This window comes from Bufo bufo, chromosome 2 (genome assembly GCF_905171765.1).
Source record: "Bufo bufo chromosome 2, aBufBuf1.1, whole genome shotgun sequence".
Lineage (NCBI taxonomy): Eukaryota > Metazoa > Chordata > Amphibia > Anura > Bufonidae > Bufo > Bufo bufo.
The window spans coordinates 79,979,960-80,052,048 of record NC_053390.1 but is presented as its reverse complement, the minus strand read 5'-3'; positions in this window follow the sequence as shown (position 1 = coordinate 80,052,048).

The window sequence follows — 72,089 nt, the reverse complement described above, 5'->3', positions numbered from 1 at the left end:
GGCGCCATTGGCTAGAGGGAGCCAGACACCCTATTACCGTGTTTACCGACCATAAGAATCTGGCCTACTTGGAGTCAGCCAAGCGTCTGAACCCGAGACAGGCTAGATGGTCTTTTTTCTTTTCTAGGTTTAATTTTGTTGTCACGTTCCGCCCTGGGGTTAAAAATGTGAAGGCTGATGCCCTGTCACGTTGTTTTCCGGGAGGGGGGAACTTTGAAGACCCGGGTCCCATTTTGGCTGAAGGGGTGGTCGTCTCTGCTCTTTACCCTGATTTGGAGGCAGAGGTTCAGGCAGCCCAGGCAGAGGCTCCTGATCTTTGTCTTCCTGGAAGGTTGTTTGTGCCGCTCGCTTTACGACACAAGGTTTTTAAGGAGCTCCACGATACTGTCCTTGCTGGGCGGCACCCGGGGGGTAGAGCCACAGTGGATCTCATTGCTCGGAGATTCTGGTGGCCGGCTCTTCGTAAGACGGTTGAGGGTTTTGTGTCAGACTGCGAGACCTGCGCTCGTGCCAAGGTCCCTCATTCACGGCCATCGGGTCCTCTCCTCCCGTTACCTATTCCTTCCTGTCCTTGGACGCATCTGTCCATGGACTTCATTACGGACCTGCCTCGTTCCTCTGGGAAGAATGTGATTCTGGTGGTGGTGGACCGTTTTAGCAAAATGGCGCATTTCTTTCCCTTTCCTGGGTTACCCAATGCTAAAACGCTGGCGCAAGCATTTGTTGATCACATTGTCAAATTACATGGCATTCCTTCAGACATAGTCTCTGATAGGGGCACGCAGTTTGTTTCCAGATTCTGGAAGGCTTTCTGTTCTCGCTTGGGGGTTCGCTTGTCGTTCTCTTCTGCTTTTCACCCGCAGTCGAATGGCCAGACGGAGCGCGTCAATCAGAATCTGGAGACATATCTGCGCTGTTTTGTGACAGAGAATCAGGAGTATTGGTGTTCTTTTTTGTCCCTTGCTGAGTTTGCTTTAAATAACCGTCGCCAGGAGTCCTCTCCATTTTTTGGTGCATATGGGTTTCATCCGCAGTTTGGGACATTCTCTGGAGAGGGGTCTTCTGGTTTACCTGATGAGGAGAGATTTTCCTCGTCTTTGTTGTCTATTTGGCAAAAGATTCAGGGTAATCTAAAGAGCATGAGTGAGAGATATAAGCGTGTGGCGGATAAGAGATGTGTGCCTGGTCCGGACCTGAATGTGGCTGATCTGGTGTGGTTGTCTACTAAGAATATCAAATTGAAGGTTCCCTCCTGGAAGTTGGGTCCAAAGTTTATTGGGCCTTACAAGATCTTGTCCGTCATCAATCCCATTGCTTTCCGTCTTGATCTTCCTCAGGCTTGGAAGATCCATAATGTTTTTCACAAGTCCCTATTAAAACCTTATGTCCAACCCACTGTACCCTCCTCTTTGCCTCCTCCTCCGATTGTGGTTGATGGTAATCTTGAATTTCAGGTCTCTAGGATTGTGGATTCTCGTATTATCCGCGGTTCTCTCCAGTACCTCGTTCATTGGGAGGGTTATGGTCCTGAGGAGAGGATGTGGGTTCCAGTGGCGGACATTAAGGCCACTCGTCTTATCAGGGCTTTCCATAGGTCCCATCCTGAGAAGGTGGGCTCTGAGTGTCCGGAGTCCACTCGTAGAGGGAGGGGTATTGTCACCGCTAGATCTCTGAGAAGTTCTAAAAGACGTTCTTCAGTACCTCTTGCATGATGTTCTTTTGTTTTGGTTTCGTTTTGTCATCTCTTCTCCCTCTCCCAGCTGTCATCTATTAGCTGTGATTGCCTCCCTTTATATCCCCTCCCATACTGCCTCACTTTGAGGTTTATACTACTTCCTAGATTGTGCTCACTGCTAGATGCTGCAACTGCTGGTTCCTCAGATAAGTCTATTCCTTTATTTGTGTTTTCCTGTTGGCTTGATTCTAGGTGACCCTGACTCCCTCCGTATTGAGTGCAGGGAGCTGGTTGTCGTGTCCCCTCACTATTATAGGGTTTTCTTTGCATGGGCTGAGCAGTCAGGGAGAGCTCTAGGGATTTTATACGGTTCACCCATATGTTCCTTAGTTTGGGATCAAGTCAGTCGGATCTTTATTTGTGACTTCTAGTTTTCTGCAACACCATCCGTGATATAACTACTCACCAGCAGCAGCTAGACCTGGAGCCGAACCTGAACCATCAGGTGGTGGCATACTTGGACAGCACCCTGCCAACCCACATTGAAGATCCGCTGGACTACTTGGAAGCCAAACTGGATTTGTGGCCGCAACTGGCCGAGTTTGCCCTGGAAAAGCTTTCCTGCCCGGCCAGTAGTGTGGCATCAAAGCGGGTGTTTAGTGCGGCGGGGGCCATAGTTACCCCAAGGAGAACTCGCCTGTCCACCCAAAATGTGGAGAGACTGACCTTTGTCAGGATGAATCAGGTGTAGATCAGCCAGGATTTCCACCCACCAATGCCTGATGCATCAGATTAGATCATCCATGCTGCCTCACCCAAACCTTGACAAAAGAGACCGCTTTCTTCTGGCTACCTGTCTCAGCTACTATTCTGATGCTGCCACCCGCCTGATGTCACACAACTGATGCCAAGTGCTCCTTCTTACACCCACCATCATCAGCGGGTACTGTCATTGCCACCCACCTTCCATTTGTCACCGGGTCTGTGGTCTCCTTGTGCTGCTTCTGCCACCTCCACACTATGTCACCTTGCAACTCTGTGGTCTCCTCATGCTGCTGCCACCTCAACACTATGTCACCTTGCCACTTTGTGGCCTCCTTATGCTGCTGCTGCCACCTCCAGACTCTATCATTGTGCCACTCTATGGCCTCCTCATGCTGCTGCTGCTACCTCAACACTATGTAACCTTGCCATTCTGTGGCCTCCTCATGCTGCTGCTACCTCAACACTATGTCACTGAGCCACTCTGTTGCCTCCTCATGCTGCTTCTGCCACCTCCACACTCTGTCATTGTTGTGCCACTCTATGGCTTCCTCATGCTGCTGCTGCTGCTACCTCAACACTATGTCACCTCGCTACTCTGTGGCCTCCTCATGCTGCTGCCACCTCCACACTCTGTCATTGTGCCACTCTGTGGCCTCCTCATGCTGCTGCTGCTGCCACCTCACCACTATGTCACTGGTCCACTCTGTGGTCTCATCATGCTGATTCCACCTCACCACTAGTGTTTGGCACAAATATTCAAATCGCGAATATTAATCGCGAATATCAGCACTTCGAGAATTCGGGAATATTTAGAATATAGTGATATATATTTGTATTTTCAAATATTCTAGATCTGTTTTCATCTGGACCCATGATCCAACCCTGCTTCTTGCTTGTGGGCCAATGAGAAGGCTGCAATGTCTTTATCTGAGCTTAGCAACATCCCTAGCAACCAATAGGAAAGTTGCCCACCCCTTACTATATATAAGAACCTCCCCAGCAGCCATTTTCTAAATTTTTTAAAAGTTCCGAGAGAGACAGCAGTGTCATTGCTGTACTCTGTGCTTTCCACTCATTACATTAGATAGATAGATAGATAGATAGCTTATATATATAATACCGATCGTTAGTAGGAGATAGTCAGTGTAGGTTATATCCTGATATAGTGTAGCTGTTGCAGTGTGTTAGGTAGTGTGATAGGTTCTGCCGTCCATACATAAATGCTACAGACATAGTCCTGTGATGTCACAAGAATACATAGTGCACCAATCAGTATATGTAGTCATATTGTGCCAAAATATGCGCATCATTAGTGCTGAATAGTGCAATAGCGAATATATTGGAGCACTCTATCTGCATATAAGGCCATTTTAAATGTTCTGCCATGCCAACCATTTTCTCTAGTCTCAGGAAACTTCTAGCAGTTTCGAAAATGTAGCAAAAGTGACCCACGCCTGTATTGCACCCGCTTTACGTGAATATTACATTGCTGATTTTTGCAATCAAAAAAATAATGGCGAATTCTTGAATTTGCGAATATATGACGAATATTCTACAAAATATTAGCGAAATATCACAAATTCGAATATTGCCCCTGCTGCTCATCACTACTCACCACTATGTCATTGGGCCACTCTGTGGACTTCTCAAGCTGTTCTCCCACCCTCCCCAATCCATGACTGGGCCACTATTTTGCCTTTATGGCCTGGATGACATCACCATTTAATTGACCCTTCTGATCTGTCATAAGGAAGGAAAAATTAGACACACAACGGATCCTGTCTGTGTAGCAGATGTAAGGCCTGTATGGTCCCATCAGAATTGGCTTATGATTTAGTAGCCAAAAGCAGGAGTGGGTACAAAACACAGAAGACATGCAAATATTCCATTAACGTGTCATCTCTGTTTTGGATCCACTCCTGTTTTTTTTGGCATTAGCCATACTGATGGATTATTGAGCAAATGCTGACCTAGTGAAGGCGGATACTCAACAGACAGGATCCGTTTTTTGGGGGTTATTGTTCTGACAGATCAAAGAAAGAGCAAAATAATCAGTGACGTCAACACAAACTTACTGCTGACACCCTCTCAACTCTGTCGGGGGGCTCTACTTGTATAAGCAATTAATAGAACAAGTTCTGTAGACATCTATGTGGAATCAGCTGACGACGGTGTAAAAGGAGTGCGCTTCTTCTTGACACTAACATGTAAGGCTGAGTTCATACTTGAGTTATTTGGTCAGTTTTGGCCTCGTAACTGCCCAAATAAGTGAAGTGTGCAGTGATTCTAAGAGCGACGTCTGTCATCTGCATGTCATACTGATTCACAGTATTGTTTCACTACCACAGCAGACTCCCTATGCGTATTACTGCAAGGCACAGTGTTCTACACCACTATACAGGCTCTCTACAGCCAGGAAACAGCTGTTTTTAATGCAATTCGCTTCAAATAAATTCGGATCGAATCGAACCATTTCAGAAAATTCAACTAACCAGCCAAATTGAATTTTTGAAAAATTCACTCATCTCTAATTGTGAGCCCCATTGGGGACTACTTGATGCTAATGTCTGTAAAGCGATGTGGAATATAGTAGTATAGTAAATAAATACTGCCTCCACATTTATTAATAAGGGGAAGAAGTTTGGTGGACTAAGCCTTTCTAACCTCAGGATTATTATCTTCCCACACAGGTTAATCAACTTAGAGTATGGTGGAATGGAGGTCTCTTCCATTGGGTCCATATAACATTTACCATTTCAACAATATTAGAGCTTTGCTTATTACTTCTTTGAACTATTGCAATATAGTTAGGCCTATTTCCTATCTCCTGGCTGCTTATTTAAATAATTGGAAGTCCATATATTCCAAATCTTTGAGTTCTAATATTTCTTTACTCCAATGGGCTCCAGTAGAAATGATGGAGTTCCTTCACCCTGATTTAGATCTACACACTTGTAAGTACAGAGATTTGACACAATTGTCTTCTTTGATGCGTGATAATTAATTAAAGCAATTCGCCATTCTAAGCCAGATCTTTCTTCTTCTTCTCCACAAATTATATATATTTTAAAGGAAACGTCACCTTATCGAAACTGACAATTATGGGATTTTACTAGTTTATGATGTAAAGTCATGATTTTATGAAAGACACGGAGGCGAGTATTGCATCATCTTTCTTTACTGAAAACCACAGCAGCAAAGAAAAACTGAAAACAAATTTACATATTGCCATAGCAACCGTCCCTCCCACCTTAGTCCTGTATATAATGTCCACAAGCCCCTAACACTTCCTCTTTCTTGGCGGATGCCACTCCAACCGGACCGGACACTGTATACTCCAAACTGAACCGCATGAAACCGGAACCATACGAACTTGAAACATCTCAGAAGAGACAACAGCAGTCTTCTTCCGGAACCTCTGGAAAAAAGGTAGACCTCTGATCCCGCAACCTTAGAACTGGAACAGGCCGAAGCTACATAACAGAAACGAGCGGGAATAATCCATCAGCGGATTCATCCTACAAAGAAAAGAAAATTTGTGAAAGAGAATGCTCCATCTGGACGACACGTGCAAGCACGACAAATCAGCAAGAAAAAACACAATAATACAGAATATCACAAAAGAAACTGTACATCATAATAAACAATAACCCAAGGGGGGGGGAATACCTAAAAGGGGAGGGCAATACTCGCCTCCGTGTCTTTCATAAAATCATGACTTTACGTCATAAACTAGTAAAATCCCATAATTTTATTTCAAGACACGGAGGCTCTTATTGCAAGTTTAAAGCTGTAAAATAACCGAAGAAAAAGCATGTAGAGACGGGCGAAAATAGAATTCCTTAAAAGTAGAAGCCCGAGACCAGTCGGCGATCTTCATGATGTCCTCTAGACGAGCCCCAGACACCAACATAGAGGTGGAAGCAGCACTCCTAGTAGAATGGGCCGTGAAGACAGAGGTATCCACAACTGCTAGGGACATAGTCCATTTAACCCAACGCGCCAGCGTAGGAGTAGAAACCGGGGCAAACGGACGTCGATATGAGAGAAACAACTGAGGGATCCCCGCAGATCTATGCAAGGAGGTCCTAGCCTCATACTCCCGGAGACAATCGACCGGGCAAAGGTTCGGAAAAGCCGGAAAACTGGGATAAGAAACTGAACGGATATGTGTCTTGGTCCGACGGGAAATATTGAAAGTGACTCCCTCCGGTGAAAAAGACCTGGCGTCAAAATCTAAAGCCCTGACATCTGAGACTCTCTTGCAAGAGATAAGGCAAAAGAGGGTAACCAGTTTGGCCGAGAGGTGGCGAAGGGAAAGTTGAGAATTAGATGGCCAAGTAGAGAAAAGATCTAAAACCAAGGAAACATCCCAGGTAGAAGAAAAACGAGGCCGAGGAGGCCGAGACATACGAGATCCCTTGAGGAGACGGCATACCAGGGGATGTTGACCCGCAGGACGTCCTTCGAATCCCTGGTGGAAGGAAGAAATCGCAGACCGGAAGAGATTTATCGTACGATACGCCTTACCTTCCTCAAATAATGATGTCAAAAACTCTAGGACGTGTGATACAGGGGCTGAAAGGGGATCCACACCTCGTGCCACGCACACCAACCAGACCATGATCCCCAGGCCGCTCTATAGGTCCTCCTGGTGCCCGGAGCCCACGACTGTTCCAAGAGTCTATGAGCTGCATCCGAAAGATCCTCGCTTTGGCTGAGGCGCCCGATATTCTGCATGCCAGCAGGCGGAGAGATCCTTCTAACAGTAGTGGATGTCGCGCGCCTCCGGAGTCTAGGAGAAGATCTGGGTAGTCTGGAAGAAGAATCGGTGGTAGGATGAGTAGGTCCAGCAGGTGAGGAAACCACGACTGGGAAGTCCAAAATGGCACAATCAGCACCAACTCCGCTTGTTGATACCGCACCTGAGTCAACACCCGGGGAAGCATCGCGAACGGTGGAAAAACGTAGAGGAGAGGTCCGCGCCAATCCTGCAGGAATGCGTCCACTGCCTCTGCATCCGGATCCGGTCGCCAACTGAAGAAGCGCGGTAGCTGAGCGTTCAACCGAGAGGCAAATAGGTCGATATAGAATGGACCCCAGATGGATAAGATTTCTGAGAACACCAGCCCATCTAACTTCCAATCGCTGCCATCCCTGAGGTAACGAGAGTTCCAGTCCGCTTGGACATTCTGCAGACCAGGCAGATACTCCGCCACTACCGAAATTTCCTGGTTGAGACAGAAAGACCAGAACTCCTTGGCCAAATGAGACAACATGCTGGAGTGGGTACCTCCCATGAAGTTGACATACCGGACAGCAGACACATTGTCCATACGAAGGCGAATGCAGGCACTGGCGATGTCCTTGGCAAAACTGCGGATGGCGAAAGATCCGGCTAACAGCTCCAGGGCGTTGATATGGAGTGAGGCTTCCTCCTGAGACCAACGTCCTCCGGTGGAGACTCCGTCGCAATGGGCCCCCACCCGAGCAGACTGGCGTCTGAGTCTATCGTGAAGTCCGGGCGCGGACCGCAAATCGCCTTCCATTCCAAGCCTGAAGATTCTAAATCCACCAATGCAGCTCGTCCCGAGTTTCCGAATCCAACGAGATCGTGTCCGCGTATGAGGCACCGGATTGAAGGTGTGCGTGTTTCAGGCGCTGAAGAGCCCGGTAGTGGAGGGGGGCCGGAAACACCGCCTGAATTGAAGAGGAGAGGAGTCCTATGATCCGAGCCAGATGGCGAAGTGTAATACGGGGGGTAACCAACGTCTTGCGTAGTTCTTTGCGGATGGACCGGAGTTTTGACTGGGGAAGGCTGAGAGTCTCCGAGACGGAATCCACTGAGAAACCGAGGAATTCCATACCTCTGGAGGGAGTCAATAAAGACTTCTCGTGGTTGATGAGGAAACCCAATCGAGATAGAAGATCCATCGTCACCTGCAACTGAGAAAGAAGAACAGAAGGATCCTGATCCATTAGAAGTATATCGTCCAGGTAGATGATCAACCTGATTCTGCGACTGCGGAGCCAAGCGACTACCGGACGCATAAGCTTGGTGAAGCACCAAGGGGCCGACGACAGGCCGAAGGGGAGGCAAGAGAAACGCCATATCTGCCCTTTCCAACGGAAACAGAGAAGGTCCCTAGAGGGAACAGCGACCGGTACGGTGAGATAGGCGTCCTTCAGATCTAATTTCACCATCCAATCTCCCTTGAGGAGCAGATCCCTGAGGAGGTGAATACCCTCCATCTTGAAGTGCCTGTAGCGCACAAATCTGTTCAAGGGTTTGAGATTTATGACGGGGCGCATCTGTCCCCCTTTCTTCCGTACGAGGAAGATACTGCTGAGCAGGCCCACTGAAGAGAACGGGACCTGCTCGATGGCGTTCTTGTGAAAGAGTTCTGTTAGTTCCTTGTCTATGGCCTGAGACGTGGCCCCGGAGGATGGGATAGGAGGGGGAAACGGGATATGATGTGGGACCTGGACCAGTTCTATCTGGAATCCCCGTATTGTGGATAGAACCCAACCGTCTGATGTGATCGACTCCCAGGCATGAGAAAAAAGTTGGAGTCTGCCCCCTACACAAACTGGAGAAAAAGGAAGATGAGGGAGACTTACCAAGGGGACGACGGAATCCGGAACCTCCTCTGAAAGGCCTGCGGCTAGGTGCACCTCGGGACGGGAAGAAACTTTGCAACTGCCTGGAGTCCTGGAAGGAGGGTCGCTGAGAGAAAGGTCTTTGACCGTAGGAGCCTCTAGCCGAACCACGGGCGTGGAATGAAGAGCGGCCGGCCGAACGGCCCCTGTAACTGCCGGCCCTTGAGGAAAAACAGCTCTGGAACACTCTCCTCATGGACGACTGTGCCTTGTCCAGAGCAGTAAAGGCACCCACGAATCTGCCCATGTCCTTAATGAAGGGCTCTCCAAACAAAAGACCCTGTGCTTCACCTGCGGCCTCAGTGAGGGCAAGATTGACTAGTTTTGGTTAAATTTTGAACAGAATAGCTTTACGACGTTCTATCGACAGGGAACTATTGGCATTGCCCGCAATACATATGGCTCGCTGGGCCCATCCCCGGAGTTCTTCCGGATCTATGGGCGTATTAGCCTCTCTGGCGATTTCCGCCATCTCAAAAATTTTTGTCAACGGACCAAAGACGTCCAGGAGCTTGTCCTGGCACGCTTTAAGGGCCGATTCCAAACCCCTTCTAGGGTTCCACCCAGATTTTGCTAAAAACTGGACCATTTTGGGGTCCACAGATGGCGTCTCGCAGACCTTGTTTGCAATAATGGGTCTAGGGCACTCGGCCTTCAGCTTGTTACGCGCCTCCTTAGGCAGAGGGCAACGTACACGTGCCTCCAGGTATTGGGCTACGTGATCAAGCGGGAGCCATTCGGCGGATCTGGGGTGGTGGAGACTGTCAGGGTCAAAAAGGGGATCCCCTAGAGGGTCGATTAACACACCAGATGGTCCTTGAAAAACATCCGCAGATGAAACGCCAGGAGGCGTCGGGATGGGAGCCGAAATAGGATCGGCCGGGGCATAATCAGACAGATCTCCATCAGGGTAATCCATATCATCACATCTAACCTCTTCCTCAGAGTCGACATCAGAGTCGATCTCTAACTCAGTTTGTGCTCTGGCGCACTTCCAATTCCTCGCCCATTCTGCCTGGCGGGATGAGGCTCTCTTGCGCGAGGTCGCGCTCTCAGGGGTGGCATTGGACTCACCAATCAAGTTTGTTCTGGAGGGGTGAGGTACAGGTAAATCGGGCTGCGCCGTGTCACTGAAGACAGTAGGGCGAGCATAGAGGGCATCCGAGATGGATTTGGTAAGGGACGTGGTAACGGAGTCCATAGCGGCCATGATGGCCTCAGAGACAGAACGCTGGAAAGCATTGGCAGAAAAAGCGGAGCCACCAGGTGCAGGATTAGGTGAGGAGACGGAGTCTCTGCCTGCTTCCAAGCTCTGTGAAGGGGTATGGCCAGAGGGATGAGACATCATTGCAGTGTTAATGATTCACTATCAGGCCTATTATAGAATGAGGGGCAGTAAATCCCAGGGGATAACACACCTAACCTGAGGGAAGGAGAGAAAAACTCACAGTGGGTAGTCACCCAGCAGTGAGATGGAGCAGGGAGAGAGCAGGAAGAAACCGGACTGAGAAGCAGGGAGGGGGCGTGGCTAAAATCGGAACAAGAAGAAAAACCAGAGGGAAAAGGTAATAGGCAGATGGATAGAAAAACAAGAGATAGGCTACTACAAAATGGCCGCCGAAATCTCGTGGCCGGCCGAGATCCCGCGAGACTACGGGACTAAGCTAGCAAGCGGCTGCAAGAGGATGACAAAGCAGAGAGAGAGCTCGGATCCCCCCCCCCCCCACCGGGTAAGTGAAGGGGAGAGAGGAAAAGAGAGTGTGTGTCCCAGAAAGAACAATCAATAAGCCCCCTCAGATCCCAGCCATTGCGGCAGGACAGCAAAATATTTCCCTCCCCCCTTCCCAGGGAGGGAAAGGGAGACAGAATAACGGCACCTAAAATAGGGGAAAGATACTGAAATGCCTGTAGACAAATAAATCTAAGTGCCCCAATAAGAAAGCGTGGGCACTCAAAACGAATAAGATCAACAAAATATATATACATATACCATACAATAAATCAGAAATATGCTGCTAGACAAAACAGGTACTTAGCTCTGTGGCAGCAGCAAAGAAAGAGGAAGTGTTAGGGGCTTGTGGACATTATATACAGGACTAAGGTGGGAGGGACGGTTGCTATGGCAATATGTAAATTTGTTTTCAGTTTTTCTTTGCTGCTGTGGTTTTCAGTAAAGAAAGATGATGCAATAAGAGCCTCCGTGTCTTGAAATAAAATTCCCTCTCAGTTTCAGCTAATGTCCCCTTATATTCCACGGTCTCAACAGCAAACCATCAACAGAGTCTTTAGACCCTTATACAATTTGTTCTCCAAAAATTCTCCATTGAGATAAGCAAGCTGATTCTACATAAATCAAATTTGTTATGAATCTCCCAAAAGATTATAATTTTAATTAATTCAAAACTTTTGTGATTCAGTCTCTATAAATCACTTAAATTGGTAGCTACCATTTTACAGGTCAGAATACAAAGAAGAAGGCACCTTCCACCAGAAAGGAATCATTTTATCTGTTTTTTAATGGGAAAAAAAAATATAGAAACAGCACACTGTGTTATTATACATGCTGTTTGTTTCCACCGGCAACCATCCATTTACCCATAGCCCTATACAGCCACATTGACATTACTAATAAAAGATAAATCTAAATCAAATCAATATTTGGTGTGACCACTCTTCAATACAGGATCAGTTTTTGTAGGTACACTTGCATGCAGTTATTGAAGGAACTCATCAAGGTGGTTGTTGCAAACTTCTTGGAGAACTAACCACAGATTTTCTCTGAAAATAGGCTTGTTTAAATCCTTCACTCCGTTCATGTAATCCCAGACAGACTCAATGATGTTTACATAAGGGATGTTAGGGACCATATCATCACTTCCAGGACTCCTTGTTCTTCTTTATCTCCAAAGATAGTTCTTGATGAAATTGGTTGTGCGTTTGTGGTTGTTGTCCTGCTATAAAATAAATTTGGAGCCAATCAAATGCTTTCCTAATGGTATTGCATGGTGGATAAGTATCTGTATTTCTCAGCATTGAGAACACTATTAAGCCTGAGCAAATAAACTTGGGCTTACAGGGCCTCCTAAGGTAAGAAAAATACATTTATGGCCACATCTGGTTAACAGAACTGTTTGGGCATTTTAGATGCATACGTCAGGAGCATTTTTTTTATGTACAGTATATGGCATATCTAGAGCACAAGCCAACATGCATAGACCCTAAGCAGTTGTGATCTACAAGCAGCATTGAAACAATCTGTGAGAGATACCTTAGGCCAACTTTTTAGCTGGTCGAAAGAGGTGCATTTGAAAGGTGCTTGAAAGGTTAAAAGAGGGTTGTAATGTACTACAACTTTCATTAGTATTTTGACAACCTCATGTCAAGAGGACATTTAACACTGTTATAGTGTAGGAAATTTCCTACATTCATGGTTGAAAAAAAAAAGAATCAATTTTAAGATGCTTCTGCAATTTTTTTTAAACAGTTTTTGTTATGTTGCATAACTTGCTTTAAATTTCCTTCAAGCATAAGTAGTCTACACACATGCAGATTTTATGTGTGCTAACCTACAAATGCAAAGACCAAGATTACATTTTATGTCTAGGCTGCATTAGAAAATTGGATTGAAAGAGATTAGATTAAACCTTCTGGATTTAACATCATGAAAGCTCTACTGATGTCAAACATAATCTTTTAGCATTCTCTTCAGCCATTGTGATGGAGTGGTTTTAGCCTAGGTACCAATTCTTTGTATTATATTTGCTTTTCTTTTATTATTTTGCTATTTCATATTCATAAAAGCGAAAGACGGAAATATTTTTACTTGGTCTAGAAATGCTGTAGTCAGCTCCACAATAATTTAACATTATCTTCTCCACTTTCATTGAACGAGATCAAAATGTTATAGTGATGTTAATGCTGTAAAATCTTTGTAAGTGGTGCTCAGATCAGTTTTCAATCTATAAAGTCTACAAGTGTTTAGAGCCTACAGCCATTTAGAGGATAGATAGATAGATAGATAGATAGATAGATAGATAGATAGATAGATAGATAGATAGATAGATAGATATTCACTGGTAAAATGTACAGATAGAATGAGATGATACTGGAGGAATTCTAGGAAAGAAGGTTAGGTGTCATGGTGGGTGATTGACAATAGGGAGGAGAGATTTATCTAAAAATCAATTATGATATGAAGGAAAGGGCAAAATGTGTGAAGGGACGCTTGCTAATAAAAATGCATGAATAATTTATAAGTTACTAAATACAGATTTTTTTGCATTTAATTAAGAAAATCCTTTGCATGTACTGACAAAAACTATCACAAAATTGATGTATCCTTGAACATAGAAATAAGAGCAGACACTGTAAAATGTAAAGGAAATGAGTGCAAATCTTGACCACCAACACTTTTCAAAAACAAATGGTTGTGCTAAACCTCTAAATGCTGAATAGTAGATAGTTGCCACTGGTGCATTTCATAGAAATTATTCCAGCAAATCAGCAAAAAGACTAAATAACATGCGGAAGAAAGAAGGCTGATAAAAGAAAAGCTGATAAAATATGACAGCCAATACAAAGGAATGCAAAGATTTGTGTTAATTTGTATTAGATGTCACATTTTGTACTTTTTTCCACCTTTTTGTTTTTAGGTCTATTTGCATATTTTAATCAATTAAGAATTTCCCCCAAAAGTTTGGATTCTAGCAAAACCAAAACGTCGCTCAAAATGGTGGTCACAATTTTATAGGTCAGAAGACAGATAAAAGGGCATCTGGCACAAAAAAGGAGTCATTTTGTGCTGTTTTTTTGTTTGTATTTTATCTGGTTGTGCATTGTGTCTTTAAACAGGTTGACTGTCTCCAGTGTTCATGGAAAACTCTATTTGCCGTGAACACAAGTTTCCTCATGCTTCGTGGAAGCAAATCTATTTTCCCTGAAATGATGTGTAACACCCCAGAGTTGTGTTACTACACGCCTCTACCCCGCTACTTTCTGTTAAGAGCATTTACCTTGTCATCTGATATGATTTTGCTCATGTCTTCACAACTGTGCGTTTAAAACTATGTTAAATGTAAATTTCCTTGTAATTTTCCATGTTCACCAGCAGGTGGCAGCAATGGATTGGTAAGGTATTAGTTACAGTTTAGTATACCTAGGCTGGAATGGATTATTCCAGCTTAGCTCCCCCTCTATGGAGGTGTGGACATTTCCCACATGCTGCACCTTGGGTGGTGAAGGAAGTTAGAGTCAGTGTAGCCCACCCCATGCTAGGGTAGGGTGTGTGTGTTAGGAGCTCCCCGGCATAGGGAAGAAAGCCAGAATCTTGTCTCGGCTGAGACATTGATCATATTCCCAGTCTGAGCCCTGCAGCCTCAGCTGGATCACAAGAAAGCAGACAACCTCCAGAGTTCCAGGACAAAAGCATTCCCTGAGAGCCTATCTATGAGTAAAGTCCAGAGACCTAGGGGAAGCCATATTCCTCCTCAGCTAGTCAGTCCCCACAAAGCAGAAGACAAAGAGAAGTGCAGAAGCTAAATTCCTGCCACAGTTACAGAGCTACTAAGCAGACATCTTTTCCTGCAAGCTCCAGATTTATAGTGCAGGAGATTTATTCCTGTCAACCATTGCCAAAACCTGCTGGGACCAAAGACCAAAGCTGTATTCCGCTTGTATGAAAGTTATCTTCAGTAAAGAAAAGTTTGAACTTCATTTAAAGGTCTGGACATCAATTTCTGCTGCAAAATCCCTCTATTACTCCTACTATCACTACACTCAATTTATTGCAAGTGAGCCAGGACTCCAGCCGTACCCAGGTAGAAGACACCGTTGACACCATTATCACCCCCAGACAGAGACATTATAGGCAATTACACCACTCTGGCATTCCTTACCTGGGACGCGCATTATAACACCTTGGGAGGGACCTGTGATAGTACCCTGCGCACACTGCAATTGGCATCACAAACAAAACATAGACTATCATCTACACCTGACCCAGTCATTGCATAATTTGGCGTCAGCGTATACCCGTATCCTGCTCATTGCAGATGTAAAAAAAAATATCATACTTACCTCATCCATTTACTGCCACATCTACTCCCATTTTGCTTGAAGATCTCTCACGAAATCAATTGCGGAGTGACATATGATGCCACCGCGCTGGTCAGCGTGATGACGTCATCACAGGCCACGTGAGATTTTGCGCCTGATCTTCAAGCAAGATGGTGGATGAGGTAAGTATGATTGAATTAATTTTTTTTTTTTTACACTTGATCATTGCTATCAGATGCCACGATCATGTATGAACCCGACATCTGAGGGGAACAATGACGGGGCGGCACAATCTCTGCTCCCTGTCATTGCACCCAGTACTTGCAAAGTGCTTCGTGATGAAGTAATTCATTACATAGTGAATTTTGTTAGTTCATCTCTAATTTTTACCATCAGTTACCATTCATGTACCCACAACCATTTATGTTACTGTCACTTTGACATCACTAACACTGTCTTAGCGTTAAACAGCTTGAAAGGAGTTGACTACAGTCCCAGGAGAACTCAGAGTGTTATACACGACTTTTCAGGGCAACCAGGCACTCCTGATTGGGGTTGAACTTATTTGTGTGAATCAGACCTGAAACAAATTTTAAGAAATACACTCATCTCTAGTTACTGGATAATAATATCTTTCTGGGCCAGAGGATATATTATATGAGGACTGTGTATATTAGTATTATCTGTGTGTTATCTCTTACCATGGTCTGGGCCATTTATACAATATTGAGGGGATTGCTTGCACTTTGGTGATTATGTTTATTGTGCACCTAATCACAGTCATTCTGCATATAGGTTCTTGGCTACAGTAAAAAATTATATTATTTTATACATTCTTAGAGGTGACAACTGTTTATATGGCCTTGCTTTATGTCCTTACAATGTTTAGTGAATATATTTTTGGACCATTAGGCCTCTTTCACATGTACATGATGACATTCGTGACACAACAGTTAGTGGTTCATCCATGAAGATGTTCGTTAAGGCATCTGTGTATGGTCCATGTGTCTGTTTTTTGCACTCTGTGTGTCATTTGTATTCCACACTTACTGCTGGGATGAAAATTAATTTCCAGAGCATCTCCTATCAATGGTCCTTAAAAACCATGTACCAAACACTGATAGCATCAGTGTTGTGTCTATGTTTTTCATGGACCCAAAGACTATAATTAGAGATGAGCTAATCAAAGCTGACGAAGGCGAATTCATTACAAATTTCAGGAAAAATTCAATTTGCGCCGAATGTGAATTTCCTAGCGCTTCATAGAAACGAACCGCATTTTTCCTAAAATGGCGGTTGCATTTGTGAGGGCATAGAGAAAGGAAGTCTGCGTAGGCGGGATCACACATACTGACATACATGCAGCCAATCAGCAGCCAGCCAGCCCTGTGATGTCCCAGCTGTATAAATACGGCAGCCATCTTAGATTCTGCCATTCACCAGCGTACTTAGTGTAGGGAGAGATGTGTCTGCAGGCGCTAGGGACAGGGAGAGAAACCATTGGGTGACCCAGGCATTTCTGTCCTTGGCCTGGCTCATCCACTTGAGAGAGGAGTGGTCAGTCACCAGGCGGAATTTTCTCCCCAATAAATAATAGCGGAGAGATTCTAGTGCCCACTTGATAGCCAGGCACTCTCTCTCCACTATACTATACCGGGTCTCGGCTGGGGTGAGCTTACGGCTTAGGAAGACAATGGGATGCTCCTCCCCATTGACTTCCTGAGACAGTACAGCATCGAGGCCTGCTTCGGAGGCATCGGTCTGTACTATAAACTCCCTTTTGAAGTCGGGCATCACCAAAATGGGGCCCCGCACAGGGCCGACTTCTAAGCAGAGAAAGCCTCTTCCGCCCGATCATTCCAGCGAACCATCATTGACTTGTGTCCCTTCAAGAGTCCTGTCAACGGCGCGGCTAGAGTAGCAAAGTGGGGAACAAACATCATGTAATAGCCCACCATTCCGAGGAATGACTTTATTTGCCTAGTGGTGACAGGTCCGGGCCAATTCCGTATCGCCTCTATTTTGTTCACTTGGGGTTTTATGACTCTGCTCCCAATGACATACACCAGGTACTTAGTCTCTTCAAAGCAGGGATCTTCTAACCCTATCACACATTTTATTGAGTTAGCGCTTAGGCCAGCTTTCCGAAGAAAGTCCACTACAGCCTGCACTTTGGGTAGGTGACTTTCCAAGTCGGTACTGTGGATGACAATATCGTCCAGGTAAGCCAAAGCTTACCAATGATATGGACGAAGCACGATGTCCATTAGTCGTTGAAAAGTGGTGGGGGCACCATGCAGATCAAAGGGTAAGACCTTATATTGATACAGCCCCTCAGGCGTGATGAAGGCAGTTTTCTCTTTGACAACCTCCATTAAGGTCACCTGCCAGTACAAAACAGAAAAATATCGGGCTTGTACTAACCTCTCGATGAGCTCATCCACCCAGGGCATGGTATACGCATTGAATTTGGAAACCTCGTTAAGTTTTCGAAAGTCGTTACAAAACCACAACTTCCCATCCAGCTTGGGTATCAATACTATAGGACTGGCCCACTCACCTTTTGACTCCTCAATGACGTCTAGCTGCAACATTAGCTGCACCTCCTCCAATATGGCTTGTCTCCGAGCCTCGAGTACCCGGTATGGTTGTCAGCAATTTTTACTGTGGCAGCCGCCTCTCTTGCATCAGACAGAGGGGCCGGTAGCTGTTCTCCTAGAAAACCCGGCCGCAGGCTGTCTTCTGAACAGGTTTCCCTATCTTTCCATGGTTTGAGTAAATTCACTTGGTAAACCTGCTCCGGCTTTCACCGCCCTGGCTGGTGCATCTTGTAGTTTGCATCTCCAATTTTCTCGAGTACCTCGTAGGGCCCCTGCCACCTAGCCAGGAACTTACTGTCCAAGGTCGGCACCAGAACCAAAACCTGATCACCCGGGTTAAAGATCCGGACCCGAGCCTGCCGATTATATATCCGACTCTGGGCTCGCTGAGCTGCCTCCATATACTCCCTAACAGGAGGCAACACTGTCTCTATCCGATCTCAATAACACTTTTATGTGGAGTGGGTTGTTGTTCCCATGCCTCTTTGGCCACGTCCAAGAGACTGCGAGAGTGTCTGCCATATAGCAGTTCGAAGTGCGAGAACCCAGTAGAGGCCTGGGGTACCTCTCACTAGAGATGGCCCGAATAGTTCGCCAGCGAATAGTTCCCAGCGAACATAGCTTGTTCGCGTTCGCCGCGGCGGGCGAACATATGCGATGTTCGGTCCGCCCCCTATACATCATCATTGAGTAAACTTTGACCCTGTACCTCACAGTCAGCAGACACATTCCAGCCAATCAGCAGCAGACCCTCCCTCCCAGACCCTCCCACCTCCTGGACAGCATCCATTTTAGATTCATTCGGAATCTGCATTCTCAGTGAGAGGAGGGACAGTGCTGCTGCTGCTGCTGATTCAATAGGAAAGCGTTAGCTAGGGCAGTGTTCTGTGTCCACAGACTCATCTGCTGTAAGGACAGCGTCCTGACAGCACCCCAAAAAGCCCTTTTCAGGGCTGGTACATCAGTCTGCTTTTTTTTTTATTTTATATATATATACAGTACAGACCAAAAGTTTGGACACACCTTCTCATTCAAAGAGTTTTCTTTATTTTCATGACTATGAAGGGATCAAAACTATGAATTAACACATGTTGAATTATATACATAACAACATATACTGAAAATATGTCATATTCTAGGTTCTTCAAAGTAGCCACCTTTTGCTTTGATTACTGCTTTGCACACTCTTGGCATTCTCTTGATGAGCTTCAAGAGGTAGTCACCTGAAATGGTCTTCCAACAGTCTTGAAGGAGTTCCCAGAGATGCTTAGCACTTGTTGGCCCTTTTGCCTTCACTCTGCGGTCCAGCTCACCCCAAACCATCTCGATTGGGTTCAGGTCCGGTGACTGTGGAGGCCAGGTCATCTGGCGCAGCACCCCATCACTCTCCTTCATGGTCAAATAGCCCTTACTTTCAAAGTTTTCCCAATTTTTCGGCTGACTGACTGACCTTCATTTCTTAAAGTAATGATGGCCACTCGTTTTTCTTTACTTAGCTGCTTTTTTCTTGCCATAATACAAATTCTAACAGTCTATTCAGTAGGACTATCAGCTGTGTATCCACCTGACTTCTCCTCAACGCAACTGATGGTCCCAACCCCATTTATAAGGCAAGAAATCCCACTTATTAAACCTGACAGGGCACACCTGTGAAGTGAAAACCATTTCAGGGGACTACCTGTTGAAGCTCATCAAAAAAATGCCAAGAGTGTGCAAAGCAGTAATCAAAGCAAAAGGTGGCTACTTTGAAGAACCTAGAATATGACATATTTTCCGTTGTTTCACACTTGTTTGTTATGTATATAATTCCACATGTGTTAATTCATAGTTTTGATGCCTTCAGTGTGAATCTACAATTTTCATAGTCATGAAAATAAAGAAAACTCTTTGAATGAGAAGGTGTGTCCAAACTTTTGGTCTGTACTGTATATATTGCAGTTGCCTGCCCGTGTGTGAGAGGCTGCAGGCTCAGTCACAGACAGTACTGTGTGCAGACCATTCATACAGGGTGTGACAGAAAATACCTCGCAGATCAAAAAAATTATATTTAATATTTTTCTGTGATATAATCACAGTTGCAAGCCAGTGTGTGTCAGGCCCACACAGACTGTATTGTGGCCACTGGTTAGGCCTCCGCTCATACCGTTACAGGGTGTCACTCACTCAAATACCTTTCAGATAAAAAACATTCTATTTAATATTTTTCTGTGATATAATCACATTTGCAAGCCCGTGTGTGTCAGGCCCACACAGACTGTATTGTGGCCACTGGCTAGTGGCTAGGCCTCCACTTATACCATTACAGGGTGTCACACACTCACAAATACCTCGCAGATAAAAAAAAAATTCTATTTAATATTTTTCTGTGATATAATCACATTTGCAAGCCCGTGTGTGTCAGGCCCACACAGACTGTGTTGTGGCCACTGGCTAGTGGCTAGTCCTCCACTCATACCGTTACAGGGTGTCACTCACTCACAAATACCTCGCAGATAAAAAAAAATTCAATTTAATATTTTTCTGTGATATAATCACATTTGCAAGCCAGTGTGTGTCAGGCCCACACAGACTGTACTGTGCCCACTGCCCACCACTTATATAGGGTCGCACAGTACCTTGCACGCATAGTAACACTTATCTAATAAAAAATGACAGGCAGAGGCAGGCCACCCCGCAGAGGCCGTCGTGGTCATGGTGCTGTGATTTCCACTGGCCCTGGAATAATGCCCAGTGTTCAGAGGCCACGTACCCTGAACCCAAAAAATTCTGAGAAAATAGTTGACTGGCTTACACACGACACCCAATCTTCAACAGCTTCCGCTAAGAACCTTGACGCACCATCCTCCTCCAGCTCAGCTTTGGTCACCTGCTCTCAAGTTACCACTCTCCCGCCCACCGCCACCACCACCACTACCACCACAGCCAACACAGCCACTTCACTTGATCCCTCAGAGGAGTTATTTACACATCATTTGGATGAAATTAGTGATGTGCAACCATTATTGCCAGAGGATGGAGATAACAGGGATATGTCTCAGTCAGGCAGCATTACACACATGGACGTACAGTGTGATGATGATGATGATGTTGTACCCGCTGCTGCTTCCTTTGCTGAGGTGTCAGATACAAGTGAAGTGGTTGATGATGACGATGTGTCCGTGGATGCCACGCGGGTGCCTACTCGAAGATAAGAAGAAGAGGGGGAAAGTTCAGAAGGGGAGACAGAGAGAAGGAGGAGACGAGTTGGAAGCAGGGGGAGGTCGGCGCAAGGAGCTAGTGGCACAGTCAGACAGCATGTATCGGCACCCGGGGTCAGCCAGACAGCACGCCAATCAACGCATGCTGTTGCCACCACCAGAATGCCGTCATTGCAAAGCTCAGCAGTGTGGCATTTTTTTTGTGTGTCTGCCTCTGACAACAGCGATGCCATTTGCAACCTGTGCCAAAAGAAACTGAGTCGTGGGAAATCCAACACCCACCTAGGTACAACTGCTTTGCGAAGGCACATGATCGCACATCACAAATGCCTATGGGATCAACACATGATGACGAGTAGAAGCAGCACACAAGCTCAAAGCCACCATCCTCCTCCTGGTCCAGCATCTTCAGCCACATCAACCACTGCTGTCCTCCTTGCCCCCTCTCAACCACCCGCCACTCCGCCTCTCACCTTCAGCAGTTCCATCTCATCTGCCCACAGTCAGGTGTCTGTAAAGGAAATGTTTGAGAGTAGGAAGCCAATGTCACAGAGTCACCCCCTTGCCCGGCGTCTGACAGCTGGCTTGACGGAACTCTTAGCCCACCAGCTTTTACCATACCAGCTGGTGGAATCTGAGGCCTTCAAAAAATTTGTCGCTATTGGGACACCACAGTGGAAGGTACCCGGATGAATTTTTTTTTCAAAAAAGGCAATTCCAAACCTCTACTCAGTGATTGAAAAGGAAGTCATGGCATCTCTGGCATACAGTGTTGGGGCAAGGGTCCATCTAACCACTGATACCTGGTCTGCAAAGCACAGTCAGGGCAGGTATATCACCTACACTGCGCATTGGGTCAACCTGCTGACGGCTGCCAAGCATGGAATACGTGTCTCTGCAGCGGAGTTGGTGACACCGCCACGACTTGCAGGCAGGCCTACTGCCACCTCCTCTACTCCTCCTACTCCATTCTCTTCCATAACCTCCTCGGCTGAGTCCTCTTCTGCTGCGGCGTCTGGCTGCACATCAACTGAATCCCCCCAGCTCCCCAGGGGCTATTCCACATCCCGGATACGACAGTGTCACGCTGTCTTGGGGTTGACTTGCCTGAAAGCAGAGAGCCACACCGGACCAGCACTCCTGTCCGCCCTGAACGCACAGGTGGATCAGTGGCTGACCCCGCACCAACTGGAGATCGGCAAAGTGGTGTGTGACAATGGAAGCAATTTGTTGGCGGCATTGAATTTGGGCAAGTTGTCACATGTGCCGTGCATGGCACATGTGTTGAATCTCATCGTACAATGCTTTGTGTCTAAGTATTCAGGCTTACAGGACGTCCTCAAGCAGGCCAGGAAGGTGTGTGGCCATTTCACGCGTTCCTACACGGCCATGGCGCACTTTTCAGACATTCAGCGCCGAAACAACATTACAGTCAGGCGCTTGATTTGCGACAGCCCGACACGTTGGAATTCAACACTCCTAATGTTCGACCGCCTGCTCCAACAAGAAAAAGCCGTCAATGAGTATTTGTATGACCGGGGTGCTAGGACAGCCTCTGCGGAGCTGGGAATTTTTTTGCCACGTTACTGGACGCTCATGCGCAATGCCTGTAGGCTCATGCGTCCTTTTGAGGACCGAAGGCACCATCAGCGACCTCATCCCATTTGTTTTCTTCCTGGAGCGTGCCCTGCGAAAAGTGCTGGATCAGGCTGTAGATGAGCGTGAAGAGGAAGAGGAAGAGTTGTGGTCACCATCACCACCAGAAACAGCCTTGTCATCATCGCTTGCCGGACCTGCGGCAACGCTGCAAGAGGAGTATGAGGAAGAGGAGTCAGAGGAGGAATGTGGCTTTGAGGAGGAGGAAGACCAACCACAGCAGGCATCCCAGGGTGCTCGTTGTTGTCACCTATCTAGGACCAGTGGTGTTGTACGTGGCTGGGGTGAAGAACAGACCGTCAATGACATCAGTGAGGACGAGGAACGGGAAATGAGTAGCTCGGCATCCAACCTTGTGCAAATGGGGTCTTTCATGCTGTCATGTCAGTTGAGGGACCCTCGTATAAAAAGGATGAAGGAGAACGACCAGTACTGGGTGGCCACGCTACTAGACCCCCGGTATATGCAGAAAGTGGCGGAAATGTTACCAAATTACCGAAAGTCAGAAAGGATGCAGCAGTTCAAAACAAAACAAAAAAATATGCTTTACACAGCTTATAAGGGGATGTCACAGCACAACGGGAATCTAACAGGGGAAGAGGTGAAAGTAATCCTCCTCCTACCACGACCACGGCGGCAAGGACAGGATGCTTTACAGATGTATTGTTGATGAAGGACAAGCAGAGTTTTTTCAGTCCTACACATCGCCACAGCCCTTCGGGATCCAGCCTTAGAGAACGACTCAACCGACAGGTAGCAGACTACCTTGCCTTAACTGCAGATATCGACACTCTGAGGAGCGATGAACCCCTTGACTACTGGGTGTGCAGGCTTGACCTGTGGCCTGAGCTATCCCAGTTTGCGGTAGAATTTCTGGCCTGCCCCGCTTCAAGTGTCCTGTCAGAAAGGACCTTCAGTGCAGCAGGAGGCATTGTCACTGACAAAAGAATTCACCTCGGTCAAAAAAGTGTTGATTACCTCAAGATGAATGAGGCATGGATCCCGAAGGGACTGACAGTGGGGGATATGTTTGACTAACAAAAGGCCTGATGACATGCCTTGGCCTCAAAATGGTCCCCACGCTGCTGTATTTAATGTCTGCATACCGGATGACTTTTGTGAATTCTCCGCCACCAACTAGGGTTCAAGCCGCAATGTTTTAGTCACCTTTCTGCCTTGAAAACTTCAATTTTTCTGGCCGCTGCTACAACAGCGACTGCAACAATAACATTATTTTTCAGGCATAAGTACATGCCTAATTTTTCTGGCCTCTGGTGCTGCACTGTGGCTGCAAAAACAAAACAAAAAAAAAAGGCACATAAAAGTGTCAATTCCCCTTCGTGATCGTTACCTTGTTGTGGTGAAGGGGCTTGCGTATCACAATGAAGCGATCATCACCCCAGATGATAAGGCCGTTGCTTCATTATGATCAGACCAAAAGCGATCGGCTGGATAATTTTTCATAGAAAAAACATACATTTATATATATTTTTTTAAGTTTTGTATGGGTGGGTTTTTAATACATAAAATAAAAAAATCATAATAAAGTCTCTTAATAGTTTATTAGAAATAATGCAGACAATTTAAAAAATCCCCATCAATACAAAGCAAGTACAAAGCTCAGAACTAAATTATTGCAGGATGTCGTAATGGTTTGTTAATTCGACACACGTCCCCGGATAGGGGACGTAACAGGGATTAAACTGATAGGAATAGTAGTAGTTAAGACACCACTCATATAGGGTGTCACAGCACATATCCCCTCTGTCTCTTCTTTCTTCCAATATGTATAGCTTGGAAGAAAGAAGAGACAGAGGGGATATGATAGAAACTTTTAAATACATAAAGGGAATCAACTCGGTAAAGGAAGAGAGCATATTTAAAAGAAGAAAAACTACCACAAGAGGACACAGTTTTAATTTAGAGGGGCAAAGGTTTAAAAGTAATATAAGGAAGTATTACTTTACTGAGAGAGTAGTGGATGCATGGAATAGCCTTCCTGCAGAAGTGGTAGCTGCAAATACAGTGAAGGGGTTTAAGCATGCATGGGATAGGCATAAGGCCATCCTTCATATAAGATAGGGCCGGGGGCTATCCATAGTATTCAGTATATTGGGCAGACTAGATGGGCCAAATGGTTCTTATCTGCCGACACATTCTATGTTTCTATGTTTCTATGCTCCGTGCACGCGCAGTGCCCCAACTTGGGAGTAAGAGGACCGACCAAGCTGCTTTTTCCATCTCCCGGTTCCTAAAATCAATTCAGTTTGGTGTATCAGAGTTTGGTCTGTCACTGTGAAGGCAGTCGAAGGTACCCGGCCTAAATTTTTTTTCACAAAAGGCAATCCCACCCTGATATGGGACGTAACAGGGATTAAACTGATGAGAATAGTACTACAGAAAATACCACTCATATCGGGTGTGACAGTAAATTGCACGGTGCAGACGCAGTGACCGTGGCATGGATTCAAACAAAGGGGAGGGAGCCAGAGTTTTTTTAACCATCTCCCCGTTCGAAAAATCTATTTAATAAATGGACCCCAGATTGGGGACATAACAGGGATTAAACTGATGAGAATAGTACTACAGAAAATAGCACTCATATCGGGTGTGACAGTAAATTGCACGGCGCAGACGCAGTGACCGTGGCGTGGATTCAAACAAAGGGGAGGGAGCCAGCATTTTTTTAACCATCTCCCCATTCGAAAAATCAATTTAATAAATGGACCCCACTCCACATTGGGGACGTAGCAAGGATTAAACTGATGATAAGAGAGAACTACAGAAAATACCACTCATATCGGGTGTAAGAGTAAATTGCATGGTGCAGACGCAGTGACCGTGGCGTGGATTCAAACAAAGGGGAGGGAGCCAGCGTTTTTTTAACTATCTACCCGTTCGAAAAATCAATTTAATAAATGGACCCCAGATTGGGGACGTAACAGGGATTAAACTGATGAGAAGAGAGAACTACAGAAAATACCACTCATATCGGGTGTGACAGTAAATTGCACGGCGCAGACGCAGTGACCGTGGCATGGATTCAAACAAAGGGGAGGGAGCCAGCGTTTTTTTAACCATCTCCCCATTCGAAAAATCAATTTAATAAATGGACCCCACTCCAGATTGGGGACGTAACAGGGATTAAACTGATGAGAAGAGAGAACTACAGAAAATACCACTCATATCGGGTGTGAGAGTAAATTGCACGGCGCAGACGCAGTGACCGTGGCGTGGATTCAAACAAAGGGGAGGGAGCCAGCATTTTTTTAACCATCTCCCCGTTCGAAAAATAAATTTAATAAATGGATCCCAGATTGGGGACCATACAGGGATTAAACTGATGAGAATAGTACTACAGAAAATACCACTCACGGGTGTGACAGTAAATTGCACGGCGCAGACGCGGTGACCGTGGCGTGGATTCAAACAAAGGGAAGGGAGCAAGCGTTTTTTTAACCATCTCCCCGTTTGAAAAATCAATTCAATTCACCTTTCGAGGACCCTTGGTGTTGTACGTGGCTGGGTGGAGGAAGAAACCTTCAATGACATCGACGGGACATGGCTAGCTTGGTATCCAACCTTGTGCAAATGGGAAGTTTGCGGTTGGGCAAATGGACTGTTTGCGGTTGTTTGCGGTGCATTAAAAGGGGAGTTTGGTCTGTCAATGTCTGTGAAGCGGCGTAACCCTTACACTACCTGATCGATACAACATCATACCTGATCGTATACACACACTGGATGTTTTAAACCACATTGTTCAAAAAAAAAATTGGATTGTTAGGTGATTTATGCCCTTTATGGATTAAAATCCAACTCTGCGTCAACTATGTAATTTTCCATGGGAGTTTTGCCATGGATCCCCCTCCGGCATGCCACAGTCCAGGTGTTAGTCCCCTTGAAACAACTTTTCCATCACTACTGTGGCTAGAAAGAGTCCCTGTGGGTTTTAAAATTTGCCTGCCTATTGAAGTCTAGGGCGGGTCGCCCGGTTCGCCCGTTCGCGAACATTTGCAGAAATTCGCGTTCGCCGTTCGCGAACGGAAAATTTTATGTTCGCGACATCTCTACCTCTCACACTACGAACATGCGATAGGGCAGAAGGAGGTCCCAGTCCTTCCTATCTTTAGCGACCACCCTTTTCAAAAAAAAAATTCATGTTTGGTTAAACTTTTCTACCAGACCGTCTGTTTGTGAATGGTAAACGGACATCCAAAGCTGTTTTATGTGCAGCAACTTACAGAGTTCCCTCATCACCTTGGACATAAATGGGGTCCCTTGGTCGGTCAGTACCTCTTTAGGTAGTCCTACTTGGGAAAAGATCTTCATTAATTCCTTAGCTATGAGTTTGGCCGAGGTATGTAGCAGTGGCACCGCCTCCGGGTACCAAGTGGCGTAGTCTAGAATGACTAAGATGTTTTGATGCCTCTGGCGGACTTCGGTACTGGGCCTATGAGGTCCATAGCTATTCGGTCAAACGGTAATTGGGAGAGGTACTAGGGGACTACGGAAATGTGCCTGGGGGCTAGTTATCTGGCAGGTCGGGCAAGACTTACAAAACTCTTCCACTTCTTTGAATATGCTGGGCTAGTAAAACCGCTGTAGAATACGATCCTGAGTTTTATGCAGCCCCAGGTGACCCCCAAGAACGTGTTGGTGGGCTAGATCTAACACAAGATTGCGATAAGCCTTGGGGACCACCAACTGTTCAATAGTTGGTTTACTCGATACAACATATCCTGATGAACCACAAAACGGGGAAACACTGACTCTGCCCCAGGTTGTTGTGGTTTACCATCTACTATTAACACATTTTCACAGGCGCGGGATAGGGTTGGGTACCGACGTTGGGCGGTACCAAAATTATCCCCGGAGACATTGAAGTCTGCCTATTCAGGACCCGGCAGCAAGTCCTCCACGTTTCCCCTCATCACACTTAGTGGGGTTGTCTCCCCCTCTTCCACCGAAAAGGCGGTCACCCCTACTGCTGGCCCTTCGGTCTCAGGTTCCTAGGGTTCTGGTCTCCCCCCTGAGCCGGGCTACTCTGCTAGGGTTACCCCTGTCTCATGGGCATCAGTCACTCTCATAGCAGGCCACAGTGCCGGGAAGCCCGGGAAGTCTCTCCCTATTATGAGTTCATAGTGCAGATTTGTGGCAACAGCCACCTCGTGGGTCCATCTACCAGCCACCGTAGATAGAGACACCAGTGCGGTGGGGTAGTCTTTTAAGTCTCTGTGGATGCACATCACCCCGACTTTCCAGCGAGTATACTCAGGGTACCGCACTAGGGTAGCCCTTACTAGGGTCACCAGACTCCCTGAGTCCAGCAGAGTCTCCGCCGGAGTGTCTCCCACTTCCACCTGGCACAAATTATCTAGAGACTCTGGGGTACCTGTTGCACACAGCCTCCTGGCATATAGCGACTGATGATAGCCATAGTTAGTGTCCATGGGCTCAACCCGATGGGGACAGTCATCCCTTACATGTCCAGGCTCCTGACAATGCCAGCAGACTATCGGAGCCAGGTCTGCCGTGGGTACATCGCAGGCGGGTTTTATGGGCTCAAATCTCCGGGCCTGGGGTGGAGATTTCCGGGGTTTGCCGACCCCCCTCGCGACAGAACCCTCCTTTAGATTCCTAGTAGCTTCATAGCGTTCCACCAGGTCTACCATCTCAAGGGCATTGCCAGGAGACACCTGACCGATCCAGTGCTTGAGAGGGTATGGCAAAGCCCTCCAGGTCCTATCGGCTAACAGACGATCCAGCAGAGCAGTGGGACTCAGCACGTCAGGCTGAGCCTGCAAGACCCCAGTATTATAACTTACTTCACGTAAGTTATAATACTGGGGTCTTGCAGGCTCAGCCGGGTTGAACCCCCACTGATGCACCCGCTGGGCCCGGACCAACACATTCACCCCCAGTCTTGCCAGAATCTCATTCTTGACGCTGCTTGATCATCCGGCAAGTCAAAATATACCAGCTGGGAATCAGATGCCAGGAACGGAGCGACGACCTCAGCCCACTGGTCACGGGGTAGCTTTTCCCTGATGGCCACTTTGTCGTACATCGTCAGGTAGGTTTTGATGTCGTCTGCAGGGGTCATCTTAGGAATCGTGGCGAAGACTGCTTTCTGGGCATTGTGGACGCTCGAGGTTGCTCCTGCTGTCTGCAAAGCCATCACGTGTTGTAGTAGCAACTGGTTATTCTCTTGCTGCTGCTTATTAGCCTCACTTTGCTGCAGGTTTGTCTCTCGCTGCTGCAGATTAGCCTCCATGAGGGCCTTCAGAATAGTCTCCATTTTTTCATGGGGCACTGGTTGTAATACAGCTGGTTTAATGTACAACATATAACCTTGCCTGAAAAATGCAGAAACCCAAAAAAATCTGCATTCACGCCAGCCTTACTGCTCATGCCCGTATCCTCCACCAATTGTGGGGTTTCGCTCTGGTAGACAGGATTAGCGGACGCAGTATAGAGGCAACAACAAGTTCTTTGGATCAAACAGTTCATTGTTTTATTCACACTTTAGGCAAGTGTCAAAACAAGCAGTCATAACACCGCGCAACAATGATTTTGCTACTGAGAGAAATACATGTGATTTATACAAAAATGAGTGCGCTGATTCCAAATATGAACTCGGAATTTGCCTGACACGTCTAGATTTTAAGTTATACATGCAAAACCTATTCAGTTATAATATTAATGCATTATATTGGAGATATTCCAATGGAAATGTCCAGACCTGTCCGGATGCACTCAGGCTGATGTCAGCAGTAAGTATATAAGGCAAGCTGGACAGATTTTGATAAAGTGATCTGTTATAGTGCTATCAGTTTTTAAACATAATATGATAAACGCAAATGTGTTAACGATCCAGACAATTTCTGCTACATATGTGGCAAACACACTACTTATGATCAGCGCAAGAATCTGACAAGGCGAGTGTGTCTTGCAGCTTGGGATGTATTTGTGCTAGTAGTGCAGAACTTCCTTGAGATATTTTACAGCCCAGTTTGCCGCGTATTACTGGGGAAATACAAATATATACACCTTTCATTGTTGCACTTATTTGTTAAAAAGCCTTTTGTGTAAAAATAGAAAAAAATTAAGGCCTATTTGCCGTTTAGCGGTGCAGTGATATATTCTAAAGCCCTGTTTGCTGTGTATTAGTGGTGATATAAAAAATATTTTATCTAACATTTGGTTATTTGATCTAACAGTATGTCAGGCAGAGAAGTGCCAGGCCCTGCAAAGGGGAGTGGCAGAGACCTAAATGTTTCTGGAGCAGGCAGAGGTCGCCGCAGAGTAAGGGGCCGTAGCAGCAGGGGTCACTTCGAGAGGCCTGAGCTTACAGTGTCAGCTAGCGGTTATGTCGTGACCAGCGACCCAGCGCTTCTTGGTTGACGGAATGGTTGGCTCGATATTCGACTTTGTCACAACTTACATCAGACACCCCAGCCAGGAGTCATTGGGTTTGTCAGACACAACCCTTAGTTGGCATGGTCTGGGAGCAGGCCCTGTCCCCTTACCTGTCCTCTGTCCTTTCCTCCACTAGGCGGGCAAGTAATGATGAGGAGAGTGGAGTGGGAGCTGGTGTTGCAAACAGTCAGGCTCCTGACCCAGAGACGGTTGAGGAGGACATCAGTGACGTGCAGACAGTACTCGATGATGATGATGTAGATGTTCGCACTTAGGAGCCGGGTGATGAAGGGGCTTCATTTTTATCCATCGCAACCACGTCGTCGAATAACCAGAAGACTGTCCGATTCTCTCCTGTCTTAGGCAACACTTTATTTAGTAATCGTGGAAAGTCAAAAAACTGTTGTCCACTGCCCCCATAAATGCCTTTCCGGTGCGGGTTAACCACAGTTAAGTCATAACAAGGACTGTTGCCAATTATCAGATCGAATTGTCCCCATTCTTCAATCTGTTTCCTGGTTATATTCTGTATGTAACCCACATATACAATCTGCCCTGGATGGCGTACCTGTCCTATCGTAATGGCGTCCTCACACACCTCTGATGCCAAATAATTTTCAACATTGATTCTAAGCTTTTTCCATGATGACTGGGAACTCGCGATGTTTTCCCTGATGAAGAGACCAGGGGCTGGTAGTTATAGTTTGAATCTTGATGAACTTCGCGACTCTTCCGGGCTCCAAGCAATCTTGAAGCTTTGTCTTCTCATTGTCTCCTTGCCTGTTCATGCCAAGCAACTTCCCCCAGAAGTATCTGCCTCAATAAGCAGCTGATACTGCACTTGTATCAATCTTGACAGGATTCGTCTCCAGGTGGAGAGAAATAGTTTTTTGGAATGCTTTCTCCATCGCAACCACGTCGTCGAATAACCAGAAGACTGGCCAATTCTCTCCAGTCTTAGGCAACACTTGATTTTTTTAATTAAATATTTAATATTAAATTGAACCAAAACCTGAATACAATTATAAGTAACTAAACTTAAATTTGCCAATATATAATCCCAATCTTCGATGGAAATTCCCGGACAATCAATTTTCAAAGCCTTTTGTGCCAGAGAACATGTATTATTAAATCGTGCCAAGCCGACGTAGCCTCCTCATGCTGCTGCCACCTCCACACTTTGTCGTCGTGCCACTCTGTAGCCTCCTCATGCTGCTGATACCTCCACAATTTGTCGTCCTGCCACTTTGTGGCCTCCTCATGCTGCTGACACCTCCACACTTTGTCGTCATGCCAATCTGTGGCCTTCTCATACTGCTGCCACCTCCACAATCTCTCGTCATCGTGCCACTCTGTGGCCTCCTCATGCTGCTGACACCTCCACACTTTGTCGTCATGCCACTCTGTGGTCTCCTCATGCTGCTGACACCTCAACACTTTGTCGTTGTGCCACTCTGTGGCCTCCTCATGCTGCTGCCACCTCCACAATCTCTCATCATCGTGCCACTCTGTGGCCTCCTCATGCTGCTCCCACCCCCACAATCTCTTGTCGTTGTGCCACTCTGTGGCCTCCTCATACTGCTGATACCTCCACACTTTTTTTCATTGTGCCCCTCTGTGGCCTCCTCATGCTGCTGACACCTCGACACTTTGTCGTCGTGCCACTCTGTGGTCTCCTCATGCTGCTGCCACCTCCACAATCTCTCATCATCGTGCCACTCTGTGGCCTCCTCATGCTGCTGCCACCTCCACAATCTCTCGTCATCGTGCCACTCTGTGTCCTCCTCATGCTGCTGACACCTCCACACTTTGTCGTCATGCCACTCTGTGGTCTCCTCATGCTGCTGCCACCTCCACAATCTCTCATCATCGTGCCACTCTGTGGCCTCCTCATGCTGCTGCCACCCCCACAATCTCTTGTCGTTGTGCCACTCTGTGGCCTCCTCATACTGCTGATACCTCCACACTTTGTCATTGTGCCACTCTGTGGCCTCCTCATGCTGCTGACACCTCGACACTTTGTCGTCGTGCCACTCTGTGGTCTCCTCATGCTGCTGCCACCTCCACAATCTCTCATCGTTGTGCCACTCTGTGGCCTCCTCATGCTGCTGACACCTCCACACTTTGTCGTCGTGCCACTCTGTGGTCTCCTCATGCTGCTGCCACCTCCTGTCACGGCCATGGCTATTGCCGTGACTCCTTACCGCATGCGGTTGCCTGCGGTTTAGTTTGTGTGTTCAACCACAGGTGAGGGTCGCTGTGTGTGGCCTCACTTGTGGTTGCCGCGGGCAACTAGTTGTGTTCTGTAATTGTCAGCAGAGCAGCCTTAGCGGAGCTAGGCAGCTTGCTGCTTTGGCATGCGGTCTCACCTGACTTCCTTTATGTTAGGTGTGTGTGTATGGTGTACACTGTGTTTTATGTATTGTGTGCACTTCCCTTTTAAGTGGTGTTTTTCCCTTCTCTGGTGCTGGAAGGGTTAACTCCCTTCCCAGTGTGTGAGAGTCACTGGGTGTGTCTGACTGTTGGGTGTGACCTCTTGGCCCTATAAAGCCTCAGTGTTTGGCATGTCTCAGTGGGTTGCTTCAGCCATGTGTAGCTGGAGCAGCCTCCTGTGTATATCATCTGCCAGTGAGGGCCACCCTTGTGGTCATAGCTTTATCTGTGTACTTTATGTCATGACGTTCAGTTGATGTTTTCCTTTGTCTCTGTTTATTGCAACTACGGATGTCCTGAGTACCTGTGTGTTATGTTGCTATGTCCCTGTCACGGAACCATGAACCAGACGTACAACAAGAGATAAGTGAAAATAAGAAGGCTTTATTGAAAATAAAGCTGTAAAGCAAAAGTCCAAACGGATGGTGAAACCGAGCAGAGTCTTTGCGAAGCCAGAGGTCAGGAACCAGAAGGGTAGTCAGACGAAGCCAGGATCAGGAACCAGCAGGGTAGTCAGACGAAGCCAGGATCAGGAACCAGCAGGGTAGTCAGACGAAGCCAGGATCAGGAACCAGAAGCAGCAGCAGTCTTAGAAGCATGTGAACACAAGAGGACCAAGCAAGGAACTGAAGCCACAGACCTCCTATATATATGAGCTAGGCATCCAGCTCCTCCCAGGGGAAGGAGGAGCCGCAGGGTGGAAGGCTACAAGAAACCCAGAAACCAAGATGGCCGCCAGCACATGTCAAACGAAGGAGAGCAGCAAGCAGGTAAGACCATGACAGTCCCTTTCTGTTCTGAGGACATGAGTTGGTATGCATGGGTTCCAGTCAGCGTGGCTGTGACAGGTACGTGTGGAACTTGTTTAGTTCGCCTGTCATATCTGTATGTTGTATGTGATCCCCCATTTCTCGCAGCTTGGCCAGTGAGACCCCTGTTCCTCCGTGTCCAGAAGGAACAGGCCGTCTTACCCTGACTCCTAGTTCAGGGACCAGTCGGAGGGTGAGTTAGGGATCCGAGGTTCCTGAGCATGGGCCCTCCTACCTTCAAGGTCGGTCCATGCAGCTAGGAGTTAGGGTCAGGTTAGGGATGTGTTAGGAGGTGACCTGCTCCCTATCCTGTTGTCCTGGCCGAGCCGCCTTACATCTTCAGTCATCGCACGGCTGAGGATTTCCCCCATCCTCAGCCGTGACAGTATGACCACAAGGGTGGCCCCCACTGGCAGATGATATACACAGGAGGCTGCTCCAGCTACACATGGCTGAAGCAACCCACTGAGACATGCCAAACACTGAGGCTTTATAGGGCCAAGAGGCCACACCCAACAGTCAGACACACCCAGTGACTCACACACACTGGGAAGGGAGTTAACCCTTCCAGCACCAGAGAAGGGAAAAACACCACTTAAAAGGGAAGTGCACACAATACATAAAACATACACACACCTAACATAAAGGAAGTCAGGTGAGACCGCATGCCAAAGCAGCAAGCTGCCTAGCTCCGCTCAGGCTGCTCTGCTGACAATTACAGAACACAACTAGTTGCCCGCGGCAACCACAAGTGAGGCCACACACAGCGACCCTCACCTGTGGTTGAACACACAAACTAAACCGCAGGCAACCGCATGCGGTAAGGAGTCACGGCCATAGCCATGGCCGTGACACCTCCACACTATCTCATCTTGCCACTCTGTTGCCTCCTGATTCTGCCGCCACCTCCACACCCTGTCATTGTGCCACTCTGTGGCCTCCTGATGCTGCTACCACCTACAGACTCTGTCATTGGGCCACTCTGTGGTCTCCTCATGCTGCTTCCACCTCACCACTATGTCATGGGGCCACTCTGTGGATTTATCATGCTGTTCCCATCCTCCCTAATTCATGACTGGGCCACTATTTAGCCTTTTTGGCTTGGGTGACATCACCATTTAATTGACCCTTCTTCAGATCTGTCAGAGGGAAGGTAAAATGGGACGCACAATGGATCCTCTCTGTCTAGCAGCTGTAAGGCCTGTTTGGTCCCATCAGAATTGGGTTATGATTTGGTATCCAAAAGCAGGAGTGGGTACAAAACACAGAAGACTTGCAAATATTCCGTTCACGTCTCATCTCTGTATTGGATCCACTCTTGTTTTTTTTGGCATTAGCAATACTGAAGGATTACTGACCAAATGCTGACCGAGTGAAGGCAGATGCTCCACAGACAGGATCCCTTTTTGGGGGGTTATTGTTCTGAGGAAGGGCAAAATTATCAGTGACGACAACACAAACTTACTGCTGACACCCTCGCCACTCTGACAGGGGGCTCTACTTGTTTAAGCGTTTAATAGAACAGGTACTGTATATGGAATCAACTGACGGCGGTGTAAAAGGAGTGCGCTCTTTCACACTACAGTAGGATCTTGGGTCTCTGCACGGTTCTTTATACCTGGCGCTAAAATTGACCTGTAAGGCTGAGTTCATACTTGAGTTGTTTGGTCAGTTTTGGCCCCGTGCCTGCCCAAATAAGTGAAGTGTGCAGTGATTCTAAGAGTGACGCCTGTCATCTGCATGTTATACGGACTCACAGTATTATTTCACTACCAAAGCAGACTCCATATGAGTGTTACTGCAAGGCACAGTGTTCTACACCACTATACAGGCTCTCCCTAGCCAGGAAATAGCCATTTTTTTATGCAATTTGCAACAAATTATTTCATATCGACCCAAATTTTTTTTTTTATTCGCTCATCTCTAACTATAATGTGCATAAAAAATAGGGCATACTTCTATGGTATCATCTTGGACCCACAGTCTGTGGAAAACCACTGATGTGTGAATATATACTTTAGAGTCAGTGGATATGTGAGTAGTCTGTAAAGACCATGGACAGCACACTCTTGTGCTTCTTTCTAATTTCTTTGCTCATTTTTCTTTCCGATGTGAATGGTAACAAACACTGGACAAACTCTGTACAGAACTCTATATTTAGGTAAAAGTTTTGGATGTGCAAATCCACTTTTGTATTTGTATATATGGAGTACAAGAATACCTATAAAGAATAAATTCTGTTAAGATTTTATTATAGACGGCATAAATTTAGACAGGCTGTCTAGACTTGCACCAGATTTACTGCAGGGGCAAAGGATGAAAGAGATATTTGGTGCAAAGACTTTTGTCTATCTTTATACAAATTAGTGGCAATTGTTGAGACAGAATTTTACATGAGAATTGTGCTGTAATTTTGGCACTAAATTGTCACTTATTAAGCCACACCTTTTTTCGACTGAGCCAAGCAAACTTTTTGGGCTAGGCATGTATAATTTCTCTAAACCTAGAAGTGTCAAACTGTGGCTTAATTTACAGTAAAATCTAGGTACAGTCACATTAGTAAATGTGGGTCTACAGTAGGTCTATGCAGTGGCATATGTCTACAATTAAATCCTACTGATGCTTTAAACCCTCTTTATGATGACCACCCAAAATTCTTTGAAAACTGGCCTTCTTGGGTGATTTTCTCAAAGAAGATGGTCCCCCTGCATATTATATGGTTAGGAGCTGAAAATTAGTAGAGCTTCCTTACTTTGCTCTTAGCCAGACATGTTCTGATATGTGTGTCATGAAATAACCAGCTTTTGAAAATAACATGATTTTGCAATATTGTGTCACTAGATCTTATAATAGTATATGTGTGCTCACCCAGTGGTCACATTCAATTAGGCAATTAGGTAATTTAAAGTGGTTATCCAGGATAGGCCATCAATATCACATTGGTGGGGGTCCGAATCCCAGCACCTCCACCGATCAGCTGTTTCGGGAACCTGCGTCGCTCACTGGAGCTTAGAGTCTGGTGGCCTTACCAAGCACAGCACCATATATCGTATAGCAGCTGTGCTTGGTATTGCAGCTCAGCTTCATTGACTTGAATGGGGCTGAGATGCAACTAGGCCATGTATGGTGACCTAGAAAGAGGCCACTGTGCTCATGGAATACCGGCCTCTTCTAACAGCTGATCAGCGGTGGTCCCGGGAGTCGGGCCTCCGCCAATCCAATATTGATGACCTATCCTAAGAATAGGTCATCAATATTAATTCCCGCATAACCCCTTTATGAGTGCAGACATCTGTACAGATGAAAGTATACAAGTTTAATGTAAGCCAAAATAACTATCTTTTGGCGGCAGTCTGGTTAATCATAGCATTATAAGTACATTAGATGTCAATCTATGACCACAAATGTGGTGTGAACCTAGTCAGTTGTGCAATATGTGATACTGTTACTGGGGTGTGAACCCCCACCATGTTTTTCATCCAGGATCCACTACTGATCTATATCCATCCCTTTTATAGAAGATGGAAGAGGTGGAGGGTTTCTTCTCATTTTTCTTTCTTTTCTTTTTTTTTTGCGTCTACCAAGCCAACAAACCAGGGAGCCAATCCCAGCTCCACCTTTATAAAGACCTCTATGATTTAGCAGCAATATTTATAATCATTTGTTGAAAGGCAGTCTTTCTGGGTTCCTTCTCACAGCTTTCATTTAAAAAAAAAAAGATTTCTTTAAAACGAACAGCTGAAATACGCTATCATGTAGCAGCCTCCTCTGAAATTATGTCAAATTAAAAAGAATAAATGACTATCGTAATTAAAAGAAAATTGCAGGCTGCTATGGATTATGCTAAAAGGTCCTATTTCCATTGTGTCTATATGTAATGACCTTGCCTAAATTACAATGGTGTTTCACAGAAATGTAAATTCAGACATTTCCCCATAGCTGGAATTATGAATGCACCAAGTTTTATGTTGTTATATTTGGGGTATATATTTTGATCTTTTTGCAACAGGAAATGTAAGATCAAATGTATAATTAATCGTTTGCAAATGTAGCAGCATGAAATTACCTGACGTGCTTTTGGAATCCATTTACATATTGTAGCAATTACAGAATAAATACAGTCCATAATGAAAGGTGTTATTCAAAAGCTTAACACTCAGGCAATTAAAGGGAATGTGTACTATGTATAAACGCTTTCTACAGACATTATAATTATTCACTGCGCCTTCGTTTTATCCTTCCACTTTTCCGTGACAGCCACATGTTGATCTTCATGGCTTTATCTGAAGATGCAGCTCTGTGATAACATCATGCAAGCTGAGAATTTAATGTGGATGAATATGTAGTCCACACGGATGCATTGACAACAACTAGAAAACAAAGAAGTAAAAAAAAAATCAGGATCCTGATCCCAGAACTTCAAGGTGTACTACCAGAATATTTTTTTTTGGCTATATATTGAAACATAGGTTATTATTAGAGATGAGTGAATCTAAGTGGAATTCGATCCGAATTTCAGGCTAAATTCGATTTGCCTCAAAGCAGAATTTCCTCGTGCTTCATGTTAGCGAATCGATTTAACCTGAAATAGTGCAAAAAAACAAAAAAAAACATACTTACCTCCTCCATTTGCTCGTGACAGGCCGCCATCTTTTTTTTTTATACTTAATCTTTATTACTTTTCTCACTTTAAAATTTTACAACATTAGGCCCATATGCCCCGTGTTTGACAAAGTATACAGTACAGACCAAAAGTTTGGACACACCTTCTCATTCAAAGAGTTTTCTTTATTTTCATGACTATGAAAATTGTAGATTCACACTGAAGGCATCGAAACTATGAATTAACACATATGGAATTATATACATAACAAACAAGTGTGAAACAACTGAAAATACGTCATATTTTAGGTTCTTCAAAGTAGCCACCTTTTGCTTTGATTACTGCTTTGCACACTCTTGGCATTCTCTTGATGAGCTTCAAGAGGTAGTCCCCTGAAATGGTTTTCACTTCACAGGTGTGCCCTGTCAGGTTTAATAAGTGGGATTTCTTGCCTTATAAATGGGGTTGGGACCATCAGTGGCGTTGACGAGAAGTCAGGTGGATACACAGCTGATAGTCCTACTGAATAGACTGTTAGAATTTGTATTATGGCAAGAAAAAAGCAGCTAAGTAAAGAAAAAAACGAGTGGCCATCATTACTTTAAGAAATGAAGGTCAGTCAGTCAGCTGAAAAATTGGGAAAACTTTGAAAGTAAGGGCTATTTGACCATGAAGGAGAGTGATGGGGTGCTGCGCCAGATGACCTGGCCTCCACAGTCACCGGACCTGAACCCAATCGAGATGGTTTGGGCTGAGCTGGACCGCAGAGTGAAGGCAAAAGGGCCAACAAGTGCTAAGCATCTCTGGGAACTCCTTCAAGACTGTTGGAAGACCATTTCAGGGGACTACCTCTTGAAGCTCATCAAGAGAATGCCAAGAGTGTGCAAAGCATTATTCAAAGCAAAAGGTGGCTACTTTGAAGAACCTAGAATATGACATATTTTCAGTTGTTTCACACTTGTTTGTTATGTATATAATTCCACATGTGTTAATTCATAGTTTTGATGCCTTCATAGTCATGAAAATAAAGAAAACTCTTTGAATAAGAAGGTGTGTCCAAACTTTTGGTCTGTACTGTACAAGACATATTACAATTGTGACTGTATGTTATAGAGAAGGGTACGCAGACCCCGTTGACATATACTAAGAATCACAATGTTTAACAAAAACATTTTAAAAACTCGAAACAATCAATGGGATATCACTGCATACATCCTAAAGCCAGCAAACAAGACATGTTCCTGATATACTGTATTGCTACAAGAAAATAAAATTGAGTCAACTGTAATTTAAAAAATGACGTCTACTAGAGATCATATCGACGGTCAAGCCAACCTCTCACTCCCCTCCTGGACCTGTAATCTACTCCCCCACAGCTGCTCCAGCAAGTACCACTCCGCTATAGTAAATGGTTGCACAATAGCCCGTAATTCGGCATCAGACATATATTTGACAAGGTAGCACCTCCACTTCTGGAACAATTTCTTTGCATGTTTTTCTTTAGTATGAAAAGTCCCCAGTTTCTCCAGATTAAAAAGAGCTTTAATTTTTATATGTATACCGGCAATTGTCGGTAACTCCGACTGCAGCCAATGTTGCAGTATTTGGCAACCATACAGATTGAGTGGAACAACTGAGGGGGACTCCCTTCCCTATCTGTATCTTCTACCCAGTGAAATAAATATAGCAAGGGATGTAATGTATACCTCCGTCCCCATATCTCACATGCCATCTCACCCACCGCAGACCATAGTTGCTGACTTTTAGGACAGGACCAGAGACCGTGAAAAAGATCTGTGAAACTGTGAAACTTTGACCGCATTTTGGGCAATGTGTTATACGATCCGGTCTAAGCGGGTGAGGTGGTATGTTAAAACCATATATAGCCTTATGCATTATGCGTAACTTGGTGTCCCTCCACACCTCGTTAATAATATGTTTTCGTACCGTCATTCATCCCTTCAGCAATACCTGAGAGACATTTTCAACTCCCAGGTGTATCTCCCACGGACTAAAGTCTACCATTTTATTTTATTCCAAGTCTTCTTGCCGTAAGCCATAATAGAGACGAGAGACTGAAGTCCTCCTACCTCCCAGCCCCAAAAGCTTATTTATCACATTTTGCCCGATCTCCTTATGTACCATGACTAGATTGGAATGTATGGGCGCTTTTACCTGCACAAATTGTATCGTTTGGAACCTACTTAGGGAGTACTTCTCTACTAGTTCGTCTTAATTTAACCAACGAGGTTCTGAAGGATGCAGTAAATGCTTAGCCTGCTGAATCCCTTTATCTCTCCATTCTCAAAAAACACTATTGGTTCGGCCCAGAGGAAATTCTGGATTTTTCCATAAAGGTAGATGTTTAGACATTTTAAAAGCTAACCAGTACTTCCTACGCAAGATGCGCCAGGTCGCTATGGTATCTTTAAAAAGTATCGAGGATTTAACATGAGTTGGGACACAGGACAGTCTGGCATGAAGCAGGGCGGTTACGGACCATGGAGCACAAAACGCACTTTCTAATGATAAAGCAGAGAAACTAGTTCCGTTAATCCAATCTGCTATGTGTCTAGCCATGCAAGCCAAGTTGTAACATCGAACATCTGGGAACGCAATACTGTCTAACTCTGTGGGGGCTATGAGCTTCTGCAGGTCTATTCTGGAACGTTTGCCATGCCATAAGAATCTAACAAATGCTGAGTGTAGTTTATTCACATCCTCCTGTTTTAATAGCAAGGGAATCGTCTGCAATGGGTATAGTAGTTTTGACATGGACATCATTTTTAATAGATGGTTGCAGCCCATTAATGATAAAGGGAGGTTGTGCCACTGTTGTAGCTCGGTAATAATCTTCGCTATTAATGGGGTATAATTTAGTCTGTAAATGGATTCCATGTTTCTTCCTATTTTGATGCCCAAATATGTGATGAAGGACCTAGCAATTGGTATTACCTCTATCTCTGCTCCCATGTCTCTGTTGGCCCCATCATGCAGAAAAAGGATTTCGCTTTTGGCGTTGTTCACTTTAAGACCCGAAAATGAGCCGAAACTTGACAAGGTTTGAAGAACGTTGGGTAGATGCAGTATCGGGTCTTCCATAAATAACACTATGTCATCTGCGAACAACGCCAAACGCAAATTTTGGTTTCTCACCTCTAACCCCTTGAAAACACCGGGAGAATTAAGGTATCTGGCTAAGGGTTCAATGGCAAGGTCGAATAAAAGGGGGGACAGAGGGCAACCTTGCCGTGTACCCGTTGTAACGCAAATCTTGGGGACATGAAACCCGCCAGGGATATCCTGGCCGTGGGATTAGAGTATATCTGTGCTAGGATGGTATGAAAGTTACCCCTAAATCCCAAGACATCTAACACCTGACTAAGCCAGCGCCAACTAATACTGTCAAACACTTTCTCAGTATCAAGTGTGACTTTGGCCGGTGTTTTTTCTTTGTATTTAAGCGTTTTCGCCACAGAAAGGGCCAACAATACTTTCCTAATGTTAGTCACCATGGATCTCCCCTTAACAAATCCCACCTGTAGCGGTGAGACCAGTGAAGGGAGGATCCCCGCCATTCTATTCGCCAGGATCTTAGAAAGTATTTTCATGTCTTGATTAATAAGGGAGATAGGTCTATATGACGAGGGATCCTCAGAGTCCTTGCCCTTTTTATATATGAGGGAAATAACGCCGTGTTCATTTGATCTGGGATCCCCTGCCCCTCCATAATAGAGGAATATAGTGTAGTCAATGTCGGCGTTACTTGTTGGCTTAAAATTTTATAAAAATCTCATGTGTAACCGTCCGGGCCTGGAGACTTTCCTGTGGGGAAAGATTTGATGGTAGTTTGAATCTCCACCGCAGAGATTGGCGCATTAAGCTCACTCAGTTGTTCCTCCGATAATTTTGGTAGAGACAGGCCCTCCAGGAAATTTCTTCCCAGCTCCTCATCCCCTTCTCTGCTTTCATAAAAGTGGGCAAAATATTCCCCCAAGACATTGGTGATGTGCTGTGGATTATGCACACTAGTATCATCACTAGTTCGAATACTATGGATATGTGTAAGTCGTCTCTTCCCTTTCGCCAGGGACGCCAGAAGTCTACCAGATTTATGTCCAAATTTGTGCATCTCTATGTCAAGTTTGGTTCGTTTGAATTGTTCCAGTTTGTCCGCCCACTCATTAAATTCCCTCTACCCATTGTTCTTTACGGTCGGGGGGTTTCTCCAACTGGAGGTTTCTATATGCACAACGTAATGCCTCACTAGAAACCTGATTGCGTTCCCTTACCATTTTCTTGATCGGGGATACATACGCTATTAAGCGCGCCCTCAAAACTGCCTTTCCCGTCTCCCAAAACAGAGCTGGTGAGTGTATATGCTCCCGGTTGTCCCAGAAGTATTCCATCCACCAGCCCTGTACAAGCTGCTGGAAGTGGTTGTCAGGCAAAAGGAATCTCGGAAACCTCCAAACATAGTCTTGCCCTCTGGGGAAGAGGTCTATTAGGTCTAGTAGTATCGGGGCATGATCCAAAATTACTAGGTCTGCAATAGCTATCTTGGATATCTTCCCTAAAACACTAGGGGACAGAAACATGTAATCTATCCGCAACCAGCTATTATGGGCGTGAGAATAATGCGTATACTCCTTACCCTGGGGGTGCTTAAACCTCCAGCTATCCTTAAGGCCTGTAGAGGCTGCAAAATTAGGCAGGTTCCACACTTGTTTTGTATTACCATAATTTCTCCTATCCTCGAGAACATGCATCGCTAAATTAAAGTCTCCTCCTACAATTTTGATGGAATGAGGGTCGCTCACTATCGTGCTTCCTACCTTATCTAAGAACCCCTTTTGATCCTGGTTTGGTGCGTAGATATTGTAGATACTGTAGTCCCCAAAAGAGCCAGATATATGGGCATGCAACATTCTGCCTTCAGTATCTGGGACATTTGCATGAAGCACATGAGGAACATGTCGCCCTATCAACGTCACCACCCCTGTTTTTCTCCCCACTGCCTCAGAGCCATATACCGTTCCAACCCACAGCTTCTCCATTCGTGCAAAGTCATCCCTGGTGAGGTGGGTCTCCTGTAGCAGCGCCATGTCGGCTTTAAGCCGTTTCAGTTGTCTTAGGATTTTCATGCATTTTCATGGGGGAACGCATACCCTTTACGTTCCATGATATAATTCTCATGTAATGCCGCTACAGAAGATCTCACATCCCCAACTAAACCACTTACTTCCACAGGAGAAGGATTGTACACAGTTCCTACAGAGGGGTTGCCTCCCAGCCGAAACCCCCCTCCATCGTACATACATCTCTTGATGCTTACTCCCTTGATGCACAGTGATGAATCCCATAAACTCGAAAAACAACAGCAACTTAACCCTCCCCTTATGTTAGCTTTCTGTTACTATCCATGATGTTAACGGGTCGGTTTTGACCCGTGTCTTAAATCAGCCATAAAATACCCTCTGAACAATTATTTATCATCCAATTTGTTTCTTACCTCTTGGTCACCTTGTTAGGCTTCTTTATCCTTGAAAAGATTGGTTTTAATATTTTTGGTGTGACCCCTTAGACCTTTCTTTTGAAAGCATACCTCTCATTTTCAAATTTCAAAAATGGTAAAATAAACCTCAATAGAATATTTACTTTAGAGCAGCAGACAAGCAGGCAAAGAGATAGGCCCCTCCCTAACTACAGCTCACAGGGTTGAGAGGTGATTGGCTGTCAGTGTTACTAAGCAGAATGAGTGTTTATGATTTCAGTTTTGGCACTTATTAGTGTCCTATAATCCTATATTATAACTGGGTCAGAATTGACCCTAACACCATAAACGTCTTAATTTTCACCACAGTATTTTATAATTTAGTGAAAAGGATTCTTTTTCTATTACATTGTTTAAATAGAGGTTCCTGACAAAGTAAAAAAATCTTGATGCAATAAACAAATTTATGTGATACTTATAGACATTCAAAACCTGAAAACGGGTCGGTTCTGACCCTAACATAAAAGGAGGGTTAAAAAGAAATAAAAATAATGGTAACATCAACATGAAACAGTAACACTGGGTCACTACCCCGGGTAAATAGACTTTCCTTTTTTCTGGTATAAACGGCAATCAAGTATAAAGCATTTTCTCACCGTTAGTAAACTATAGGCAATCAACAAAAGTCCTCCTCTATGCGCTGCCAAATATACAGGGAAGCGGTCGCATCAGTCGCGGGGTTGCATTATGCTGCCTGGCCGAGGACCTTTGTTCTTTAGGCGAACCGCGAACCCTGGAAAAGGAAGCAGATGGTACTCTATTCCAACTGCGGCTGTCATCCGAGCCTTCTGGGATCTTCTGTCGTGTCTCTCTTGGCTCCATCATAAGAGGTGTGAAGTTTGAGGAGAATGGTGTTGTGAGATGTCTCCCTGGTGCTACCGCTAGCAGGGATAGACGACGGATCCTTAATATTGTTAGGCAAGAAAAGCAGGAAAGGGAAGTGGATGTTATTCTCCATCTTGGGACAAACGATCTGGCTTGCAATGAGGTTTCAAAGGTGAAAGAAGCTTTTCACACACTTGGAAAGGATATACGGGAGATTGCATCAACTGTTTCATTCTCTGCAGTTTTGCCTGTGCATAACCTTCAGCATGACAGGAAGATGCGCATTAAGGAATTCAATGTATGGCTTGGTGAATGGTGTCTGAACCAAGGGTTTGGCTTTGTGTCTCATGTTAGCTCTTGTTGGAATGGAAAAGAACTGTACAAGAAAGATGGTTTGCATCTTTCTCTCAAAGGAACGAATGTCCTCGGTGAACAGTTCCAGGTATTTGCTAAGAAGCATTTAAACTAGGAAAGGGGGGCAAAAGAGTGATAATCCAGCAGTCCAACTGCCCCCCGGAACAATGCCAGAAGAGGCCAGTAGCACAAAGGTTAAGAAATGACAAGCTCAGAGTCTTGTCTACAAATGCTCGCAGTCTAGGGAATAAGATCAATGAACTTGAGGCTATAATGGCATCTGAGAATATAGATGTAGTGGCTGTTACTGAGACGTGGTTCAAGGGGAGTAATGACTGGGATATATCAATACCAGGGTTCTCTCTATACAGGAAAGACAGAGAAGGCAAGAAGGGGGGAGGGGTGGCCCTGTATGTGAAAGATAACCTAAAATCTAATTTGATACAAGTTAGCGAGAACAATTTAGAGTCAGTTTGGGTTACCGTGCAGCTTGATAATCATAAGGTAACTCGTGTAGGTGTGATATATAGACCACCTAGCCAAGTCAAAGAATAAGATGATCTACTAGTTGAGGAAATAGCTAAAATGACATTGAAGGGGGAAGTTATCATTATGGGAGACTTCAATCTTCCAGATGTAAACTGGAAAACCAAAATAGCTAGTTCTGCCAGGAGTACAGATATTCTAAATTCCCTACTGGGATTATCTCTACAGCAAGTAGTGGAGGAGCCAACCCGGAAGGAGGCCATTTTAGATTTAGTATTCACAAATGGGAATTTGGTATCTGATATTACTGTAGGGGAAAGCTTGGGATCTAGTGATCACCAGTCAGTGTGGTACAGTGACTGAGTCACACCACACAAAAACAAAAGTTTTAGATTTTAGAAAAACAGACTTTTCTAAAATTAGATTAGTGGTATACAAGTCCCTATCAGACTGGAACAGTTTCATTGGAGTCCAGGTGAAATGGGACTACTTAAAAGTGGCACCATTGAAGGCAACAGAAAATTGCATTAGGCTTGTCAGTAAAAGCAAAAAAAGGAAGAGACCACTGTGGTACTCAGCAGAAGTGGCCAAAATCATTAAAAACAAAAAGATAGCATTTAGGAATTATGAAAAAAAAAAAAAAACGAGGATGACAGACAAATTTATAAGATTAGGCAGAGAGAGGCCAAACAAGTTATAAGAGCTTCCAAAGCACAGGCAGAAGAGAAATTAGCTCAGTCAGGAAAAAAAGGCCAGAAGGCATTCTTCAGATACATAAATGAAAAAAGGAAACTAAAACAAGGAATTACCAAATTAAAAACAAAAGAAGGAATGTATATAGAAGAAGATAAAGAACTAGCTGACTGCCTCAATGAATATTTCTGTTCAGTTTTTACAAAGGAAAATGAAGGAGAAGGACCTCAGTTAGGAAAGAAGACTAATGAATCTTTTGATGCATGTGTCTTTACAGAGGAAGAGGTTCTAAGTCAGCTGTCTAAAATTAATACAAATAAGTCACAGGGGCCTGATGGGATACACCCAAAGCTATTAAAAGAGCTCAGCGTTGAACTAGCAAAACCATTAACAGATTTATTTAACCAATCGCTGGCAACAGGAGTCGTCCCAGAAGATTGGAAATTAGCAAATGTTGTGCCCATTCACAAGAAAGGTAGTAGGGAGGAATCGGGCAACTATAGGCCAGTAAGCCTGACATCAATAGTGGGGAAATTAATGGAAACCATACTTAAGGAGAGGATTGTGGAACATCTAAAATCCCATGGATTGAAAGATGAAAAACAGCATGGGTTTACTTCAGGGAGATCATGTCAAACTAAACTTATTGATTTTTTCGATTGGGTGACTAAAATAATAGATGGAGGAGGTGCAGTAGACATCGCTTATCTAGACTTTAGTAAGGCTTTTGATACTGTCCCACATAGAAAGCTTATCAATAAAGTGCAGTCTTTGGGCTTGGACTCCCATATTGTTGAATGGATTAGGCAGTGGCTGAGGGACAGGCAACAGAGGGTTGTAGTCAATGGAGTATATTCAGACCAAGGTCTTGTTACCAGTGGGGTACCTCAGGGATCTGTTCTGGGACCCATATTGTTTAGTGTTAAGCAAAGAAGTTTGCTGAATTTGTGGGAGGGGAGAGTCATTACAAGGCTACTTTCATGCACCTGTGAGCCCAGGCTGGCTGGTTACTAGGCTATTTATAGGCACCTGTGGGTCCAGACTGAAGCCAATTCAGCTGATTTCACTAACTCTGGCTCAGCTCTAGGATACAGCAGCATGGTGTGGAGGCTCCTTAAGGCTGGGCGACGGCAGGAGGGCGCTGGTATCCATGGTAGGATCGGAATTGGTTGTACGGGACCCACGCTGCGGCCCGCGATATGTTAGCGCTCTGGGATACAGCAGAGTATGGGCGCTAATGGTCAAACCATGGTTGTTTGTATTGTTTGTCTGGCTATTCAGAGGCCTGATGGGGCCATTGCATACAGTTATTGGGGTAGCATGTGCTTAGAGTGGGCATGGTTGTATGTTTTCTGATACCTGGTTTACTTGCGGGGCGCGTGTCTGCAGTTGGCTCAAGCTACGCTTGCTGGGTTTAAGTGATGGTAAATATGGATCAATGGTCGCTGATTTAAAAAAAAAAAAAATAAATAACACCTGCAGCATCATGTGGAGGTTCGGTTGCGCCTGGGCAATGGCAGAAGGTGCCAGGCAAGTGCTGGCATTCACGGTAGGATTGGACTTGGTTACACGGTCCGTGACTTGTAGCGCTCTGGGGCAAAGGGGGTTGGGCTTCAATGGTCAAATGATCGTGGTTAGGATTGTTACCTTCAAAGCTACGTCCGTGTGTCTGCATTTACATTTTGTCCTATACACCGTTCACTACTAGAGCTGCGTTCATACGTCCGCTGTTGCATTACATTAATACTCTGCTCACTTTCAGATTGCATTCATATGGCTGCTCTATACCATGCTCCTCATATTCATACACAGAGCTGTGCCCATAACATGTTTTTAGGCACCACTCACATCCAGAGCTGCATTCACCCACTTGTTCTTACATCATGTGTTATACTCTGCTTCCACTTAAAGCTGCATTTCTTTTCATTACTACATAATGGTTACTCAGTATTCTTACTAGGGCTATCAGCACACCGCTCTGATACTGCTCTTCCGATAAAGATAGCCGCTTTCTTTTCAGGCTTACGTTTTGATATCTGCTTAAAAAAAAAAAAGTGTGGGGTTTCTGTTACCTGTTTTACATGTGGGGGCACATCCGCAGTTAACGCCAGACATGCTAGGTGTGGGGGTTTGTATATCAGTGGTCTGTATATGGGTACTCAAGCAGATCGGTCTAGGTGCCTGTATTTGAGTTCTGATGCTCTTGTATGGAAGTGTGTTTAATCTATAAACCGTATGTTATGGGCACGCATGTGTCAGCGGTTTTGTGCTAGGTCATAGGTGCACTATATGTTGATTAATTGGCGTTGCATCAGGGTTTACGTTCAAAACGCATTTATGTTTTCTTGGGTGTTGGTGATGTCCATTAAAAAAACAAACAAAAAAAAAACCTACAGCATTATGTGGAGGTTTCATTCGCACCTGGGTAATGGCAGAAGGTGCCAGGCGAGTACTAGCATTCACGGTAGGATTGGACTTGGATACACCATGGGGGACTTGTAGCGCTCTGGGGCGAGGGGGGTGGGGCGCTAATGGTCGAATGATCATGGTTAGGTTCGTTACCTTCAAAAGCCACGTCCATGTGTCTGCATTAACACTGTTATACTCCATTTACTACTAGAGCTGCGTTTATGAGTTGCTGTTGCATCACATCAATACCCTGTCACTTCAGGTTGCATTCATACAGCTGCGTTATACCTTGCTCTTCATGCTCAGAGCTGGGCCCATACCATGTTTTTAGGCACTACTCACATCCAGAGCTGCATTCACCCACCTGTTCTTACATCAGTTGCTGCATATTCGGCTTCCACTTAAAGCTGCATTTTCCTTTTCGTTGCTACATCATGGTTACTGAGTATTTTCTCTAGGGCAGTCAGTGCACCGCTCTGATACCGTTCTCCCGATAAACATAGCTGCTTTCTTTCAGGTTACGTTTCTTTCCTCACTGGTGGTTATGTTATAGGCCTACTTTTTCTGTTTCACTTCAGCAGGAAAAAAAAAAAAAAAAGTGTCCTGTTCTTTAGTCCTGGTTCGCATTCACTCAGACTTGTCTCCTTTACTTCTGGTTCGCATTCACTCGGATTGGCCTCCTGCTCCAGTTCACCATGCAGTCCTCAGCGGTTAGTTGGCTAATAGGAGTAAGATTCCTACTATGTTTCACAAGTAGTTCATTTGTTTTCACGATAAGGGTCTTCTCTTAGCGAACTGTAATGCCTCTGGCGCTTTTCTCCCATCTGTTTATTCACGGTTGGCTTAATGTTTTATTTAGGCACGTGGTTCGGTTCACTAACGTCGATGCATATCCCATCAGGTCTAGCTCACATTTTAATTACTTATCGTCACTGCAATGTCATCGAGTGCAGTCTTGGCTTCGGGAGCCTGATGATCTCTTCAGCCTCATGGCTCTGTGGGGCCTATGACCGATCTTCATGTTAGGGGTACGATATGGTTATAAGCTTGCTAGTGTCCTAGGTTTATTGTCGAAGGGGGTCATGGTTATGCAAGTCCCCAAGTCATACTGGTGCTGCATAAGTGGATAAAAAAAAAATATATATATATTAAAAATAAATAATAATAATAAATCGCCATTTGTTTCACATTCATGGCTACGCCATTAGAGTCTCTGACGCATTGCTTCTCCGTTTAAGTTTGACGCGCATGGCCCCGCCATTAGTGTCTCTTGCGCATGGCCCCGCCATTAGTGTCTCTTGCGCATGGCCCCGCCATTAGTGTCTCTTGCGCATGGCCCCGCCATTAGTGTCTCTTGCGCATGGCCCCGCCATTAGTGTCTCTTGCGCATGGCCCCGCCATTAGTGTCTCTTGCGCATGGGCCCGCCATTAGTGTCTCTTGCGCATGGCCCCTTTCGCGCTTGGTTCCACCATTAGTGTCTTTAGTCCATTTCGCGCTTGGTTCCACCATTAGTGTCTTTAGTCCCTTTCGCGCTTGGTTCCACCATTAGTGTCTTTAGTCCCTTTCGCGCTTGGTTCCACCATTAGTGTCTTTAGTCCCTCTAGCGCTTGGTTCCACCATTAGTGTCTTTAGTCCCTCTAGCGCTTGGTTCCACCATTAGTGTCTTTAGTCCCTCTAGCGCTTTAGTCCCTTTCGCGCTTGGTTCCGCCATTAGTCTCTCACGCATGTCTTCAGTTTACATTTTACTCACACAACTCCGCCATTCGAGGTTGGCTGCGTGGTCCCGCCACAGTATGTTCATGCCTTTTCTGCATTCAGGCCACTCGCATGCCTCGGTCAGCTGTGGCTCGCGTTACAATTCTTCTCGTGGTGGCTCGTAGGCGCGGCTTTGCCATTAGAACCTCACTCACATTATTGTTGTAGGTCGTTGGGTCTTCATTGTTTCTTTTCAAGCAGTCATCCCAAGCCTTCCTTTCGGACATCACCTTCTCCCGGGTTCGCATTTTCTCACATTTAATCTCTCTAGGTTCTTGAATTATAGACCTATTCTCCCAGGGAGATGACCCTGGGGTCTCACAATTCCGCTTCTCAAGGGGTTGTTAAAAAAAAAAAAAAAAAAGGGAAACAGCTATACTGTGGCATCAGGTTCGTCCACAGGGAGTCCGGTCACCACTACAGGTGATTACGAAGTCTGTCACGACTACAGACTAAGTCCTGTCTCACCACTACAGGCGATTTACGAAGTCTGTCACGACTACAGACTAATAAGTCCTGTCACGACTACAGGCGATTTACGAAGTCTGTCACGATTACAGACTAATAAGTCCTGTCACGACTACAGGCGATTTACGAAGTCTGTCACGACTACAGACTAATAAGTCCTGTCACGACTACAGGCGATTTACGAAGTCTGTCACGACTACAGACTAATAAGTCCTGTCACGACTACAAGCGATTTACGAAGTCTGTCACGTTTACTGACACGATAAGTCCTAGCACGACTACAGGCGCAGCATAGGTAGTCTATCATGACCTTAAGCTCGTCCTGTCATAGCAGTAGGCATTGTGTGTACATTATGTCTTCATTATAGGCACGCTTACTTCATCTTCAAACTCGGGCTGAGGGTGTTGGTGTTGCACCTTGTACCGGTCCATCTTCAAGTGGGAGGTACAACAATAAGGCGCAATATATATAGTCTGTCACGTCTACGGACACAAGTCCTATCACTATCACAGGCGCAGCATACATAGTTATCATGACTTTAAGCTTATTTCCTGTCACAACTGCTAGTATAGTGGGTATGTTTTTTCCTCAGTGCAGGCAACATTAGCTCGTTAATTTCAACCAGCCATGTATTCGTGCTTATGGTTCCCCAGGCCTGGTGAGTCTACACATTTCACTTGATCCATTACTAGAGTTAAACGGCATACGCCATCTTCTAACTTTTGGGTCCTTTATAAAATAATAATAATTAAAGCGGTCGCCTGGGGAATAAGTATAGGTGAAGTATTTGCCACCAGTAACAGTTGGTGTCCAAGCAGGACCCTTAGCGAATGGTTGGACTTAATTTAAGCCCTTCCATCAGATTCACCATTGTTTCAGTCTGCAGCTCTCGGGATTCAGACCTCCTCGTAATATGTTCATATGTTTGTCAACATAGGAGTAAATCGTTCCTGATTACCGACCACTCTTTCAAAAGCATCAACTTTAGCTACCTTCAAGAGCAATGTGCCGTCGCACGTGACAAAGAGGTAACATATATAGAAGTCTCTGATATGTACGGTATATTCCGCACCTTCATCATGTAGTGTCTTTTGAGTGCAAAGCGGGTGTCGTAATGGTATGTATATGTTTTACTCTAAACTAAGGTCTACCCTTTTTGGCCACTTTAGGCTGCCCTACCGCAGCAGTTATGGCACAATTCTACTGCTTGTTGTAGATGGGTGTACCCATCCTATCTAACCCTTTCTGATAGCCGATCCGACCACAAGTGTTAAGCAAAGAAGTTTGCTGAATTTGTGGGAGGGGAGGGTCATTACAAGGCTACTTTCATGCACCTGTGAGCCCAGGCTGGCTGGTTACTAGGCTATTTATAGGCACCTGTGGGTCCAGACTGACGCCAATTCAGCTGATTTCACCCACCCACCCACTCCATCTTACAGTCACTTCATACTAGGGTGGCCCACTTTAGGCTGCCCTACCACAGCAGTTATGGCACAATTCTACTGCTTGTTGTAGATGGGTGTACCCATCCTATCTAACCCTTTCTGATAGCCGATCCGACCACAAATATCTTTATCAGCGAAATTGCAGAAGGCCTCGATGGTAAGGTGTGTCTTTTTGCTGATGACACAAAGATTTGTAACAGGGTTGATGTTCCTGGAGGGATACACCAAATGGAAAAGGACTTAGGAAAACTAGAGGAATGGTCAAAAATATGGCAACTAAAATTTAATGTGGATAAGTGCAAGATAATGCACCTGGGACGTAAAAACCCAAGAGCAGAATATAAAATCAGTGATACAGTCCTAACCTCAGTATCTGAGGAAAGGGATTTAGGGGTCATTATTTCAGAAGACTTAAAGGCAGACAGACAATGTCATAGAGCAGCAGGAAATGCTAGCAGAATGCTTGGGTGTATAGGGAGAGGAATTACCAGTAGAAAGAGTGAGGTGCTCATGCCGCTCTACAGATCACTAGTGAGACCTCATTTGGAGTATTGTGCTCAGTACTGGAGACCATATCTCCAGAAGGATATTGATACTTTGGAGAGAGTTCAGAGAAGAGCTACTAAACTGGTACATGGATTGCAGGATAAAACTTACCAGGAAAGATTAAAGGACCTTAACATGTATAGCTTGGAAGAAAGACGAGACAGAGGGGATATGATAGAAACTTTTAAATACATAAAGGGAATCAACAAGGTAAAAGAGGAGAGAATATTTAAAAGAAGAAAAACTGCTACAAGAGGACATAGTTTTAAATTAGAGGGGCAAAGGTTTAAAAGTAATATCAGGAAGTATTACTTTACTGAGAGAGTAGTGGATGCATGGAATAGCCTTCCTGCAGAAGTGGTAGCTGCAAATACAGTGGAGGAGTTTAGGCATGCATGGGATAGGCATAAGGCCATCCTTCATATAAGATAGGGCCAGGGGCTATCCATAGTATTTAGTATATTGGGCAGACTAGATGGGCCAAATGGTTCTTATCTGCCGACACATTCTATGTTTCTATGATATCTCTGCTCCGACGTAATGGTGTAGGTAGTTCTTGGCAGCCTTCGGGTCTGAAAATTGGCTAAATGTGCCATCATCATCAGTTGAAATTGAATTCCTTTTTTGTATAGTTCAGAGCATATGGCACTAAAGGCTCTGCGTTTCCTCGTGGTTTCCGCCGAATAGTCCGCAAAAACTAGCGCTTTGTGACCATGAATAATTAACGGCTCCTTTCTCAGCCTGTATGCTTTTAAAATGTCCTCTTTGTCAGTGTAATCCAGATATTTGCATATGACCTTACGTGGTCGGGAGTTCACAGAAGGTGAGGAGGGTGGTTCCCTCTGGGGTTCCACACGGTGTGCTCTTTCTACTCTTCGTCTCCCAGGAAGACCAAGGGCTTGGGGCAAATCCGCCTCGAAGAGGCGGCGCAGATCTTGTGGCGGCACCGATTCAGGTATCCCCACCAGCCGCAGGTTACTCCTTCTGGACCTGTTTTCAAGGTCCTCAACTTTCTCATGAAGCTTTGCCACTGATTGAGCAAGATCTTTATGCTTAGTTGTTGCCTCTGCTGAATCTTCCTCTATACAGGCCACTCTCTGTTCAAGCTCTTGGAACCTGTGATCATGTAGTGCCACCTCCTCTTGCAGCTTGTTCAACGCTGCTTGAATTGTAGAGGATAAGGAAGCTATGAGGTCTGGGGCAAGCTGCTTGGCTACTTCTATAGCCAGTTGTTTTATGTCGGGTGAAGATATTGAGCAAAATCTTGTGCGGTGACGTGATTTTGCACGGTATCTTCAAGCAAGATGGCCGCTACAGCCTCTTCACGCCCAAATGGATGAGGTGAATATGTATTTTTTTTTTTCTTTTTACCTCCATTTCAGAAAAAAAAAAAAATTTCATAAATCACGAGAAAATTCGATTCGGCTGTTTCGCTGAATTTCACAAATACATTCACTTCATGCCGAATTACTTATTTATAAAAAAATAAATACATACTCACTTCATCCATTTTATCTCGTAGAGGTATCTCGTGATTATCATAAATCACGAGGAAATTTGGCTTTGCGGCAAATCAAATTTTTTCTGAAATTCGGATCGAAGTCAATTCATTTGATTTCAATTGGCTAAATACTAGTTATAATTAAAAATATAAAGGCTCTTGCGTATTCCTTTTATACACCAGCTGAAATTTACATGATTATTACATCTTAATTTCTTCTCCCCTTCTGAAGTTTTCCTGAAGTAACAAAATTTGTCATTATGACTTCAGAGACTGAAGAGTCTCAGTGTATCCTATGTGATGCAGCGGTTCTGTGTGCAGAATCTCCAATGTATTCCTATGTAATTCATCTTCAGACTGTCTCTCCTGATTTCTTCTTGGGATAAATTCCTTTCTGTCTTCTCTTACAAGCATGAAGTAGGGATGTGAAGTGTGAACCTACATCTTGTAGAATACCCTGGAGGCTACCCCAAGGTCTTCACCAATGCATGTCGCAAGGCCGTATGGACATGGCTGCCTAGACCAGGTCAGTTCTGCTGAGTAAGGGTCCATTCACACGTTCGTAGTGTATTGCAGATCCGCAATACTCCCGGCCGGCACCCCCCATGGAACTGCCTATTCTTGTCCGCAATTGCGGATAACAATAGGACATGTTCTAATTTTACCGGAGCCGCGGCCCGGAAGTTCGAGGCCAAAGCCCGGAAGTTTGGGGCCGTGGCACGGAAATGCGGATGCTGACAGCACACTATGTGCTGTCCGGATCTTTTCTGTCCCCATAGAGAATTAATGGGTCCAAAATTGCGGAACGGATGCGGACCCATTTGCGGACGTGTGAATGGAGCCTAAGGTAACAGGAAATGGGTGCAAGCCCACAGGTAGCACACCTACCCAGATGACATGGTAAGCAGAAGAGTAGTCAGCTAGCAAGGGTCAGAAGCAGAAAAGTAAATAAAAGCCAAATCAGTAGACAAGAGATTAATAAGGAGGTTTACATTCTGATAAGATATAGCTATGTGTCAGGAACTACACATACAGTATGGGACATTTATGTGGAGATGTCATGAACAACCAGATGGCAATACCTCTCTAATGGCCAGGTCTGTTTGGGTCTTAATGATCAAAAACACTTCAGCCATAATTTTATTTTTTTATTGACATCATCACTTACACCAGTTTGTTAGTGTACTAAGAACTGTACGTGCCAGATATGCGTCGGCGGTGTATTAAGTGGTAATAGTGGTGATGGATCTTTAATATGTACTAATAAAGGAGAAGTTTTATTCATGCTGGGCTAATCATTTTTTAGTGTACATGATGACTGAAATCTATTCCAGCTATGAGCTGGCGTAGATTGTCAGAGGATATGTTTAACAAGTCGTGCACCTCAACATAAATTTAAGGGTGTGAGGGGCCCGTGCATATAGGGGACATTTTTTAGTCTTGGATAAAGCCCTTTTTTTTTTTTTTTTTTGGTGGATATTATTATTTATTACATTTATTACATGTGTTAATTCAATTAGGAGATTACTCTTTGACATCATCATTTTATACTTTATACTATATAATTATACTTCTGTATGCTAATACATTATCCCCTGTGTCACAATAACTTAGTGTGATCTAATACAAGGCTCAGTGGACCGACAGCCCTAGGATCCTTTCTAAGTCCCAAGGAGTGAATACATAGTGTCAGTGGTAAACCCAGTGACCTTAAGAGGAGATCATGCCATCGCCATGGTCACTTTTGATTGCAGCAATCAAAGGGTTAAATTATTAGCCAGTAGAGCACCCGCTCCAGGGCAGTATGGAACATCTGGACATGGCTTTTCTACAGAGTCGCAAAACATGGCGCAATGGAATAGGGCCATGAAAAGACGTACTGATGGTCGTTAAGGGGTTAAAAGCTCATATGCTAGTACAATGGGCTCTGATCCCGCACAGACCATGTTACATTTCTGAATCATTCAGAAGGCATAAGCAAGAAATGTCATTCTGAAAGTGAACGGTGCATGCGAATACGATTCATACAGTTATGCACTCATCCATATTAGTTAATAAATCTGAAAGGCATTTTATACAGCTACAATTTATGTGATTGTCCTGCAAGGCACCATAAGTCCAAAAATTCTCATACTTTCATTTAATACTTTAAAACATCTGCAGATCTCTGTTCAGATGAAAAGAAATCACTTGATGTAGGCTGGGTTATCAAAAATGACAGCGTACTTTCATATTGTAAATGTTTGGTTTGTGAGCATTTGCTAATCTGTTACATTAAAACTTTAGTGGTAGATTAGGGTCAAAGGGTGCAGAAATAAGATATAGGATGACACTTCATTTCTATATAATAACCCTAGAACCCATACAGCGTTATAGGCTGGGGCATGTGCCCCGGGGTCTCCACCACCATGGGACACTGTTGTGGGCACAGTCATAAAAAGAGAGATCGTTTTGGTTTCAGTTATGGCTCCCTTTTCCCTTCTTTTCTCAAAGCTATTCATATTAAGGGGGTCATTTATTATCCAGAAATATTCCTATATTAGGCGAATTTCTAGAGCAAATTGTGGCACAATGGTTACTTGCGTCACAATGCACAACTTTCCACCGTTCACACAAGGTCTAAAAAGGTGGATGTGGCATGGGCGCGAAAGGGAATGGGCAAGCATGCCCGTATCATTCATCATTTTCTACTCCTGGTTTAGGCATAAAAAATGGTCTAAATTTAAGACAGCAAGCCAGCTGTCTTAGGCTACTTTCACACTCGCATTTTAGGCGGATCCGTCACGGATCTGCAAAAACGGATCCGTTACAATAATACAACCGCATGCATCCGTCATGGACGGATCCGTTTGTATTATCGGTAACATAACCAAGACGGATCCGTCATGAACACCATTGAAAGTCAATGGAGGACAGATCCGTTTTCTATTGAGCCAGATTCTGTCAGAGAAAACTGATCCGTCCCCATTGACTTACATTGTGTGCCAGGACGGATTTGTTTGGCTCAGTTTCATCAAGAGGACTAGAGTTGAGCGAACCCGAACTGTAAAGTTCGGGTTCGTACCGAACTTTAGGGTTTTCGGCACCCGGAAACCAATCAACAAGCGTCATACTACTTGCCCCAAAAGGCCATCACAGCCATGCCTACTATTGGCATGGCTGTGATTGGCCAACTGCAGCATGTGACCCAGCCTCTATTTAAGCTGGAGTCACGTAGCGCCGCCCGTCACTTTGCTCGGATTAGAGTAGGTCGCGGCTGCAGCTGCTGTGAGGGAGAGATCAGGGAGAAATCTGATCAAGAACTGGTTTATGTGCTCAGCGATCTACAGAAAAAGTGTTTTGTGGGTGCAGTGCACAATTTTTTTAAGTCTGTCCTGAGCCAACTACTGCTGAAAATGAACTTTTTTTTCTTCAGTTAGTCAATAAAAATACATGATCGGCAGCTATTTTATGCAACGATAGTGCACCAGCATAGGCTATTGTCACGGATGGTGTTGCAGAAAGCTCGAACTTATAAATAAACATCCGACTGGCTTGATCCCAAACTAAGGAGCATATAAGTGAGCCCTATAAATCCCCTAGAGCTCTCCCTGACTGCTAAGCCCATGCAAAGATCTTTATGGTAGAGGATTGCATGTCCACGTACCTTATACTATCTGACACCTGAAAACCCTATAATAGTGAGGGGACACGACCACCGGCTCCCTGCACTTAATATGGACTGAGTCAGGGTCACCTACAATCAAGCCAGCAAGTAAACACAAATAAAGGAAACAGACTTATCTGAGGAATCAGGAGAAGGAGCATCCAGCAGTAAACAACTCATCCAGGAAGAAGTATAAACCGCAAAGTGAGGCAGTATGGGAGGGAATATAAAGGGAGGCAATCAGTGTAAATAGATGACAGCTGGGAGAAGGAAAGGAGATGAGAAAGTGAAACCAAAACAAAGAACATCATGCAAGAGGTACAGAAGAACGTCTGTCAGACCTTCTCAGAGAGCTGGCGGTGACAGCTATCTGCAAGTCCAGAAATACAGCTTTGGCATACTGGGGTGAAAAAAGCCTCTGATATACTGCACATCTGGGATTAGACAAGCATAAGTGACTGTCACATTTAAGACAGAAATACAGGGAGTGCAGAATTATTAGGCAAGTTGTATTTTTGAGGATTAATTTTATTATTGAACAACAACCATGTTCTCAATGAACCCAAAAAACTCATTAATATCAAAGCTGAATATTTTTGGAAGTAGTTTTTAGTTTGTTTTTAGTTTTAGCTATTTTAGGGGGATATCTGTGTGTGCAGGTGACTATTACTGTGCATAATTATTAGGCAACTTAACAAAAAACAAATATATACCCATTTCAATTATTTATTTTTACCAGTGAAACCAATATAACATCTCAACATTCACAAATATACATTTCTGACATTCAAAAACAAAACAAAAACAAATCAGTGACCAATATAGCCACCTTTCTTTGCAAGGACACTCAAAAGCCTGCCATCCATGGATTCTGTCAGTGTTTTGATCTGTTCACCATCAACATTGCGTGCAGCAGCAACCACAGCCTCCCAGACACTGTTCAGAGAGGTGTACTGTTTTCCCTCCTTGTAAATCTCACATTTGATGATGGACCACAGGTTCTCAATGGGGTTCAGATCAGGTGAACAAGGAGGCCATGTCATTAGATTTTCTTCTTTTATACCCTTTCTTGCCAGCCACGCTGTGGAGTACTTGGACGCGTGTGATGGAGCATTGTCCTGCATGAAAATCATGTTTTTCTTGAAGGATGCAGACTTCTTCCTGTACCACTGCTTGAAGAAGGTGTCTTCCAGAAACTGGCAGTAGGACTGGGAGTTGAGCTTGACTCCATCCTCAACCCGAAAAGGCCCCACAAGCTCATCTTTGATGATACCAGCCCAAACCAGAACTCCACCTCCACCTTGCTGGCGTCTGAGTCGGACTGGAGCTCTCTGCCCTTTACCAATCCAGCCACGGCCCATCCATCTGGCCCATCAAGACTCACTCTCATTTCATCAGTCCATAAAACCTTAGAAAAATCAGTCTTGAGATATTTCTTGGCCCAGTCTTGACGTTTCAGCTTGTGTGTCTTGTTCAGTGGTGGTCGTCTTTCAGCCTTTCTTACCTTGGCCATGTCTCTGAGTATTGCACACCTTGTGCTTTTGGGCACTCCATTGATGTTGCAGCTCTGAAATATGGCCAAACTGGTGGCAAGTGGCATCTTGGCAGCTGCACGCTTGACTTTTCTCAGTTCATGGGCAGTTATTTTGCGCCTTGGTTTTTCCACACGCTTCTTGCGACCCTGTTGACTATTTTGAATGAAACGCTTGATTGTTCGATGATCACGCTTCAGAAGCTTTGCAATTTTAAGAGTGCTGCATTCCTCTGCAAGATATCTCACTATTTTTGACTTTTCTGACCCTGTCAAGTCCTTCATTTGACCCATTTTGCCAAAGGAAAGGAAGTTGCCTAATAATTATGCACACCTAATATAGGGTGTTGATGTCATTAGACCACACCCCTTCTCATTACAGAGATGCACATCACCTAATATGCTTAATTGGTAGTAGGCTTTCGAGCCTATACAGCTTGGAGTAAGACAACATGCATAAAGAGGATGATGTGGTCAAAATACTAATTTGCCTAATAATTCTGCACGCAGTGTACAGCTTTTTGGTTACTGAGGTGAAAAAAAACCTCTAATATACTGCACATCTGTGATTACACGTGCATAAGTCACTGTCACATTTAGGACAGAAATACAGCTTTTTGGTTAGGGTGAAAAAAGCCTCTAATATACTGCACATCTGTGATTACACATGCATAAGTCACTGTCACATTTAGGACAGAAATACAGCTTTTTGGTTACTGGGGTGAAAAAACCCTCTAATATACTGCACATCTGTGATTACACGTGCATAAGTCACTGTCACATTTAGGACAGAAATACAGCTTTTTGGTTAGGGTGAAAAAAGCCTCTAATATACTGCACATCTGTGATTACACATGCATAAGTCACTGTCACATTTAGGACAGAAATACAGCTTTTTGGTTACTGGGGTGAAAAAACCCTCTAATATACTGCACATCTGTGATTACACGTGCATAAGTCACTGTCACATTTAGGACAGAAATAAAGCTTTTTGGTAACTGGGGTGAAAAAAGCCTCTAATATACTGCACATCTGTGATTACACGTGTATAAGTCACTGTCACATTTAGGAAAGAAATACAGCTTTTTGGTTAGGGTGAAAAACCCCTCTAATATACTGCACATCTGTGATTACACGTGCATAAGTCACTGTCACATTTAGGACAGAAATACAGCTTATTGGTTACTGTGGTGAAAAAAGCCTCTAATATACTGCACATCTGTGATTAAACGTGCATAAGACACTGTCACATTTAGGCCACAAATACGGCTTTGGCATACTGGGGTGAAAAAAGCCTCTAATATTCTGCACATCTGTGATTACACGTGCATAAGTCACTGTCACATTCAGGACAGAAATACAGCTTTTTGGTTACTAGAGTAAAAAAAAAACTCTAATATACTGCACATCTGTGATTACACATGCATAAGTCACTGTCACATTTTGGACAGAAATACAGCTTTTTGGTTACTGGGGTTGAAAAAAGCCTCTAATATACTGCACATCTGTGATTACACGTTCATAAGTCACTGTCACATTTAGGCCATAAATACGGCTTTGGCATACTGGGGTGAAAAAAGCCTCTAATATACTGCACATCTGTGATTACACGGGGATAAGTCACTGTCACATTTAGGACAGAAATACAGCTTTTTGGTTACTGGGGTGAAAAAACCCTCTAATATACTGTACATCTGGGATTACACGTGCATAAGTCATTGTCACATTTAGGACAGAAATACAGCTTTTTGGTTACTAGGGTGGAAAAGCCTCTAATATACTGCACATCTGTGATTACATGTGCATAAGTCACTGTCACATTTAGGCCATAAATACGGCTTTGGCATACTGGGGTGAAAAAAGCCTTTAATATACTGCACATCTGTGATTACACGTGCATAAGTCACTGTCAAATTTAGGACAGAAATACAGCTTTTTGGTTACTGGGGTGAAAAAACCCTCTAATATACTGCACATCTGTGATTAAACGTGTATAAGTCACTGTCACATTTAGGCCACAAATACAGCTTTTTGGTTAGGGTGAAAAAAGCCTCTAATATACTGCACATCTGTGATTACACGTGCATAAGTCACTGTCACATTTAGGACAGAAATACAGCCTTTTGGTAACTGGGGTGAAAAAAGCCTCTAATATACTGCACATCTGTGATTACACGTGCATAAGTGACTGTCACATTTAGGCCATAAATACGGCTTTGGCATACTGGGTTGAAAAAACCCTCTAATATACTGCACATCTGGGATAAGACGTGCATAAGTGAGTGTCACATTTAGGCCACAAATATCGCTGTCATATAGAGTTAAAAAAATAAATAATAGAATGCAATACCCTACATCAGTGTTTATATTGACGGTTAATTATTTTTAACATACTTAACCACTTTTTACTTTGCTTTGTGAACGTTAACTATGAGGCAAACATCTAATAAGTGACGCGGTCATGGTCGTGGTGGTGGTGTTTGTGGATCCTCTAGTGCAAGGAGAGGACGTGGCCGTTCTGCCACAGCTACACGTCCTAATGAACCTACTACCTCAGGTCCCAGTAGCCGCCAGAATCTACAGCGATATTTGGTCGGGCCTAATGCCGTTCTAAGGATGGTAAGGCCTGAGCAAGTACAGGCGCTAGTCAATTGGGTGGCCGACAGTGGATCCAGCACGTTCACATTATCTCCCTTCCAGTCTTCTGCAGAAAGCGCACAGGTGGCGCCTAAAACCTATGCCCATTAGTCTGTCAGATCACTCCCGTGCATATCGGGGAACCTGTCTGAGCCTCAAGTCATGCAGCTTTCTCTTATGCTGTTTGAAGACTCTGCTGGCAGGGTTTCCAAAGGGCATCCACCTAGCCCTTCCCCAGGGGTGGAAGACATAGAATGCACTGACGCACAACCACTTATGTTTCCTGATGAGGACATGGGAATACCACTTCAGCTTGTCTCTGATGATGACGAAACACAGGTGCCAACTGTTGCGTCTTTCTGCAGTGTGCAGAACGAAAAGGAGGTCAGGGAGGAAGACTGAGTGGAAGACGATGCAGGGGACGATGAGGTCCTAGACCCCACATGGAATGAAGGTCGTGCCACTGACTTTCAGAGTTCGGAGGAAGAGCCAGTGGTGAGATCGAGCCAACAGCGTAGCAAAAGCGGGAGCAGGGTGCAAAAGCAGAACAGCCGTCGCCAAAACAGTTTGCCTGCTACTGGCCACCGTCATCAGGGACCGAGCACACCAAAGGCAGCTTCAAGGAGTTCCCTGGCATGGCACTTCTTCACACAATGTGCTGACGACAAGACCCGAGTGGTTTGCACGCTGTGCCATCAGAGCCTGAAGCGAGGCATTAACGTTCTGAACCTTAACACAACCTGCATGACCAGGTATCTACATGCGTGATACGAGCTGCAGTGGATTAAGTACCTTCAAAACCAAGAAAGGGCTCAGGCCGCTCCTGCTCCCTCTTCTGCTGCTGCCTCGGCTTCTTCCTCCGCCTCTGGAGGAATGTTGGCACCTGCCACCCAGCAAACAGAGGATGTGCCACCAACAACACCACCTCGGTCACCAAGCATCTCCACCATGTCACACGGAAGCGTTCAGCTCTCCATCTCACAAACCTTTGATAGAAAGCGTAAATTCCCACCTAGCCACCCTCGATCCCTGGCCCTGAATGCCAGCATTTCTAAACTACTGGCCTTTGAAATGCTGTCAATCAGGCTGGTGGAGACGGACAGCTTCAACAGCTCATGTCGCTTGCTGTCCCACAGTACATCGTTCCCAGCCGCCACTACTTCTCCAGGAGAGCCGTGCCCTCCCTGCACAACCAAGTATCAGATAAAATCAAGTGTGCACTGTGCAACGCCATCTGTGGCAAGGTCCACCTAACCACAGATACCTGGACCAGTAAGCACGGCCAGGGACGCTATATCTCCCTCACAAAACACTGGGTAAATGTAGTGGCGGCTGGGCCCCAGGCGGAGAGCTGTTTGGCGCAAGTCCTTCCGCCGCCAAGGATCGCAGGGCATCATTCTTTGCCTCCTGTTGCCTCCTCTTCCTACTCGGCTTCCTCCTCCTCTTCTACCACCTCCTCATCCGGTCAGCGACAGACCTTCACCACCAACTTCAGCACAGCCAGGGGTAAACGTCAGCAGGATGTTCTGAAACTGATGTGTTTGGGGGACAGGCCCCACACCACGCAGGAGTTGTGGTGGGGTATAGAACAACAGACCGATGAGTGGTTGCTGCCAGTAAGCCTCAAGCCCGGCCTGGTGGTGTGCGATAATGGGCGAAATCTCGTTGCAGCTCTGGGACTAGCCGGTTTGACGCACATCCCTTGCCTGGCGCATGTGCTGAATTTGGTGGTGCAGAAATTCATTCACAACTACCCCGACATGTCAGAGCTGCTGCATAAAGTGCGGGCCGTCTGTGCGTGCTTCCGGCGTTCTCATTTTGCCGCCGCTCGGCTGTCTGCTCTACAGCGTAACTTCGGCCTTCCCGCTCACCACCTCATATGCGACGTGCCCACCAGGTGGAACTCCACCTTGCACATACTGGAGAGACTGTGCGAGCAGCAGCAGGCCATAGTGGAGTTTCAGCTGCAGCACGCATGGGTGAGTCGCACTGCGGAACAGCACCACTTCACCACCAATGACTGGGCCTCCATGCGAGACCTGTGTGCCCTGTTGCACTATTTCGAATACTCCACCAACATGGCCAGTGGCGATGACGCCGTTATCAGCGTTACAATACCACTTCTATGTCTCCTTGAGAAAACACTTAGGGCGATGATGGAAGAGGATGTGGCCCAGGAGGAGGAGGAGGAAGAGGGGTCATCTCTAACACTTTCAGGCCAGTCTTTTAGAAGTGGCTCAGAAAGAGGATTTTTGCAACAGAAGAGGCCAGGTACAAATTTGGCCAGCCAGGGCCCACTACTGGAGGATGAGGAGGATGGGGATGAAGCATGTTCACAGCGGGGTGGCATCCAACGCAGCTCGGGCCCATCACTGGTGCGTGGCTGGGGGGATACGGAGGACGCAGACGATACGCCTCCCACAGAGGACAGCTTGTCCTTACCTCTGGGCAGCCTGGCACACTTGAGCGACTACATGCTGCAGTGCCTGCGCAACGACAGCAGAGTTGCCCACATTTTAACGTGTGCTGACTACTGGGTGGCCACCCTGCTGGATCCCCGTTACAAAGACAATGTGCCGTCCTTAATTCCCTCACTGGAGCATGATCGGAAGATGCGCGACTACAGGCGCACGCTGGTAGACGCGCTCCTGAGAGAATTTCCAACTGACACCGGGGGACAAGTGTAAGCACAAGGCAAAGGCAGGGGAGGAGGAAGAGGTCGTCAACGCAGCTGTGTCAGTGCCAGCACCTCAGAAGGCATCATTAGCATGGCCGACTTGTGGAAAAGCTTTGTCGTCTCGCCACAACAACCGGTCCCAACTGCTGATATGGAGCGTGTTAGCAGGAGGCAGCATTTGAACAACATGGTGGAACAGTACCTGTGCACACGACTACACGTACTGACTGATTGTTCTGCCCCATTCAACTTCTGGGTCTCCAAATTGTCCACATGGCCAGAGCTTGCCCTGTATGCCTTGGAGGTGCTGGCCTGCCCTGCAGCCAGTGTACTCTCTGAACGTGTACGGCAGGAGGCGTCATTACAGCAGTGGCGTCTCTAGCTTTCAAATTTTGGGGGGGCACACTGGGGGCCAGGACAAAAGTAGGGGGGGCAGCTATAACAACGATACATTTACACAAGTGCGCTTAGAAATGCTGCGATACTTTTTCCAATACCTAAAACCGCAACAGGGAAGAAAAGTCCTGCTGTCTGTGGTTTAAAAATAAAAAAAATAAAAAATCACTCAGATTTCAACATGTCCTAGCTGCCTGTGGATGACACTTTTATAGGGAGGGGGATCTGTGGATGACACTGCTATGGGGGGGATCTGTGGATGCCACATACCGTATATAGCATCTTATGCTATATGTGTCATCCACAGATCCACCCCATGACAGTGTCATCCCCATTTCCCCTTCCATAACAGTGTCATCCACAGATCTCCCTCCCTGCCTCTCACAGGAGTGTACATTTGACATTTTTAAACTGTGGCAGATCCAGAGCCTGGTCTCGAGAGGGGCACTTCCAGATTATTTTCTGTCCACCGCCACAGAACAAGGGTGCTTATAGAACAGACTATACAGTGTAGAGGTATACTGTACATTGTGTGGCACAGTGTAGAGGTATACTGTACATTGTGTGGCACAGTGTAGCGGTATACTGTACATTGTGTGGCACAGTATAGAGGTAAACTGTACATTGTGAGGCACAGTGTAGAGGTATACTGTATATTGTGTGGCACAGTGTAGAGGTATACTGTATATTGTGTGGCACAGTGTAGGCTATATGTGTATAACATAAACACATTTCACATGAAAACTTACAATTACTTGGCTTGGCCCTTGGGGATCTGGGACACCACTTCAACACTTGGCTGGGGGGCTCGGTGGAGCTGATGTTGTGCTTTATCCTAATGATAAAGATTTCATAATATGGATTTGGAGAAGGGGCAGTGGGATAGCAGAGCAGGGAGAGGCTGGTGCTTCTACTAGGGGGTCATACCATGGGGGAGTAATAAAGCGCACCATAATGCCCCCCCAGTAGAAATAATTCTCCTTATAATGTGACAATGCAAAAAATACCCCCTTGTAATGCCCCCAGTTGAGCTAATGTCCCCATAGTGCCCCCATAATGTGCCAGTATAAAATACCCCTATATAGTGCCCCCAGTAAATGCCCCTATAGTGCTCCTCTCCCCCCTTCCTCCTAGTGCCCCCATAATGTACCAGTATAAAATGCCCCATACATCGTGCCCCAGTAGATGCCCTCAGTGTCCCCCATAATTTGCAAGTATAAAATACCCCTTCTTAGTGCCCCCGTAGATGACTCCATAGTACTCCTCTCCCCCTTCCCCATAGTACCCACCATGTGTCCCAGTATAAAATGCTACTGTACAGAGCCCCCCCATATAAAATACCCCTTCTTTGTGGCCTCAGTAGATGCCCCTATAGTGCCCAACAATAACGTGCCAGTAATAATTGCCCCCCATCAAGTGCCAGTAATAAGCGCCCCCATCACGTTCCAGTAACAAGAGCCCCCCATCACGTGCCAGTAACAAGAGCCCCCATCATGTGCCAGTAACAAGAGCTCAGCCCCCATCACGTGCCAGTAATAAGAGCCCAGCCCAACATCACGTGCCAATAATAAGAGCCCAGCCCCCATCACGTGCCAGTAATAAGAGCCCAGCCCCCATCACGTGCCAGTAATAAGAGCCCAGCCCCCCATCACGTGCCAGTAATAAGAGCCCAGCCCCCCATCACGTGCCAGTAATAAGAGCCCAGCCCCCCATCACGTGCCAGTAATAAGAGCCCAGCCCCCATCACGTGCCAGTAATAAGAGCCCCCCCCCAATGTTCCAGTAACAAGAGCCCCCATCATGTGCCAGTATTGTAATAAGCCCCCCATCATGTGCCAGTAATAAGCCCCCCATCATGTGCCAGTAATAAGCCCCCCAATGTGCCAGTAATAAGCCCCCCCAATGTGCCAGTAATAAGCCCCCCCAATGTGCCAGTAATAAGACCCCCCAATGTGCCAGTAATAAGCCCCCCCAATGTGCCAGTAATAAGCCCCCCAATGTACCAGTAATAAGACCCCCCAATGTGCCAGTAATAAGCCCCCCCAATGTGCCAGTAATAAGCCCACCCAATGTGCCAGTAATAAGCCCCCCCCAATGTGCCACTAATAAGCCCCCCCAATGTGCCAGTAAAAAGCCCCCCCCAATGTGCCAGTAATAAGCCCCCCCAATGTGCCAGTAATAAGCCCCCCCAATGTGCCAGTAACAAGAGCCCCCCTTATTGTGCCTGTAAAAATATTGCAAAAAAAAACAAAAAAACCTGTTATACTTACCTCCATGTCAGCGATGCGATGCAGGCCTCTTCCGGCCTGTGTCCCACGATGTATGGCTCAGGCGGCGCGATAACGTCATCGCGCCGCCTGCACCGGCCTCTGATAGGCTGCCGGCCTAGTGCCTAGGACACGCCTCTCCCTCCCCTGCACTGCCGCAGCACAGGCAGATTACTATGGAGATGAGCGCAATGGAAGCGCAATGGTTCACTTGGGGGGGGGGGGCATTTTAGTTGGGGGGGCACATGGGGGCACAGCGTGATGTAGGGGGGGCCGTGGCCCCCTCTGGCTTCCCCCTGGCGACGTCACTGAATTACAGACAGACGCAGCCGCCTGTCCACAGCCAACGTGGACAAGCTAACGTTCATTAAAATGAACCAGGCTTGGATCCCACAAGACTTGTCTGTACCTTGTGCAGAATAGACATTTATACCACCATCAAGCATACATTCTTGTACTCAAGTCAAGTGCAATGATTCTTTGTTTTTTTAATTTTATTTGTCCCAATATTTTGGGGGCTACCTACCCCAATAAAATTTTTTTTAAAAAACTTTGTTGGCTACCTCCTCCTCCTCCATTGCTGCCTCCACCTACAACACCACATTCACCGCCTCCTCAACCTTCAACTCCATATCCACCTCCTTCTCTGAGTTACAGGTTAATAATTTGTAATTTTTAGTTATTTTATTTCATTTTAAGTTATTTCCCTATCCACATTTGTTTGCAGAGCAGTTGCCATGCTCTTAAGCACATTTTACTGCCTTTTACATCCCTCTAGCCTTTTCAAGGACTATTTTAGAGTCATTTTAATTTAAAAAAGTGCCATTTTTTGTGCCCAAAATTGAGAAAATTCTTATTTTCAATTGTCGGGTGACATTTTACCATTTTTGGCATATACAAATCCCTGCTGTGCCTGGGTGACAGGGGCCTAAATCTCTCAAAATCCTCTGTTCTATTGCTGGGTGACATGAACCCCCTTTTGCCATGAATGAACCCCTGCTCTGCATTGCTGACAGGGGCCTAAATCTCTCAAAATCCTCTGTTCTATTGCTGGGTGACATGAACCCCCTTATGCCGTAAATGAACCCCTACTCTGCATTGCTGACAGGGGCCTAAATCTCTCAAAATCCTCTGTTCTATTGCTGGGTGACATGAACCCCCTTTTGCCGTGAATGAACCCCTACTTTGCATTGCTGACAGGGGCCTCAATCTCTCAAAATCCTCTGTTCTATTGCTGGGTGACATGAACCCCCTTTTGACGTGAATGAACCCCTGGTCTGCATTGCTGACAGGGGCCTAAATCTCTCAAAATCCTCTGTTGTATTGCTGGGTGACATGAACCCCCTTTTGCCATGAATGAACCCCTACTCTGCATTACTGACAGGGGCCTAAATCTCTCAAAATCCTCTGTTCTATTGCTGGGTGACATGAACCCCCTTTTGACATGAATGAACCCCTGCTCTGCATTGCTGACAGAGGCCTAAATCTCTCAAAATCCTCTGTTGTATTGCTGGGTGACATGAACCCCCTTTTGCCATGAATGAACCCCTACTCTGCATTGCTGACAGGGGCCTAAATCTCTCAAAATCCTCTGTTGTATTGCTGGGTGACATGAACTTCCTTTTGCCGTGAATGAACCCCTGCTCTGCATTGCTGACAGGGGCCTAAATCTCTCAAAATCCTCTGTTGTATTGCTGGGTGACATGAACCCCCTTTTGCCGTGAATGAACCCCTGCTCTGCATTGCTGACAGGGGCATAAATCTCTCAAAATCCTCTGTTCTATTGCTGGGTGACATGAACCCCCTTTTGCCGTGAATGAACCCCTGCTCTGCATTGCTGATAGGGGCCTAAATCTCTCAAAATCCTCTGTTCTATTGCTGGGTGACATGAACCCTTTTGCCGTAAATGAACCTCTACTCTGCATTGCTGACAGGGGCCTAAATCTCTCAAAATCCTCTGTTGTATTGCTGGGTGACATGAACCCCCTTTTGCCGTGACTGAACCCCTACTCTGCATTGCTGACAGGGGCCTAAATCTCTCAAAATCCTCTGTTGTATTGCTGGGTGACATGAACCCCTTTTGCCTTGAATGAACCCCTACTCTGCATTGCTGACAGGGGCCTAAATCTCTCAAAATCCTCTGTTGTATTGCTGGGTGACATGAATCCCCTTTTGTCATGAATGAACCCCTGCTCTGCATTGCTGACAGGGGCCTAAATCTCTAAAAATCCTCTGTTCTATTGCTGGGTGACAGCTTTGTCAGCCTTGGAGGTGCTGACCTGCCCTGCAGCCAGTGTATAGTGTGAATGTGTGTTTAGTACGGCAGAGAGCATTATCACAGGCCGCAGGCATTGTGGACAAGCTTACGTTTATTAAAATGAACCAGGCATGGATCCCACAGGACTTGTCCGTACCTTGTGCAGAATAGACATTTATACCAGCCTCAACCATCCATTCTTGTACTCAAGTGCACTTATTTTTAGTTTTATTTTGTTATATGTCCCAATTTAAAAATAAAAAATAACACAAATCAGTGTTGGCTACCTATTCCTCCTTCACCGCCGCTTCCACCTACAACGCCACGTCAACCTACACCGCCACATCCACCCATCCACCGCCTCCTCAACCTCCTACTCCTAGATCCAGATTGTTATTTGAAATTATTCTGTATTTTGTTATTTTAAGTCATTTCCCTATCCACATTTGTTTGCAGAACAGTTGTCTTTCTCTTAAGCACATTTTGATGCAATTTGCAGCCCTCTAGCCCTTTCCAGGACTATTTTAGAGCCATTTTAGTGCCCAAAAGTTCAGGTCCCTATTGACTTCAATGGGGTTTGGGTTCAGGCCGAACCTGCCGAACCCGAACATCCAGGTGTCCGCTCAACTCTAAAGAGGACAGCAAAACGCTGCAGGCAGCGTTTTGGTGTCCGCCTCCAGAGCAGAATGGAGACTGACCGGACCCAAACTGATGCTTTCTGAGCAGATTCTTTTCCATTCAGAATGCATTAGGGCAAAACTGATCAGTTTTGGACCGCTTGTGAAAGCCCATGACGGATCTCACAAACGGAAAGCCAAAACGCGAGTGTGAAAGTAGTCTTACATTCAGGGCCGGACTGGGGATAAAAACCAGCCCTGGAAAAAGTTGCACACCAGCCCCACAGCATTGCGTCATTATTTACTTGTTTATAATAGGAGAAAGCATTCATTTTAAAACACGTGTGTAAACACGAATATGAACTTTGCCCCACGATAGCTCTTTTGTAGAACCCCCATAAAAACTTACTGTTACTTGACTTGGCCCTTGCGGGATCTCGGACGCCACTTCCACACTTTGGCCGGGGGCTCGGCGGAGCTGATGTTGTGTTTTATCCTAATGAGAAAGATTTCATAATAAGGATTTGGAGAAGAAGCAGAGGGATAGCAGAGCAGGGAGAGGCTGGTGCTGCTACTAGGGGGTCATACCATGGGGGAGTAATAAAGCCCACCATAATGCCCCCCAGTAGTAATAATTCTCCTTATAATATGCAAAATATACCCCTTTGTAATACTCCCAGTTGAGCTAATGTTCCCATAATGTGCCAATATAAAATACCCCTTCTCAGTGCCCCCGTAGATGACCCCCATAGTGCTCCCCCCCTTCCCCATAGTACCCACCATAATGTGTCCCAGTATAAAATGCCCCTAAACAGAGCCCCCATATAAAATACCCCTTCTTTTTAGCCTCAGTAGATGCCCCTATAGTGCCCCCCAATAATCTGCAGTAAGATGTGCCCCCATAGATGCCCCTAATCATGTGCCAGTAATAAGAGCCTCCCAACCATCATGTGCCAGTAGCCAGAGCCCCCCCATATCATGTGTCAGTAGCCAGAGCCCCCCCCATATCATGTGCCAGTAGCCAGAGTGCCCCCAATCATGTGCCAGAAATAAGAGCCCCCCCACCATCATGTGCCAGTAGCCAGAGCCCCCCCATATCATGTGCCAGTAGCCAGAGCCCCCCATATCATGTGCCAGTAGCCAGAGTGCCCCCATATCATGTACCAGTAGCCAGAGTGCCCCCATATCATGTGCCAGTAGCCCCCCCATATCATGTGCCAGTAGCCCCCCCCATATCATGTGCCAGTAGCCCCCCCATATCAAGTGCCAGTAGCCCCCCATATCATGTGCCAATAGCCCCCCTATGTGCCAATAGCCCCCTTATGTGTCAGTAGTCCCCCTTATGTGCCAGTAGCCCCCCTTATCATGTGCCAGTAGCCCCCCTTATCATGTGCCAGCCCAGTAGTCCCCCCTTATCATGTGCCAGCCCAGTAGTCTTCCCTTATCATGTGCCAGCCCAGTAGTCCCCCCTTATGTGCCAGCCCAGCCCAGTAGTCCCCCCTTATGTGCCAGCTCAGTAGCCCCCCTTATCATGTGCCAGCCCAGCCCAGTAGCCCCCCTTATCATGTGCCAGCCCAGTCCAGTAGTGCCCCCCTTATCATGTGCCTGCCCAGTATTGTACCTATATAAAAAAAGAAAAAGAAAAAAACACTTATACTTACCTCCACCAATGTGATGCGATGCAGGCCGCCTCTTCCGGTCTGTGTCCCTCGCTATACGGCTCAGGCGACGCGATGACGTCACACCTCTCCCTCCTCTGCCGCAGCACAGGCATCTGTATTGCCGTCCTGAGGACGGCAATACAGATGACTATGGAGATGAGCGCTTCCATAATGGAGGCGCTCATCTCCTGCTCTGCCCTGCCGCCGGCCGCGGCCGCCCCCACTTGTCACCAGGGCCGCGGCCTTGCGGCACTCAGGCCTGCCGGTCTACCGGGAAATTTCCCAGTATCCCGGCAGGCCAGTCCGGCCCTGCTTACATTTAGAATTGGCAGTGGATACACTGGCGCCTTTACATAACTTTCGCGATCCACGGCCAGTGCAGGGGCTTATTTAGACAGGCATCTAAAACGCCGGTCTTAATAAATGTGCCCCTAAGTTCTTTGTGAATTAACCCATAAGAAATAGACACTAGTAGCAAGGCATTGGCTCCAA